Source organism: Aptenodytes patagonicus, chromosome 4 (assembly GCF_965638725.1).
Source record: "Aptenodytes patagonicus chromosome 4, bAptPat1.pri.cur, whole genome shotgun sequence".
NCBI classification, from domain to species: domain Eukaryota; kingdom Metazoa; phylum Chordata; class Aves; order Sphenisciformes; family Spheniscidae; genus Aptenodytes; species Aptenodytes patagonicus.
The window spans coordinates 15,085,482-15,157,570 of NC_134952.1; the positions used below are offsets into that span (position 1 = coordinate 15,085,482).

Here is a 72,089-nt window from a genome sequence, read left to right on the forward strand (position 1 = left end):
TAGATACTGCAGTGACACTAAAGGTACTTTTAGACGGCAAGATGCTGGCAGTTAAAATCCTTTTTTCTCCCTTCAAATTTGACTAAGAACAGTTCATTTAAAGAGAAATTTGGATTTTATAGGAAGCATCTGAAAAGATGCAACTCCTACGTCACCGTGCTACTTAACTGAGCAATCCCCATAAAATGTGTGCCCACGCCATATTCTATTAAAACACGGTAGTGCTGGGGGGAATGTAGAGAGGTTACTGGGAACAACAGCTTGCTCTTCGGCCTGTTGTCCTGTCAGAATCCTTGAGGGACAGCCAGCTGGCAGCAACCCGATGGTGCACCTTCTTATATACCTATGCCTGCCATCTTGCAGGTGTTTCAACACCAGCCCAGCCTCTTCCCCCACGGCTCGTACTGCGTTCCCTGCGCGGTACTGGGTCCCACACGGGTGACAGGTTCCCCACGCGGGTGCAGGCTGCGCTCCCCGGGGCTCCTCGAGGTGTCACCTCAGCGCCGGGGCCTTCCCCGCCGGGCCGGGCCGGGCCGGGCCGCGCAGCGCGCCTGCGCCGCCGCCGCGCCCGGGGCGCCTCAGTAGAGCTCTACACGGCGCCGCCGGCGGGAGCGGCGGTGCGTCGCTGGCCAATGGGGCGGCGCGGCGCCGCAGCGGCCGCTGAGGTCAGTTCCGTCGCCGCGGTGGGCGGGGGGTTGTGTTGAGGCGGCGGCGGCGAGGGGCTCGCCCTCGCTGGGGTAAGTACCTCAGGGCCGAGCGGGAGGGCGGGGGCTGCGGGTCGGGGAGGATGAGGATGAGGATCGGCGCTGCGTTTCTTGTGCGTCTGGAGGCAAGGGGAGCGGTGGCGGCTGGCTGGATCTGCCCCTGAGGGAGGCAGCCCTTTTTTCTCCTCGGCCTCCTCCGAGCCAGGTGAGGCTCCCCCACCCTCGGCCTGTGCCAGCCGGCCCAGCGCCGCGGCTGTCGGCTGCCCGCCGCCGCCCTGCCCGCCTGCCCGCGCGGGGGGGCCGGGGGTCCCAGCGGCGAGCGCGGGCTGCGGCCCGGCGGGCCGCGCGGTGCTGCCCCCTGCGGGCCGGCGGCGGCACTGCGCGGCGGCGCGGCGGAGCCGCCTCCCCGGCGGCGGCGGCGGGCGGAGGTCTGCGCGGCCTGCGGAGGGTCCGCCACCCGCCCGGCCGCCTTCGCCCGGGCAGCAGCGGGGCCTGGCCTCCGGAGACGGGCCCCGAGCGAGGGAGGCCTCTCTTCCCCGGAGAGGTGGTAGCGCTTGTGCGTGGGTGGGCTGGATGCCCAAGAAAATGGGATTTTTTGGTGGTGGCTGGCGGGTGCTGCTGTCTCGTGGACGCCATCAGACTGCTTTAGACTCGACTGGACTGTAAAGCTGTTGTCCAGGTTTGTCATCTTGGTCTTCTTCCTGAAGAAAAGAAGCTTTCGGGTTAGTAACTGAGCAGGATAGAACATCCTGTATTTTGTATGTAAATTGTGTTCTTTAGAGAGCTCTATTTGGGCATAAGATTCGCTTAATTAAATCCTACATTAAATTTTGTTGCAATAGAATCTATCATTAGAAAGTATTACATTGGACACAAGATAATTTAGACATATAAAATGACTTGGATTTCTTCTAAATAAACGATCCACTGTTATCATGGATGTAGCCGAAGTGTCCGGAAATACACGTTTCATAAAAAAAGTCTGTTTTATTGTTAAGAAGACTAATGGTATTTTGCAGGATTTTGCTAGCATTCTGTTCTGCATTGTTACTACTGTAAATGGTTATAGTCAAGGCCCTTTTCTTGCACACACAGTATGTGGCTGACTTTAGCAGGAATTAAACCTGTAGAAATGAATTTTAGCATCTACATGAGTGTTTTGAGAACTGGGTACAGAGGGATATGTACTTTTAATGGGACTCTCCCCCCTCCTCTCCCATTTTCTTCAGTGCCATACTTCCTTGCTTCATTGCTTACAGGCCTTAAAGCTTAGAGTAAGGTAATGCTAAATACTGGTCAGTATGCTTTGGATATACAGAGAGATTTTGAAAATGGTTGTAAACTATGTGAAATGATGAAACGTGCAGTATAAATTTTAAAGCTGATCATACATGTAATGATAAACAACTGTATAGACATCTCTGAGCACTCCCTAAAATACTACTTTCGATACAGTAGTTATTTGAGAATGCCTTGCTTAGCTTATTGTGAGAAGACCGCCAAGCAATTGAATGATACGTCAGAAATGTGTATCTTTCAAGTACAAATAAAGCTAGGCCTCAGTCCTAGAGCCATGGAGAAGCAGACCTCCATTTCCATAGAATACTGTGTAGTCCATATACATACCTGACTTCTTACAATGCCAATAAATGTCAATAAATTGGACAGTTTTTCACCTATCCATTCTAAAAATAGTGATTTAGTCTTAATTGGTATTTTGCATAACTTTATATCATAAGTAGTAAAAATTTTGAACGTAATTAAATTTTTTCTGTAGAGTGAAATACCTGTATATTTTGTAATAAAAGTAAGCTCTGAAAACCTGGTGCATGGTCTTTGCTTTTCTTAATTCTTTGCATTGACATTCCTTATTCATGTTGATGGAAAAAATTCATGTGAATTTCAGGTACAGAAAGTGTTACAACTGTGATTAGCTGTTATTGTGAAACAAAATGTCTTTTTAAGAAGAAATAATTGTAGATAAAATTTCTTTGGTGTATTTGAACAGTTTGTTTTTAATACAAAATCAGTACTTTTAATTATTACAGTACGTTATACTTTGGATCTCTCCCAGTCATTAGGCCTAAAATTAATGACTGATAATTGCGGCTACGTAGTTGGATCAGTAGCACAGTTAACTGCTTAACAGAGATAGTCAGTCAATGTTAAATGGATAGTATATGGTGTATATAATTGTAAAATACAGGCAAGGCAATCTTAAGCATATGCAGAGATTTAAGTTTTTTCACAGAGACTCAAATTTTACACGCTGTATCTTCCTGATACAGTGACGCACAGTGTCTTCCAATTCTGTTTAAACTTTTCTCTTAGGAGACGACTTATATGGGCTTTTCAGTACCAAAGCAGGCCTTGATTGTTGGATGCAGTCTGTGAACTTAGTGTGAGAGGTGTGTGCTTTGCTGAAGTAAGGTCTTATTTATTTGATAACACATGATAAATGCATGCTGCTCATCACACTCATGGATAGAAACATTGAATTTCAGATTAAAAAAGGAACTAAAACACTGGAAAATAAATATGTTTCTTTGATGAACAAAGTATTAATGTATTTGAAGTAAATGGAAACTTCAGGAGTATAGAATAATGGGAAGACACTGGCAATTCCTGTCTGACAGTGGCCACATCAGTGGTCTGTAATCTGCTGCAGTGCAAAATACCTTGTACTGGATGAATTTGGCATAGTGAGGCTGCAGAGGATGTTTTTTTCTATTTTTCTTGGTTTTAATTGGTCTTTGTTTTTTAACCTTTATGTAAATGTGATATCCACTGTTTGGAATGCCTTTTGACTCCTGTGGATCTATTGATCTCTGTGTCTTGAGCAGCAAGGTTCAAGATACACTAGTGTTATGTGAAAGGCAGGAATATTTCCATTTATTAAATGGCCCAGTTTTTAATGTCACTGAATTGCAGGTGTTTGGTAGAAGGAGTGAATGAGAAAGTTTGGTTTATCATCCCTATGTTGTCCTTTTTCCATGTGCCTCTAAGTTTTTGCTTCCAGTTTTTTTTCAAAACTACTAAGGCCTCTAATTTTTTTTTAATTTCTCCTAATTTAAGTACCTTATTGTATTTCAAAGTATTTTCACAAACTTTTTCTGAATCCATTCCTGTGAAGACAGCGACTGGAATTGATTTTAACACTCCTAGTATCTCTTACTCTATTCTTCATCTATCCTGTTCTTGTGTTTGTCATTCAGACTCCATGTAGACTTTCAGGTCTTCCTTTAATGATATCTTTGGATTGGTCTGTGTGCTCTGCATTTGATTGTAACTTGAAAAATCGAGTATGTATGTTTTAATTAAATCTTCTGAAGTATCTCTCTGCTAACACTTTAAATATCAAAACAAATCTTCAGGGGAATTCCCCCCCCCCCCCCCCCCCCCAACCCCCCCGGCTCCCACCGTTTGTATGGAGTGAATGGATGCTGGATGACACCGCCTCTCTGTGTACCTTGATGGTCTCATTTTTCTGAAGTAACCAGAAAAAGCAAATTTTTTTTTAATATAAGAATGAAATTACAGTGTACTTTTGGGCTTGTTTTATCCAATATAATGATGAAGTGGAACTGGTTGCATCAAAACTTTTCTTGTTAACTATTCAGCGTTCAGGAAAGGCTGGTGAAAAAATAGCTAGGGAGACAACAGTGGTGTTGCTTCAGCATCACATGGTTATTCAGTTCTTTTTCACCTGGTACTGAGTCTGGCTGAGATGGAGTTAAATTTCTTCATAGCAGCCTGTATGGTGCTGTGTTTTGGATCTGTGGCTAAAACTGTTGATAGCACAGCAGTGTTTTGTCTGTTGCTGAACAGTGTTTGCACAATGTCAAGGTTTTCTTTCTCTCCCCCTCTCTGCCTCTGCTGCAGTGAGTAGGCATGGGGTGGGCAAGAGATTGGAAGGGCACGCTGCTGGGACAGCTGACCACAATTGGTCAAGGGGATAGTCCATACCATATAACATCATGCTCAGCAATGAAAACTGGAAGTAGAGGAAGAAGAATGGGAGAGGGGGGTTGGCTTCCAAGGTGGCTGTTTCTCAGAGACTGGCCAGGCATCAGTCTGCTTGTGGAAGGTGGTGAGTGATTTCCTTTGCATCACCTCCCTGTGTCTTTCCTTCATCTATTAAACTGCCTTTGTCCTGACCCATAAGCTTTGCTCTTTTACTCCAGTTCACTCCACTTCCTACTCAGGGAGGGGTGGGGAGCCAGTGAGCAGCTGTGTGGCTGCTTGGCTGCTGGCTACATCTGAAATGCAGTCACAGTAACTCCAACAACATTCGAAACCAGGATTCTAGCAACATGATATTTGTCACAGGTCTGAATGAAAGCTTGGTTTTGGGGTTATATACCTATTTGTTTTCACTTTCATATTTAAAGCTATTTGAGTTAGGAAATTTTAGAAGGATTACTAGCCTGTTCTTTGAATTACCTTTGTTAAATTCTTCTAGTGTCCTCTTGGACTGAGCAACCCAGATCTGTCTGGTAAATTGAAGCATTCTTAAAGTGTTTGACTGTTTTTTGTACTTTCTTGCTCTTTAAAAGTGGTGGATCCTTTTTCATGTTGTCCCATAAGGTGAAGTTTACAGTGTTAAAAATTTAAGAAAACTCTCCATGTCTTTAATACTGTTTTTTGTGGTCAAGGATGTTGACGGCATGAAGTGCTCAATGCTTATCTTTTGGTCAGTTCATATGGAATGCAGTTTCAGCAGCAATGGATAGCTGTTAACAGCAAAAAAAGGCAAATATTGATCTAACTTCACCCTTTCCTTTCAAATGCAATTTTATTTCTTTCTTAAAGCTGTATAGAAATCTTTAAAGCATCTTTGATCTGGATCTTGGGCTTATCAAGATCTCTTACTATCTTTCTCCTGAAATAAAACAGTGGATCTCCTGAACATAGGCCTACCGTCACACTTGTGTATCAACAAGATTAACCTTCAGTTTAAGAAGTGATATTAGCAGGGGAAGAATGGTCCATCCGAGACTACCAGAAACATTTGTTTTTCTTTCCTTTTTAGAATCTGGATAATAGAGGCCATAATGTTACCAACATTAGAATTGCTTAAAAAAAAAAATCTTCCGATCATGATACAGTAGTCATGTATACTTTCCTCCTTCCTGGGAGGTTGCCATTGATTTGTTTTTCACATCGGGTTATAGAGGTTTTTCACTTAGGGAGGTACAGCTGTCTACATTGCAATGAGATGAGATTACGACAGTCCTAAGAACTACCTACTGAGGAGTTTTACAGATGTGCAGCCATCCATCTGCTAAAGAGTGAAAAGCCCATTATGTTGTCCCTAATTAATTTTCTAACTTATTTTTATTGTTGTTTGAGGTTACATCAGTATACTTGCTCTTTGCCCCATCTTTAGGGCAGCATTCCTGTAGCACTTAGGGATATTGGCAGATGGAGCACAGGGAGATGCAAGAAAAACTTTCCGGATCAGACTTACTGATAGGCTTACTCCTGTCAAGCCATTGTGGAGATGTACCATAGTGTAAAGTTTTCCTCATGTAGGATTTTTGTAATAGGATGCTACTTAGGTGATCTCAGCACTTTGCTTTTGGAGCCCAAATCAGGCCTGCTCTCTGTAGATAGACTTGGAGAGGAACTGGATTTCAGAAGCAGAAGCCTTGTGTAGGATGTATTGAAATCCAAAGGAATCTAGAAATAATCTCATGAAATAGGGTCTATATGTGAAGGCAGATCTGTGCAACAGTATGTCTGTAAGTAAGAATGTTTGAATAAGAAAGGTGTTGAGTAGATTTTACTTGTTGCTGTTAGCTTTGGACTTTATCTTGTTTTATGTATGTCTCAAAAGGCTAATTTAGTTGTTTATTTTCCAAATAACAATGGTCTCATAGTCTTGGCAAAAGCTTAAAGGCTGAGATCTTGTTCATGTTGAATATAGAAAAGAGATAGTAAGAGTGCTGGAACCTGTGGGGCCAAATATGCTGCACAAGTTAATGTGGTGGTTTTACACTGATATTACTGTTCTCCCTCTGCCTTCTGTTGTTTATTTTGCTTGATTGACACATTCTGTATTATCAGGATGGAGTGAATTACTTGTATGCTTGTCCACATATACAGAAGTGATTACACTGTGATATTAATAGAAGTGAAAGTAATTAATTTTGCAGCTGCAGATTGTTTTGACTTCATTACTTTGAGAACATGTGAAGTATAAATCACACCTTGTTATGAATTAGTGTTCAAGACTTTGGATCTGAAACATTGGCCCTGATTAGAAAAGAACTTCCTTCTGTACTTCAGGAATTTCCATGCTAACTTAAAAATCCTTATATTTAAAAAAAACCTTGTAGTTGCGTGTTTCTAGTAACCATTGCAGTCACTCTCCTTTTTCCTGCTGGGATTCACAAATGAGTGGCACCTGCAGTGTTTCGCAATATCTTTTCCCGAGTTAAGGGCTGTATATGAACTAAAATCATATTCTGCTGCTCAGTTCTGTTACCAAGTGTCTTTCTTGTTAGGCTTATAAATACATTTCTTAAATGTAAAATTTTTCATGACATGGAAGAAATGGCATGAACTGCCTAGGTTTTGATGCATAGCAGATACTTTTATGAATTTATGAACATTTTGAATAAGAGCAAATGTTAAAGGATTATTTGATTGGGTCTGTTTTGCTTAGAGTTAATGGTTGTATGTGCAGAATACAATCAGTGGCATATTAACAGTAGACTTGCACTCTGTAATTCAGCTGTAGTCCACTAATAGTTCAATTATTAGTTCATTGTATTTCAGTGATCAGTGAATTGTAACTGACTTAATCTTCTGCTTTTTATTCTTTAGTGCTGCAAGTTGATTGAATAAAATAAGAACATGGACTATAAAATGGATGCAGTTCCTTGAGCACCGTTTCTTCCAAAGCGTGTATTCTGCAGATTGTTGGCCTGAATGATTGATTGATAAGCAACATACACAAGACTAATATCAAGAAAACATTCTGTCTGTTGCTGCTGTGTTTGACAAAACTGGTGCAGAGTCACGTCTTCTGAAATGCAGTTGAAAAAAATGAGGGAAATTTTACCAAGATTGTACTCTGGCCAAGTTAATGATAAAAATAATTCCTTAACTACATCCCCAAAGCAATCTTCTGAGGATAAAACAAATCCATCAAAAGGGGATGATGACCAAAACTGCTGTTACCAAGGGACTGAGGCTGAGAATAATAAGTTGTCACTGATAAGCTGTATAAAATGCAGAAGTGTTCAGAAAATTTCAATGCAAGATATAGAAAAGCATAAGAAGCTTGGGTGGACTGAAGACAAACATTTCATCTGCAAGAAGTGCAGCCATATTACACCACCAGCTTTCCATTTTGTTCCTGAGGGTGCCAATGCTGTAGACTTTGAAAAACGTGAAAAAAAATCCCCAAGTAAAACCCAGCAAACATTTAAAGTTAAAAACTTTCTGCCAGGTAAATACTACTGTGATAAATGTAGATTTTCAACAAAGGATCCTTTGCAGTATAAAAAGCATGTAGGTCAACATGAAGAAATTAAATTTATTTGCTCCCACTGTAGTTACATATCCTACACCAAAGGAGAATTCCAGAGACATTTGGTGAAACACACTGGAACTTTTCCGTATCAGTGTGAATACTGTGAATATGGTGCTGTTAGACATGACTATATAGTCAAACATACGAGAAGAGTACATGAAACGCCCACAAAACGGCTGTCAAATACTATCATAAACCACAAGCAAAAGAAGCAGAGTCAAAGCACTTTATTTGAAAAGCAGAAATACAATAAAATTCCTTTTCACAATAAACTCTCAAATTTGTCTTCAAATATGGTTTGTGAGATTCCAGATAAAGTAACTAAAACAGTCTGTTCCTCTCATGATGTAGAATGTAGCGTAAACACAGCATCAGTCCAGGATAAAACAATATTGGAGCCATCTGAAATAAGCGTATGTGAGAATCAAAGTGTTGAAGTTGAGGTTTATTCTCCAAAAACAGAGCCTTTGCAACCTGGGATGCCTTTAACAGTAGTTGCACCGTCTGAACTTGTAGTTCCTTCTAATTGTTTAGCTCAGATAGTAGAGATTAAAATAGTGAATGGAGCGCAACAGTTGGTTCTTAAACTGATTCCTATGAAAGAAGCAACTTACAAACCTGTAAACGCTGCTGGAGAGGAACTTGAGAATCAAGATATAGAACGATCTGCAGAAGGAAAAAAAACATGTTCTGTATCTCAAAATGAGTTACTAACCATGGAAGTGAATGTAGACAAATTATCCAGTGTTAGTAACCAGCTTAATTTGGATAGTACCTATGACAAGAATTCTGAATGTCTTTGCTTTTCCGATTCTCAACTCTCAGACTGTAACTCTGTATCTATACAGAGGGAAGATGCATCAAAATTATGCTTTCATTTGGTGAAAGGTATTGATGTCCATTCAGGTGTTATAGAACTTTGTTCTCCATCTCTGGTGATGAATAGTACTGAAAAAAAAAGTGATCTTAAATCCTCAAGGTGGGAAGTAGATGGAAAAAATAACTTACATTATGACTTGTATTGTTATGAAGAAGGTGTGGATATACCCCCTCCAAAATATGCTATTTCTGAAGAGAAAAGTTCCAAGAACATTTCAGTAGAGGCCGCTCAGGAGGGCAAAAATTCCTCTTCTTCTGCAGTCCTTAAACAAAAGGATACATTGCCTCTAAAGAGGGATGACAAAGAATGTGGGAGTCTGCCAGTCAGCTCTACAGAAACACATCTAGCTGGTAAGGGTTTTGATAAAAAATCTGTTACATCTTCTGAAGCAGGAAAAAACTTTCATGTCATTAAAACTCCACCTTGCGAGGACATGACTTTTGGCTTTAGCAAAGTAAAGAGAGCTGAAACCGTAAGTCAAAAGAACAATCTTCTTCTGGAATCATTAGAACTACAGAAGATGGAAAATAAAGGCAACCCTTTTGAGGGACCTGTTATTTCATCTGTATTTTCTCTTAGCTCTGGGGCTGAAAACGTTCCAGAGGGTGTTAGATGGGATGACACAACATGCAGTAAGAAGCCAGCAACGCTGCTGTGTAGAAAGATTGCTCAGCTCATGTCCGCTGCTGAATCTAACATGAAATCCATGCCTTTGAGATGTCAAGCTTCTAGTAGAAAGGTGCTTTTCCCTCAAGAAAATGCAGCAAGCTGTGGGAGAGTTGTTCGTGCCACTGAAGTGGAACAGTCTGCGTCTTTGCCTCCAGTGCATGGTGGAAGCAGTGTGATTAGTAGTGAAGAACACAGTAAAGATCAGTTGCTTACATTTGCAAGAACATCTAAAAGCAGGGTAGCTAAAAATTCCCATGTTGCTACTCCAGTGTTTATCCCCAAAGGGACAATGCTGAGAGTGCTGAATGCTACTAGCAGTCAAAAATCAAATGGAATAGAAAACAGGAGTGAAACATCAGCTCCTTCTAAGTATTGCAATGAAATGTTTCTGCCTCGCCCGGTTCCTGTCAGTGTTTCTGAGACACTTAGCAGTAATTTGCCATGTTTGCCTAATCAGAGTGAACTGAATGCTCAGTCCCGAAGTATATCACTCAGGCAAAGACCAAAGCGAGAGGCAAGCATTAAAAATAATAGCAAACAAACTGGTGTACCATTTCAGAAAAGCAGCGATGTGAGTAAGCAAAGCAAACCCTATTCAAAAAGTCAACTAGGTCCCAAAAATAAGGTGAAACAAGCAAGCTTCAGGGAACTTCCTAAGAGGAAAACAAGAACTCAGTCGGAAACCAGTTCAGGTTCTGACATGTCATATCTGTTGACAGCAAGACGTCTTCGGCTTGTCCCTCTGAGAATGAATCAGTTGATAAAATGCCCTCGGCGTAACCAGCCAGTTGTGGTACTAAACCATCCTGACGTTGACTCGCCAGAGATAATTAATGTCATGAAGACTATCAACAAGTATAAAGGTCAAGTCCTGAAAGTAGTTCTATCAGAAAGGACAAGTAGTTGTCTTGGTGTCAAACGTTATCGAAAGCGTCTTACTCTTCAAAATGTTGAGACAGGAAACCAAGCAAAAAAGCAGAGTATGCTAAAAATGAAACTAAAAAAGACCCATAAAAACAACTACCAGGTGGTGGAAACTTCACCAGCTGAAACGCTTCAGTGTATGTTTAAGTGTTGGTTTTGTGGAAGAGTATATATGGACCAAGAAGAATGGATAAGTCATGGACAGAGGCACTTGACAGAGGCAACCAAGGGTTGGGATGTTCTTTCTCTTCCAGCAAAAAAGCATTAATTGAGAGACTAGGGGCGTTTCCCCTCTTAATTTTAATGAGTGCCACTGACTTGCTTGGAAAGTAAGATTGAAATAACTGCTTTATTTTGCCAAACGGTCTCTACTGTTAGCAAAGTGGGAGAGGAGAGCGGAGTTACAGAGATAGAGAGAAGCTGATAGTGAGGATTAAGCACTACTTTGCACTCTCATGTTTGAAATTTGTATTGGAGGTCAACTTCATCTGTTCCATAGGACAAATTTGAAAAAGATTTGCTATGCAAGCATCTTTCTAGTTACCATTCTCTGTGCTAGGATACTGTGCTGTAACTGGTTTGTGCTAGGTCTGTATGGATAAAAATCTTAGGCTATGAGATCTTTGTAAATTTAACAGGGTTTAGTTTGCTTTTACAGCATGGTGTTTCAGAGATCAAGCATACGTGTACTGAAAAGTACCTTTGATCCTCTGGGCAGCAAATGTATATCATAGGTTTTAGTGGCAAATTAAGCACCACGCATAAAAAGTAAAACTTAAATGCAAGTACTCTGTTTCAGTGAAACAAAAACACTTCTGCTGACTTCAGAGGAGATATAAGGGTGTAAATGAAGAATCTGTGGGATCAGAGTTACTCCCACTAGGTCAGATAGCACTAAAAAGTTTAATTTTGTTTAGTACTTAGTCTTTACCTAGCCTGTATTGCGTAGATGTGACAAAGAGAGCAGAATACTGTCAGCTTTCTTTACCATCTTTGTTCTGAGCAGGCAGAGCCAGAAATATCTCAGGCTTGGACCGATAGGAGAGAGAAGCTTTTCTCTATATGGTCTCAAGGCTGTTCTGAAATCTAAGGAAGTAACAGCCAAACATAAACCCTCTACCACCATGTGTGTGTAGCCTGATAGAAACACATTTGCAGAATTGGGCATTTGGTTAGAACTCTAGTCGGTACGTTAATCCTTATTTACAGGGGGAACTTGCTGAAGATGAAGACTTTTCAAAATGAAAAACCATGTTGCACAGCTTTTACATTGACAGTGTTGAACCAGATTTTCAGTGCAATCTTTCATCCTTCTTAATCTTAAGAATTTAGATGTTGTTAGAATATATTTTTTGTAGGTCTCAATTCATACAAGCATGTGCCTAGTTACATATGTACGTCTAACGTGTATCTACTGACTTCAGTGCAGTGTAAACATTGCCCAGTTGCTTAAACACTTTACTAAATCAGGGCCAAATTTCAAGTTTTTTTAGTGAAGAAGAGGGATGGATGATGCTGAAGTCTAATGTTTCTGTACATGAACAATAGATGTTTTTCTTCATCTTGTCAATTTTAAATCATACAGAATGAACTATATTGAAGCACATTTACAATTAAAATAACTTCTTACATTTTTACAAATAAGAAAATCAATACTGACTCTAATGCTGGATGTGTGTTCTATGTTTGAACTGGGACTACTCTTGAAAAACTGGTAGTTCCTAACTCTTTTCACTGTTGGTGCATTTTTGTAAACAGTTTAAGCTGGGAATATTTTTTTATATACTCCAGCAGATTATACATTGTTTTGATAAAGTATGTATCGTATCTGTATTGAAATGTAAATATTTTAAAACTACATCTGACTGAGGCTTATTTTCAAAACGAGTTAAAACATTGCTTTCCAGTCATTTTGCAATACAGCGTTAAAATCCTTCAGATAGTTGGTGCTTTAAGTCAGGTCTTTTTCATCATGTACACATGGAAAATTTTTGTATCATTTGTATCAGACTAACCTGTTCCACAGAACAAAGTTCCTTTTGTCTGTTTTGTCAGTAATAATGAAATGACAGTTCTCATTTTGTATTCAAATGGAATTATATTTTTTTAGATGGGTACACTAGAGGGTTTTTTCACTTCATATACTTTGATGCCAAACCTTACAGTACTATTTACATTTTTGATTGTGAAAATAGCTTCCATTTTAAAATTCTGGCTTATCACATATAATAAATATCAAAATTTTTAACATAAAAAACATGGTTAAAATTCCTCCTTTGTTTTAACTCCTTCAGTCCAGGTTACTGTTTGAATTAATTTTGTTTCTGTAGAAGCTACTAAATAAACAGGTTTGAATTTGCTTCGTAAGAGTTGTCACTGGTAAAATTAGAACATTCCTTATGAAAGCTGTACTGGGAGGGCAGGGAAGTGTTGCTGCTCAGCATCATAAACTCTAGGTGGCTTAAGTATACTACTAATAATTGTCTTTTGTAAGCAAGTTTACTGTTGTAGTAAACATCTGCTAAGCTTTGTATGTCACTGCCATAATCTGCTATCTAAATTGTTAAGCTGTGTGTTTTTCAGGGGTTTAATTTAGAAAATTTCTTTTGTTTTAACATGAAAACCTTTTGCAAGTTAAACTGTATGGTGGCTATGAAACTCTTAAAGCAGATTATGTCATGCCTCTCTTCCTTTTTCTGAGCTCTGCCAAACTATTTAGCAGCTTCTGTTTTGTTAATTTTCATTATTATTAGCTAATGTCATGTCAGAGTAATTTCCTTCAAGTTTAACAGTCTCAGTCGTTTGAGAGAAATAATTATAATGAATATTCTCTTGCATTTTGGTGCAGCATTGAGAAATAAAAAAGTTGCAAGGAAATAACAACCAACTGCTAAATTTTTTGAGAGATCATTTGTGCCACTACATGCTACATCATAAATTGGGTTGGAATGTCATGTTTTGGGCTTCAGTGTTTTGTTTGGGCTTCTTGTTTCTATTCTGTAAGGCTAAAGTAACTGAGGTTTCTTTCTTGGTATATTCCAATTACCTAGTCAAACCACTTGAGTGTGGTTAGAAAGGAAGACTATGGATGCTTTGCAGAAAAATACTGATGTTTGCCTTTCATATTTATAATCAATTTAGTTAAGCCTTCCAAAACTGAAATTATATGAATAAATATTACCATATTTTACTGGAAAAATACCACCTTCTTGTCATCTTTGATACACACTGGAACATGTTTTCTTGCTGAGTTTGAAGCACATCTACTGTTCCTACTGATGATTTTTATCTCTATATTTGCACATGGTATGAATTCAAAGGGACTGTTTGCATAATGGTCCTACTATGTAAGTGGTTGAAGGCTCAGATATGGAATACAAGTATCTGCTGCTTAAGCTAACGATTAAGTGTTAGTTAAGTAATAGAATTTACATAATTAGAGCTAGCTTTATAATCTGCTTCAATACCTATGAGCACCAGCTGACACCCACTGACTTCAGTGGCTGCTGAGCACAGCTTGTTATTGTGCAAACACACATGCAGACCGAATGAAATTGTTAAACAGTGAATACTGAGATAAATAGCATTTCATGTGTATTTTTAAAAGCAAGAATATTTTTTTATATGACTGTAGTATGCTTTCTTAGGTTTTGCTACTAACTGAGCTTCAGTGACCTTTAGGTAAGCAAGATTGAGTTTGGTTTTTGTCTTGTGTTAGAAGGTACGGTGCAAGATAAGCAAATTGTGCAATCATTGTCAAGATATCAGGAGTCAGTCTCTCTTAACACTTTTCTGTGAATTAGTACAATGGCATATACTTTACCTGTATCCTCAAAGTTAAAACAAATGACAAGAATCAAAAAATGGAGTAGATCTATTATTCTTAGTTGGAGAGAAGTTTTTTAGTGGAGCATTTAGAATGCTTCATAATATTATGGGGAGCTCCTCACTCAAAGGTTAATATGATTTTTGAGACATTTAAATAATTGTTCTGTTTAAATCTATACAAACAAGTTGGTGACGTTAAGGCAGAAAACATCTTTTGCGCAATTTGAATGGATATGTAAGGTAGCATTGTTCTCTCTGGAGTCCTGATTTATCCTTTCCGTCAATGAGTGTGATGGGAACATATTTGTAGAAGTCAATGATTTCTTTCACAGAATTAAATTTCTGGGGGGAAGAAAGAGAAATTGTAATCAGTGATTAAAAATGGAATTGCCAGATGTTTTTGTCTATAACATTAAAAGACTTGCAAATGACAGCATTAGAAATAGGCAATATTTTGCATAGAATTATGATTAGATTAGATGGAAGCTATCATAAAAGGAAAAGCACCAGAATTTAATCCTCTTAATTCCTTTGTGTCTCTGTCTTGTGTAGGAGAAAGCAGCTGGCTGCTTAGGGCAAAAGGGGAGCACGTCTAAACCCTGAGAATGCAGTACCACCTGTAAAAGTTTGTGATGGTAGATGTGATGATAGATTTTGAAAAGATGAAGCAACTATAAATCATTACTAACTTTCAAAAGTTACACTTAATTAGCAGTACATGATACTTCACACTGCAAGTTTCTTCGTGCCTTTTTAAATGTACCTTTTATTTTCCCATTCAGTTTACTGAGAAAATTGCTATAAAATCCCTTTAAAGTGTGGAACAAGAAGGTTCTCGGCAGGCTATTAGTCTTGTTCTCTGGTGTTCAAAACAATGACATCTTCCAAGTCCGTTCCTAAATTAATAAAGGTGTGGTTTGAGATTCCTGAACTGATCAAGCAGTAATGGAAAACTATCCAAGGTATTTATCCTCGTCTGTCCTGGTGGGAGTCTCTTAATCCTGCCATTCCAATGGTTAGCAGCCCTCAGTTTAAATAGTTCTCTTCCCTGTGTGTGTGACTTGTAAGCTTTCATCATGCCACTAAGCTGTCATCACACCAGTGTTTCTCCTCTTGAGCTATTCTTTGGACTCGTTGGTATTAAATCAATAGAACTGTACACAGTAATGCAAGCTTACTGTGACATTAATACTTATCCTGTATCTATATTCTATCACATTTACTGTAAGCGTGGACATTTATTGTATATGTGATAGTATCTCATGGTAGTCTCTGTCATCTCCACCTGATCCACACCTAGTTTATAACAAGAGAATCTGATTAAATCTGTGATTTGCTGTAACTGTTCCTGTATTATTTTAAGATGAAAATTATTAGATCTCGAAACTAGTGTGCTATTTTTTTAAAGTTTTGTTTTTATGATTTTTACTTGTATACATTTGTTCCACTTTGCCATTTTGTCTTTGCCTTATGTTCAAGATCACTATTGCTACTAGAAGTCTAGGCAAAACTGTGGTTTGTATTTCATGCCATACCAAAGTAATCCTAACTTTTTTTTATTCTCAATTTACTGTTTATTAGCACCAGTTCTTTTTCTGTTTTCTAATGTCTTTTGTTGGTTAGAAAGTTAAAAAGCCTTACTGTAATTATTTATCTGCTTTGGAAACTTAACTTGGCTCCACTTGGCTAATGTCACAGTATTCATCACTGTACCTTTAAGCTGTAGCTCTTTGGTAATGAGGGAAAAATGTCTCAGCTCTTACTTAGATATTTTTTTTCCTATTTTATGTTATCCTGTACTCTTATTTGAGTTAGTGAGATTTAAAATATTAACCTCTGAGTCTCTTCATGGCTGCTAGAACATGAAGTTGACTTAGACATCATACTGATGAACACTGATGGTCCAGAACTTTTCGTCCTTGGCCCTTTTAATGGAAACCCACACTTTGTTAGGCATAAAGACACCTAAAGACATAAAGATGAAGAAAATTCAGTACTTCAGAATTGTTCATTTCCCTTCACTGTCTGAAGAGACTCAAACAGATCTCTGCTGTCTTAGGAATGTCCTATCTGCTGGTCTTCAGACTGTTCTGGGGAGGTAGGAATAGGGTCTCAAGGATTGCTCCTGAAAAGTGTAGTTTTGAATTGCATTGGGGTGGTGGTAGGACTCTGGAATACGTCGCACATCCTGAATGAGAACAGTTCATCCTTGAACTGTCATTTAAGCTGTGGACAAGATGTTTACCTTGTAAACATCTCTTTTAGTTGAAAGTATTGGCATCCCCTGACAGGTGTTCACTGTGCCCGTTTTCCTGGCGGTAACTTTTGACATAACACTGTCAGTCGAAGACATTGTGGAAGTGCTCCCTCATCTCCTCTAAAGAGTCAGGCCAGTTTAATGGCTGATGAAGGTAGCTGGAGCTAATCCATTTGACTCACTTTGAAATGAACTGAGTTGAACTGATATGACTTGCATGACCAATGATTTGAAAATGAAAGGTAGCTGCAAATAGTGATAGGGAGCGGTGAGGGTGGAGAAAACATCAGTGGCCAGAACAGCGAGATCCGGAGATACACGTCAGGCTGTGCTCTAAGCTTCTGTGTAAAACAGGCACTGAGTTGAAGAGGAGCCTACTTCTACCTTTGATTTTTAGGTACTGCATTGTGAGTTGAGCCTGATGCTGCAGACATGCTAAAAACACGTATTTTGTGTGTGGCAGATCTAGTTTTGCAAAGGCAATAAGAAAAATACTTAAATTTTGTGTCATGATCAGCTTTAAATGTGAGCAAGGTTTTGATTATCTTCAAAAGAACTGGGTACATGAAAAGAAGCAGCATTACAGGTATCTCTGGATCTTTAATACTGAAAACTGAGTGGAGTGGGGGAAGGCAATAGCAAAGTAAAGGGTGCTCAGGACAGCAGTTTTAAATGTAAATGCCTGAATTCCACATATGTCCCATTTAGGGATCTGGTCTTTATAGCTTTATGTGATTTGGCCTTTAGTGAGCTCAGTATAATATATGAAATATATATGTAGATGTGAACATCTGTGGCTAAATTGCTAGCAAAGTGTACAGCTCTAACTGTTTTGTTTTTTTTTCTCTGCTCATATTCATTATATTCCGGCTTGATGCTAATTTAGCTGCATGGGACTTCAGTTACTTGCCGTTGATCACCATCACATTGACATAGAAGTGACAATTTTTTAAAATAGACAGAAATATGGTAACAATGCTTTTTTCCCCCCTTATGGCCTTAGAAGGCTATATGAGAGCTAATGATGCACTCACAAAAGTTGAATTAAATGCATTAATAAAAAAATTGTTAATCAAAAATTTTTTTGATCATACAAAGTGTTAACACCTCATAAACAGTATATGAAAAAAACAAGAGTTGCAATTGGATGGGGAAAACTTTGAATAATTATGTATAAGAAAAAAAGAGTTTTTAATGGATGGAAATAGACTAATCCAAAAGTGAAAACATGCTGCAGAAATTCAGTAAGATTGAGCCTTTGAATAAAATGAACAACTGAGGAGAACTGTAATAGGTCTGCATCTGTTTCTTCTTGTTTAGGTTGCTTTCTCTTTAGCAGGTGAAGAAGGGATATTCAGCTAATCTAGATAAAGCAGCTGGTCTGTCTGCATTGCATACTGCAAAATGTGGCATAACAAAGGGTTTCCCTGTGGAGAGATAATGCAGAGCACTCTGGAAAGCATTTTAATAGGCATTGGAAAATTATAGGCAGCAATTTTGCTGTAATTCATAGCCTTAGAAATTGTTTTCACCCTCCTGAGGTAAGAACCTTAAGTGAGCTGCAGAAGTTGAGATGACAGTTTTCAAGAAAGAACATTTTTGGGGAATCCTCTCAGACTGCTTGAGATGGAAGTAGCCCTGCTGAGCAAGGTTGGTGCCATTGATTGTTCATTATTGCACGTGCTTCGTGCCCAGTCCAGTGTTAATTTTATTTTCATGTCTGCTGCTGAGAATAATGCATAGAAGTGGGAGGCTGTCATTTCTGTGGCTCCCCAGTACTACACGTAGCTGACTAGTAAAAGAACTCTGAAATTTTTCTGTTGTAGTTGATCTATGGGAAGATTTCTGAATTCAAGAGAAAGAATACTCAATTTTAAAAAAGAAGGCTTAAGGTAACGTCATGATTACCGATTTGGCCTGGTAGAGCCAAGTCTTAGATATTCTGTTGGTTATTAGCTAGGTGCTTGAAATCCTTATTCTGGAATTGTAACTTTCCAATTTGACTGTTGTCGGTCCAGACCCACTGTTTTGTGCACAAGTTGGAACGTACAACAAAGTCATATTTTGGTATTTCCTGAGATGGGAGGGATTGTGTTCTCCTTCCTTTTAGTTCAGTAAAAATTCACATATTTGGGTAATTTTCTAGTTGCCTTAATTGTTAAATCTGTTAAAATGATGAAAAATTAGTTTTATGTCTTCATTCTGTAGTGTACCGTACACATACTACATTATCCTGTAGTGTACCATATTTAAGTTCCATTCCATTTTTTTAGTCAGTCATTGTTTCTAATCTGAGCCTTTTTTTGTCAGGGCCATTACAGGAAGACTAAACAATGTAAGAACCACGGAAAACTAAACTTGCTTTCTCCTAAATCATACTAAAACTCTGGGAAATTATCTGGGAGGTTCAGTTCAGAAATGCAGATGATGTTTTACAGATGGTTCACTACAGCAATGCCAGGGTGATAGTACCAGCAGTGCAGTTCTCAATTTTCTGCTTCCCAAACTGTTTCAGTGTGTTTGAACAATGAAGGATTTTTTTTTTTCCCTCGTTACTAAACCAGTGTTCCTGAAGAACAACTTGCCAGTAAACCTTGCCCCTCACCTCTGAAAGCTCATGAATCCTATCCCACATTTTCTAATAAGAATCCAAATGTAAATCTTGGACCTGCCAAATTTATCAAGTTAGTTTGGGTCAGTTTTGATTTCAGTTTGTTTTAAGTCTATCTATAGAAAAGATAAGATTTGAAAGTATTGGCATGTGTGAAAAGGACATAATTGAAGATTCAGCTACAGAGGCTTTGCTGCTCCACCTTAGTTGGATTTCTGTCATTTACATAGCTAATAACCCTCATAGTTTGTTGCTCTGCTTTTTTGCTGTGCAGCTGGTCCTCCCTTATGCTGAATTTCATGCTTCGCTGAGCATTCTTTAAGTTTCTTTTAATTTTTTTTGTGAGTATCACATCTTTGTAGAGATGACCGTTTCACTTTTTCACACAGGAAAAAAAAGGTGAAGACATGCAGATACAGTATTTGTTATTTAACCATATAGGTAGAATAAGAATTAGACTCTTACCATGAATATAATTGAATTTAATGATGTAAAAAAGCATTGCTAATCTAAAAGGATTTTCTAATTCAGATTTACCATATCTGAAAGACTGATTGGTGGGGATCCATATGATTTAATTGCTTCTGAATATCCATGACAATTTTTGTTCTATTTCCTCATTTTTTTTAAAAGATACTGATTCCCCTTTTGCTATATGAGAGACAGACAATAAGAGATATTATGCAGCAATAACAGCAACAGGCCATGCTGTCAGGTATGTGGAGTTGTGTATATTTTAAAATATCTGCTTAGTATAACAAGTTAAAAAATACACTAAAATAATATGTATACTTGGAAAGGGAGGACTTTTCTTTCCCCTTTACTTTGCAGGTGTTACTTTGAGTAGGAAAAAGTATTGTAAGTACTTAGAAAATTTTCACATCGATTTAAATCTGAATTTGAGCATGGTAGGTAAAATTCAGTTTTAAATTGTTATCTTGAAGTTGCTTGAAACTTTGAGACATAGTTGAAACAAGAGTATTTTAAAAGAAACTTTAATGAAACAGCAAGTTTGTTATGTGGGAGAGTTTATAACTAATCTTTAGTATTAAGAACTTGTGGAGTGCGACATAAAAGCAGTAGATTATAACATTAGATGGGATTTTACTTACATCATCTCCTCTGAGCCCTGTTCCCAGTGCGTATTGTTGGCTCTCTTCCAGAAAACGTACTTTAATGTTGTATACTCTTCTTCCATAATAGACAACCAAAACATATGGTTCAGCGTTTGATTTCTTTGAACAATCTCTAACCAAGAATGTCTCATCCTGTATGACACAGATTTAAATTATGGATTATATGGTTAGTTTGCAAAAAAAACTTGTAAGCCATTGTGGACAGTTTACAGATGTTTTCTCCAAGAGTTTACACCCCTGGTTTTGAGGTAAATTGTACTTACAGTGTTTTCCTGTAACAGTGCCTTCTCTGCTTCGTGGCGATCATATTCTCCAATGTACCATTCATATTTGTTTAAATCCTTAATTTTAAGATAGTATAATTAGTGTGTAGAAACTAACCACAGCTGGCAGAAGCAAAAGCCGGTGAAAATAGATTCTATCTAATCTGCATTTAAAGCAAGTTTAGCACAGTTTATAAAAGTAATTGTAATGCATCTATATTGAGAAGTCCTGTGAGGAAATCTGAATCAAATTAGACATGTAAATTCTTATCCGTGGTTTCAAGAGCTCACACTGGACTGTTTTCAGGGGTGCTGAATACCCACAGCCTTCAGACCATTTAACTTCTCCGGGAAATGTTTTCAGTAAACAGCAGTTCTTATGGTCTGTGTGGGCCCCATAGCGATAATCCTGTTTTCTAAAAACCTGTCTCCTTATGAAGTGAAGCGTTCTTTACCTTTTCAGTGGGTTGGGTGAGAGACTGCATTTCCCATTTTACAAGTGAATGTTTTGATTTATTTTTGCATGCTGTGTATGGCGTAGGAGGTGGTGACGTCTTCACTGACAAATTCTCTACATTTAACATGGACCCTGTAAAAGTAAATTCAGAAAGAAAAACGTATTTTTTAAACTTAAGTTATAGTTTCATTTTACCCTATCAGTTTTACTTAGTAAGACTGAGAATAGCATTTACAGTTTAGAAATACAGTATACTAACCTTTAAAATTTAGAGCTGTCAGTTATGAGTGGTGGTGTGCTAATGCAGCACCAGTGATTTCAAATTCATGCCCCAAGAGATTTAACACATTAGTTCCCTGATGTTTTTTAATGGACATCACTCTGCCAGGTTCTTGCGCACATAAACATAGTAAAATATTAAAGATAAACTACTAATAAAATAGCAAATGCTAAATAAAAGAATACATATGGGGCAAGTGTAACGGTTCATTCTGTTCTACTTTCACCTTTTGAGCCCCTTGTATTTGTGTTGGATCGGAACTGCTGTTATGTTGGATTATATTTAAGCCCCTTATTATCCCATTGCCAGCTAGCATTGTTTCCACCAAGCTGTTGAAACCTTAAAGGATTCAGAGGTTCTGCCATGCTGATGAATTTCAGTCTGCTCTGTGACTTGTTTCAATTAAGAAATTTAGGACCAAGAAGTGAGGTTGCTCTTGCATTAAGAAAAAGATGAAGGTGGTCCCCAGCTGCGTGCTCCTGCTCCATACGGCGCTGCTGAGAAGGCAGCTGCCCGAGGGAGCTTAGATAGCTGAAAACCATCCTCAAAGCAAATGTTGTTTGCAGTCTGTAGGTGTAGGGCTGCCATTTACCAGCCAGACCCAGCTTGCCACGTCACTGGGGAGCTGTGCCAGCGCAGGGGATGGGGCAGGAACACCAGGCGTGGGTTAATGTGGGAGGCTCAGGCAGGCTGGGTCAGATGAGGATGCAGCAGAAACAGCCTGAGAAAAGCAATGGCGTGCTTTCAATGTATAGGTCGAATGCAGTTTGCAGGTACACAACATGGGGAAAAAATGGTTAACTGAAGAATAAAATACATCATATCCTGCTCTACCACAGAAAGCATTTTTGTTTGTTTCATGCAATGCTGGTGGGAGAAATGACCTAGTGTCTATTGTAAGAATAAATGAGAAAAATGTGATTATCGATGGCTTCCATCTTTTCCTGCTGGTTACTGTCACAAGAGACAGTACTGTTTGCCAAAGCGGTATTTCATTATGTTTTATCTATTGTTCATGCTTTATCAGTTTATTATTTTTCTGCCCATACATAGCATATGACAGAATATTAAAGAAATTCGACTTGGAAGACAATCTTTCACAGAAGAATAATAGTTTTCACTGCGTTTCACTGTTTCATGCATACATGTACCATGTTCTGGTTTATAACAGCATTACATTTGTTTTTAAGACAGTAAACAATGTCCACTGATCTCAGTAGACAAACAGCCATGATCTTCAGCAGGCAATCAGTCTGTTCAGAAACGAAATCACTGTTCAAAGGGTCTGGGACCAGATATGCACAGTCTGTTTCTGCAATCAGTTTACGTTGTCAAAATGCGAATATGTCACCGTTCAGCTTAATGGATCCTGATTTTGGCATTTGGGTTCACATTGCATTTTTGTTGGCTATCCCCAGATACTTTCTTTTTAAAAAGAGACCCCACAGCTAGGACCATGTTTGCTTTGTGACCGGTGCTCTGTAAGTTCTGTAGAATTTTTTTTCTGGTATGTCTTAAACTGTGGGACAAGAACTGGAAAATTCTCTTGTAATGCTTGTGGTTTGGGTCTGGCTGGGATGGAGTTAACAACAGCTCGCCGAGAAATTAAAGAAGAATGTTTTAGATTTTTGAACAGAAAATAACTTGTTTTCAACAATAAAAGCTAAAAATATCCAAGAGAGAAATATATACTTACATAGGATAAGAAAGGATATTTGTATAAATTTAATAAAATTAAAGTTTCTTCTTTAAATATATTTTATTCCAAACATGGACTTGAAAGGAAATTGTAGAATAGCAGGGGGAAAGGCCACTTGTTTGTTCTGTCCCTGTTGTTTCATGAAGACAAGGAATTTACAGAAGGAAAAGGAGATTGTGCCGTCCCAGAGAGCCTGAATGACCAAGAGCAGTAGTAGGGATGGTAGGAAGTGTCTGAAGTGGAGATGGGTGTGGGGCACCTAGGAAAAAGACTGAGACACTGCTGAGAACAGCAGGAAACGGGGACCTAGATGAGCTTTGTGGTTTCTGTAAAGACAGATGTTTAGTAGGTGTCCAGAAGAGAGTATGTGGAATTGCACCTCCAGCACAAGAAGGATGTTGTTAACCAGGTGGCTCAGTGGAGGGCCACCACCAGAGTCAGGGAGCTGGAGCCTGTGAAACAAAGCTGGCGGAGGTGGGCTTGTTTAGCCTGGCAATGACCGAAGTTAAGGTGAACCCTACTTTATCTGAACAAATAATACAGTCCGTATGTTCTTCCTGGTGTTACTTGCTTTTACCATAAATTCACATTATGCAATTCATAGGTTCTTGGCACATCTTAGGGGTTTTGAAACAAAAGGGCATTTGCAGAGACAGTTAAGGGAAAATATAAAAGTATAGCAAGTGTAGTCAAGGACAGTACGAAGTTACCATCATGGATGATTCCTATAGCTCCTTGGTCCCCAAAACCCCTGGGTCTCCCAAGGTACGAACCCTTTTTTTAAGGAATGGAGATACAGCATGAGCTAACTTGGCTGGTTAATGACATTCAAAAAATCAAAAGACCAAGGTCATGTTATTTACAGGTACTCCATCTAAGGTGTAGATACACCTCTTTTTATCAATTAATCTGTTCATGAAAGACAAATATATCAGAGTTTCCTTTATAGCATCTTTTCTCTTTAGTATGCATTTCTGCAAAAAGAAATCATATTTACATAACAGAATGATAACTGTTTTCTCTTGCTTGCACAATTCTTATCATGAAGTTTGGCTAATAAAGGGATTTTGCTTTTCAAAAGTCTGTGAGTAGATGCCAGGGTGTTTTTCTGTCTCTTTTGGGTTTATGGAAATACTTTTTAAAGCAGGTGTAACTATATTGAAAGGTAGGGATGAGCCACATAGAAATTTTGGGTTAAATACTAATGAGGCCATATTTTTCTAAAAGAAATTAGGCAGAGGGGTTGGTGGACAACAGATACGATATAACAGCAAAAAGCTAGCACAACTTTTAATAGTGTTTGTAGAAGTATGTCTTCAAGATTAGGGAGACAGTGTGCATATGAATCAAGTGATACTGTGATCATGTTCCCTTAGGTAAAACCACACAGTCCAGGGGATGTCCTGTTTCCAACCATAATAATTTGGCAGACCTGCCTGATAATGGCACCTACAAGTCCTTCCCTCTAGGAATCTGGGATAAATCTAAAGCAATTTCTTCAAAGATCAGTGTATTTGTTTACACAAAGGCATTAAACCCATAGTAGCTGCTCTATAATGTCCTGAACATCTGTAGCTTCCATTTAGCCCAGCTGAGTGCATCTCTGCCTGGAAAAGCAGAGACTGTTGTGCTCACAGCATGCTCTTTCTCCGTGGGTGTCTCTAAATTGGTATGCCCACTTTATCTTCTCTTCCTCTCCCCATTGTCCTTCAGTGGCTCGTCCAAATCCCCTTCCTTTCCTGGGTGTGGGGGACTGCAATGGTTTAACACTTGCATTCTAGGTTGGGCATTTCTTAGCTTGAACCAGGCATGGGGTATAGCCAAGCAAGTAACTCTCTGCTTGCTTCTTCACTGTTACTGACTGTGCCATTGTTTTACTTGTTTTCTGCTTGCTTGCTTTAACAATCCCTTTGCACTGACTCCATGCATTGAAAATCCCCAGTGCAGACATACCACATAGAAACATGAATCTGTTTCTCATTTATCCCTGCCTGGTTTAGTTTTCAAAGCGATCTCTGGTTCTTACCTGAGCTGCGAATGCTTTTAGAGCTCCGCGTACATTGAAGGCTAGGAGAAAGCAATGAATGAAGTAACGTCAGAAAAATATTTCTGTTAGTGGCAAGTATTTAAGTAAGAGTCAAATTAGAAAGCAATGCATAGCTGTGCTTCCCCAGAATATCCCTTCCTCCCTCTGCAGATTGCAGCTTTGGGCCTTCCTGGGTTTCAGGTGGTAATTTTGTATTTAGCATCTTTTGACAGATTTCTCTCCCATTAACTTCAAAAAGTAGCTGGTGAAATTATGTAAATTTTTACTCTCCACAAGAGTGGCAAGAGTTTTGCATTTTAACTGCACGTGTAGCTGAAGCACAATTTGCTTTTGTTCATTTTAAGCCCGTTCCCTGCTAATTTCACCTGATGTTCCCAGTCCTTCTGTAGGAAGACCCAGGGAGCAGTTGTTCCCTGTCCTTTCTGATTTTCTAGACCGCTGCTGAGTACCCAGCTGGTATTTTATTGTGCTATTAATTAGAACGGTTACACTTGGGAAGAGCACCAACCAAACTTCACATAACAGAGCCACTGGTACCACACAAGAAGAAACAAAATACTAAGGATCACAAATACTGTCACATTTACTCCAGACAATAATTTTATCGTGGAGAAATGCCATCATCATAAACAAGGCTAGATGAGAGATTCAGTATTTGTCTAGGAAAGATGTGAAATCGTTCATATACTTCCTATACTTCATCCTACACTTTTGGCTTTTGTTGAGTACTTTAGGAGGATACAGATTTTAAAACACATTTAGAAAAGAAAGATTTGTGTAGGTTAGAAAAGAAAAATAGCAACCGTGGCGGATTTCTATGGAAGAATAATTGGCCTTTGGAAGGCCAAGTATGTATTCTTTGTATATAAAAATAGAAAATAAGGGGGAGAGGAAATGCTGAGACTGGAGATGGTAGAGCTTCTTTATACAGTATATTTAACACCCTATCACAGAAAGTGAGGCAAAAATGTAATACAGTAGGATGCTATTAAAGATAAAAATTGAATGTGCAATTAGAATAGCTTGAAAGCAATTCCCAAAGATGGTTATTGTCATGCATCAGGGCAAAACATAATATATCACTACATGGCATCAGAAAGCGGTATCATCTTAATTTTATTGCATAGTGAAGTATAATTTTCTAGGGCAGAATGTTTAGTCCTTGAAGCATCCAGTACAAACTCATGAAATTCTTATATTCCTACCTGGCTTCAGGATGATGCTTTGGTTTATACTGTTGTGCTCGAAAAGGTATTTCAGGTTTCTTCCCCAAGTCTGTAGCTACTAATAAAAAGAATAAGAACTCATTATTTCCTCTTATGTGTAACTTTGACAGTATCTAGCAACTACTGTGAAATAAATTAACCTAATTATATTCATATATGAGGGGAGGCAGTTCAATAGAAAAAGCTAATAGGCTACAATCAGTCTGGCTTAAATGAGTCAGCTAATGATTTCAGTGGGAAACATTTATACTAGTACTGAATGTTACATGGTGAACGTTACAGGTTTTGCTGATGCCAAATATGGCTTAACATAATGGTAAATAATGCAGAATGCTGTACTAGAAGTATTCAGAGGGTTGATAAATCCTTTATATAGGACAGGATAGATAGGCATTGAATGTATTAATGCAGTCAATACTATTTCTAGCTGAAAATCAGGAAACTGTGCCTTAATCTGCAAAAGGAACTGCCAGAGGGAATTCTGAACTCATTAACACAGAGGTGTAAACAGCATAAAAATCATGTAGCCTGTATCTATCTTCAAAGTATTTCAGAGTAACATTTTTTTCCCATAGACTTCCATGCACACATACACAGCGAGTGGCTTAAACTGTTTTTTCCAAGCTGTATGTACTTCTAAAGAATTGACATGTTTTTAAAACCTTTTTTTTAAAAAAACACCTGTTTTTGTAGCTTTAAAAACCTAAAGCATTAAAAATCTTTCTTTAAAAATTCTCACCCTCAAATTACAGGAAAAGAGCAAGATGGAGAGAAGAGAGACATTCTCTGTGCAGATCCAGTCTTTTCTCTTCAGAATATCCTTCCCTCAGTTTTTTAGGTTCCAACATTCTTATTTTCCCCAGGACCTTAAGACTTTGATTTGCTTAGAACAAACGTGGTACCCTGGTTCCCCAAATAGCTGTAGTTAATGCCAAGTTAAACTTCTTTTTTCCGTTACATCTTCCACAACTGTTGAGGTCACCCTAAATCTCTCTATTCTCAGCAGACGTATATCTGGGGGATGTCTCTTACTCATTTAAATACAGAGCCAGACGGCCTAATGCTACACAGCAGGATAGATGTCAGGTTCCTATACTGATTACTTCAGCTGGAGTTTTAATGATAGAATATTTTGTTCTTGGAATGTGAAGGAAAGACAACAATTAATATCATATTATTAAGTACTAACCTTGTTCTCTTCCAGGTGCCTATATAAAATGATAACATAGTAAATATTTTTCTTTTGATTACCAACTTGAACTTACCCCAACAGACCCAATTATCTTTTAATTTTAAAAAAATTTATAGACATTCAATCATTAGTACCTGATCACTGTCAAAAACTCAGGCTGAATGTTGATCTCAGTCCACTGACAATGAGAACCAAATTTTTAGGGGTATAAGTGAACATATGGTTTATCGCAATGATCACTATTTTGTAATGACTACTGTGCATCAGTTTAACTTACGGTATGGTTTTCCATCATTGATCTTCTATTAAATCAAGAGATTGATTTTGATTGACTGGAGATACACTATCCAAAGATTAAAGTCAGTCATTTCTTTTCAGGCTGCTCCACTGACAATACAATTATTTTTACTGTCATGGCAGATACTTCATTCAAAATCACTGTGTGGAGAGTCTTAATTCAGCATATTATGTTACAAAGAAGTGAATGATAGACAGGTGTCTAGAGACCAAATGTTTGGCTCATAAACTTTCACTGTATTTCTGTATTATTTGATTCACACAGGAATAGTAATTATTTTGATTAATTTGATACACACGACTATAATACATAAATATTAAAGATAAGAATTTTTTACTCTTTGTCGATGTTGCACCTTGAGTCTTCCTTAAAATTTACTTCCCCAGTAATGTTTTCCCATTACTTAGAAATTCATAGTCTCATTCAGGTTGGAAGGGACCTGGGTAGGTCTCTAGTCCAAGCTCCTGCTTAAAGCACGGTGAACTGCGAGATGAGACTTGGGCTCAGAGCTTTGTCCATCTGGGTCTTGCAAACCTCCAGAACCTAGATTTCACAGCTTCTCTGGGCAACCTGTTCCAACACCCTCATAATTATCCTCATAATTATTTTTTCTTCCTTATTTCTGGTTGAAAACTCCCTCATTTCAAGTTCATTGCCTCTTGTACTTCCACTGTGCACTCTGTGAAGTGCCATGCTCTGCCTTCTTGATAATAATCTCTTAGGCACTGGCAGGCTGCTATTAGGTTCCCCCAGAGCCGCTCCCCTCTCCCGGCTGAGGGAGCCCAGCCCCATCAGCCTCATTTCACAGGGCAGGTGCTGCACACCCTGACTGCACTGGTGACCCTCTGCTGACCCACTCCTCTCTGTCAACAGCAGCCTTGTGCGGTACTCCAGGTGTTGTCCAATGAGTGATGAGTAAAAGGGAATAGTCCCTTCCCTTGATCTCTTGGCTATGCTTCTCTTGATACAGCTCAATATGCTGTCAGCCTTTACAGCTACCAAAGGCACACCAGTGGCTCGTGTTCAGCCTACCGTCCCCAGGTCCTTCTGAGCAGAGCTGCTGCCAAGGGGGTTAGTCCATCCCGGGGCAGGATTTTGCATTTGTCCTTTCCAATTCAAGGAGGCTCCTCTTGACCCTTTCCTCCAGCCTGTCTGGGTCCCGGTGAAAGGCAGTCCTGCTCTCAAACCTATTGACCTGCCGTTCGGTGTCTGAAACCCTGACAAGGGCACACTCTGTCTCCTCCTCCAGGTCACACTGAAACTATTTATGTCTTTGGAGCTGTATGAATGGGAAGTGATCCAAATTAAATTTTATCTTTTCCATGTTATGAGATATACAATATTTCTCCTTAAGATGTAGCCAAACTAAGAGCCTGTTAGGAGCTGCAGTATTTGTGCAGCTGTACAGTGCCCAGCCAGAAATATTAATTACAGATGTAAGATATTTATTGTTCTTGGGGATGTTTTCATACTTGGTTTGTAATGAGTCAGTATCTAGCGTAAGACAAAGCTTTTTGTGTTAAGCCAATATCTCATTTTTCAGCATTAAATGTTAATTACAATATTGCAATCAAACCATGTTTTGTAATGACCTTTCAAACTAAAAGAATTTCTAACCATGGGAGTACTGATGTTCTGGGACAGCCTCCCAGTCAGAGCTGTGGAGAAGAAAAACTCAAAGGATTTGAAAGTTAGAGCTAGACCAGTCTACAGATTGTGCTACAGCCCACTGCGATAGGAAATGGCTGGATTTAACTAGTATAGAGATGCCTTTCTTTCTTCTATTCCCTTACAATGAGATAAAAAGCAATACAATAGAAACATATTAGTGCAGTAAATAGAACATGCAGTGAGAAATACAAAATGCCATAAATTATAACCTATCTCTGAATTTTACAAACATCCTTTAACACTCTGCATTACTGTAGGGACTGTATCTCTTAATACATCTTAGAGAAACCACTTGTTATAACTAAACCCCTTTATTGCTAAACCCATTTCCTCTGCTTTACTTCATTGGCCCAAGTAGAAAGTGAAGGAACTTGTTAAAAACTTTTTACAGAAACTGGGATCTGAAAAAAAAAAAACCAACCGCTTTCCTTTACCAGTCTCTGTGTAAAAGTTACTGCTTTCTGCTTTATATATGCTTACAGGTGAATCCACAGCATTGCCTCTCAGCTTCTGCCCTCTGGCCACAGCCAGCTGGTGCAGGGGTCGTTGGTGGCCGGGCTGCAGGCAGCCATGCTGGGAGGAGAAGTGCTTGGAAGTGTGGGGAGGGAGGGAAGAGCCCTTTCAGCCTCTGTCAGACAGGGGAACTCGGAGCCGCTGCTTCAGCATCGCTGGCGTTGAGAGCACACACGTCTCAGCGGTGCCTGGAGCCGAGAGCTGCCCTTAGTGGAGCTTTGCAGACCGGCTGTGAGGAAGGTGGGTTGTGAGCTGGAGGATGGGGCCAGTGGGAGATGAACTGGGGGATGTACTGGGGCTTACTGGGCTGCCCATGGCTCAGGAGGTTTGAAGATGTAGTGGAGTGTGAGCTTTGGCAGGAGGGCGGGTGGGCAGCGCTGTACGGGCCTGTGCTGGGCTCAGAGGGCAGCGAGGACCATGCATCGCTGTGGCTGTGGTCCCCACCTCACTGGGGAGGGCGGCAAGGGGTTCGGCTGGGGGAAGCCGTAGGGCCACGCAGGCGCCTGAGCAGCAGTTTGGTGGCCCCCTCGGTTGCTGCCGGAGCTATTTTGCAGGCCAGGCTGCCATTTGTCTGAGGTGACAGATTTTGCAGGTCTTGTGAGAGGCCCTAGGGAAGGAGTTTGGGGGAGGAGAGGGAGAAGGAAGCTGGAGGATAATAGGTGAGGTTCATTCTAGATATAAAATTTGTCAGTTTTTTATTTCTCTTCTTGAAAAGGGTCATGTTATTTTTGAGGTAGCCTTGTGTTTACATCAGAGTAATACTATTACACTGCTCTATTTACCTTATGATTTCAGTTTTCTGCTTTTAAAAATCTATGTGGAATCTGTGTTTCTCTGAAAGAGAGTGTCTCTCCTGCTGCTTACCATTCATAAGCATCCACAGCATCTGGCAGCTATGAAATACGCTTTTATGTGGCTACTTGGGAAGGTAGCTTTACACTGTATGTATGTTTTTATTTCTGCAAGCAACTTCAGGAACTTACCTTACCATCACAGAGTAGTGGTATTGAAAATGCTACACATATCAAAGATAGATACATTTATGACCCAAAGCTACTATGATTCTTACAGTATTTTTACTTAATAGGCTAAAATACTGTTACAAGAGAGGCTGTGCAGCCATGGAATGTGAATGCTTTTTATGGTCATAATATATACAAAGATGATTACTTACTTCATTTAGTTCCTTAACAGATAGATGTCTGGAAAAGAAAGAATTATATGCAAAACATTTCATTATCATAAAATAAAAATCACTTTGAGTACTTAAATACTTTGATTACATCATCACTGAAAATTAACAGCCCTTGGCAAGGGAAGGATTTTATTACTGCTATAGAAATTCAGAGGTTGGTTATTTTTTTGCATAAATTATTTGCAGGAAAAGATTATGGACTTCCATAAAAAAGAATAGCATCCACTGAATTCATTATGGTAAATGAGAAAAGTCTGTGTTAAGGATTTATTCTGGGAGGAGGGGAGAAGAGATATGAATGTTTATCAGCTTTCTTCACGACTTTTCATCTCATGCCAAAATGTCTTATTACAAACTTTAAAGTCAGCTATAAATGGAGGTAAATTCCTTGAAGAGTTTCAAAAATGAAACATTCACAGAGGCAGAATGGAAAGTGTAGAGGAAAGGAGGTGCAAACCAGGAAAAGAGAAATGGAGAAGGCTCCTCATGGTCCTGATTCAAGTACGAGTTAAGTGTCTTTCTGCCTTCTCCTGGTATACCTGATCAACAGGAATACCTTCCTTTCCTGAAAAGGATCATCAGAAAATATTCTCCCCCAAAAGGGACAATGTTTTGAGTCTGACATCTTTTGTTAGATGTCCTGGCTTTGATGAACACTCATGCTTTTTAGCAACTTGTATCTCATAATAAAAGACTTAGAGGATGTGATTTTAGAAGTTATTCAGCAACATAAGGTGTGGATAGGCATCCAATAGTTTTTTGAAGGCTCCGGGATTTAGTCCCTGCTTAGCTTACCTCCTGGACTGAGAAAATATGAGTTATTTTGCTAAATCAGACAGGGAGAATGCAAAAGGAAGACACGGTATAGAAAATCCTGGGAGCTACTTCTCAACACTTGTTCAGTGAGAAGGGGTCTCTTCCTTGCGCCTGCGCTGAAAACATCAGCATGGAGGGTTAAAGAGGCAAGAAATTTGGGAATGATCTGTTAGGGGAAACTTTCAGGAAGAGAAAGGAGAGGAACTGTTTTGGGTTTGGATAGTTGCTTTTGTGTTAGCTTCTGCAATTTGTTAGCTTGGTCTTCAAGGTCATTATTTGACGTGTGAAAGCCTATATTCAAAACATTGGGTGCATGGTACAGTTAAGCTATAATAAAGGTGTGCTTGTAGGGCTGGCCTCCACCACGAGGGGACATGGCACTTGTATGGCCTGCTTACCACAGGCATGTAAAAGTTTAAATCTCACCAAAGCTTCTAAGATACATTCTAGGATCCTGCAAATGCCTGTATTTTTATGAGGCTATTTATAAAGTGTGTAAATAATGATGTGTTTAATTTTTTAAGTCTTCCAAATCTTGTTGGAAAACAGGACTTGCACTGCTAAATCACATCTGCGGTTTGACAGCTTTGCTTACAGTCTAGCAGATAACGGCTGTAGCGCCGTACTCCGCCACACTGCAGCTCATATGTATGTTTTCTCCTTACAAAGCTGTGACTGGACTGAAGATGAGTGAGAAATATTTTGGGTGAAGTGTTTGTGCGTGAAATTTGTGAAGTGCCTTCCCCAGATCATGTGTGGTCTTAGTCTCTTACTCATGTGATTAAAAAAACCTAGTACAATTAAAAAAACCCAAACCTATTAGAAATATTTTGGTATCTATAACTGCAGTGTGGAGTTTGGTGGTTATGATTTTTGCTGCTGCCTTTTAATTCTAGCACAAGAAATTATATGTATTTATATTACAGATTTTGGCTTTATAATAGGACCTTTCAAGTCCAAGTGCTTTGCATACTGATGGCTGCTGGCAAACATGGCTTATAACAGTTCTCACAGAGCTTTCAATGTATGTGCTGCCCTACCAAGGGAGGGGATCAGTCATGGGATTTGGAACTTTGCAGCTATAGGTCAGGTCATGCATCTGGATATGAAGCTACTTCGTATTAATAAAATGTCTTAACAACCAACAGCTTTTGGAGCATAATCCATGAAAGAACGTAAGCACCATTCAGGAAAAAAACCCAAAACATACTTAGAGCTCATTCCTTAAGTATGTACTTAACTTTAAGCAGAAGATTACTTCATTGATTTTTTTAGCTTTTTTTTCCCATGGGATTTGTAGTGACCTTTGTAAAATGAAGCAAAATTCAATCCTGATGAACTGAAATTGAAACTATTTATGGAAGGATGGACAGGATTGACACAGCTCAGTTGTACCCAAACTTCTGGCTGCAATAGGTTTTCGTCGAGAGGCACTGAGCGTCATACCCTGTGGCCCCTGGCTGTGCATCATTCCTGTTCCCAGCATGTGTCCACCACCATCCCCATTTATGAATGTGCATTTTGGTCACACAGCAAGAGCATATACGCATCTGGTTACATTGCAGTGAGCAGCATGCATGCTCATCTGACTAGATAACATGTGTTATATGAAAAAAGCAACCAGACTCATAACCTGACATATGCATATGCTTGGTCATACAGCTGGACACAAGCGATTTGTGCTTCAGGACTCAGCGCTCATCCACACTGCCATGTCAGGATGCTGGATGAACATGGGTGATGTATGACAGAGGAGGGCAAGATGGAAAGGGCAAGAAGTGACTCATAGTCTGGGTTCATTGGTCTCATGGGTGGGAGCAAGACTTCTGGCTACAGATGAGTCATTTCTTTTGCTGAATGTAACGTCCTTGGGATGTGGAGTATCTCTGTATTTCTGTATCTCTGGTGCGGTCAGTGTAGTTTCCCATCACTTGGTTCACCAACTGTGCTAAGCAAGTGCAATTGTTTCTACTTAGAAGTGGTTGCAAAACCTCTAAATGTTAGTAAGAAAAAGTAGGACAAACCTTAAACAAAGTGTTCATGAGAGTTCCACCTACTTTTCCACTCCTTTACCATTATTTTGGCAGTTTTTTCTTTAAAAAATGCTAGTATCACATTACACTAAATACTTCTCTCAATTATTCACAGCTGTCTAAAGAATAACTTTTTTTTCTTAAGTAAAAGCAGAGGTGCGATGGAGGTAAAGCCTCGTTGTTTGACCAGGGAGAGTGTTTTGATTCTCAGGGAATGAGGACGAGGAATGCATCCGTACCTTGTGACTTTTGCTGATATTGGAAAGGTATGAGCTTGGCTGAGCGTTTTCCTCATGTGAAAGAACTGGCTGCTTATCTTCGGCTCTGGAGGAAGTGGCTGATTCTGCTTTGGCAGTGTCTTCAGAGGCCTAGAGAAGTCAAAGGAGAATTTGAAGAACTATTAGGGAATAAAGGAGGTGGAGGGACTGTGCTGTAAGTGCAAGCTCAATAAGTAAAACACTGGAATTTTCCAAGAGCATTTCAATGTATTTGTGCTGAGCTTAGCTCAGGTCCAGGAGCTTCTTGGGGCCCTTCAATAGAAATAGCAATTTTGGATAATGTTCTACATTTGCAAGACATTACTATACTGTGTTACGTGCCACTTAACACCGCTTTTTGTGCGCTTCACCAGTATGTGCCAAGTACAGCTCACCAGTGTTGATATTTCTGGGTGGATATAGCTGTGTATAAGGCCCAGCCAGGGAACACACAGGAAAAAATGCTCTTCATCCCAGAAAACTCACAGCTAACACGTGCCCAGTGTTTTCTGGCAGATGTGGGCACGCTCTGCCCGTGCTCTGAGACCAGCCAGTCACAGCCAGGCTCCAACTGGCAGCTGTAGCACAGAGAGCTTGGGTGAGTAAAAGCGGAGGTGCATCCATCCTGCACTGCAGAGCTGCCCTTCCGCGGTGGGCTCCCGGGGAGGGAGCCTTGTGCGTTTGCATGGTACAGACCAAAATTAAGTCAGGTGAGAGAATTAAGAACCATTTTGGTCACCACAATGCAAATAGAAAAAAATAGTGAAATATTGTGGAATAATGAAATGAGAATGTTCTTATTTCTGCACTTTTACAGTTTTGAATTTGTGAAGATACACTGTCCTTTTATGGTCTTATTTCATATTTTAACTTAAAGAATAATCTGAACATGTCTGTAATGCGAATCATATTTTAAACTTGTTTACAGCTTTTATGGCAGTCAGTACAGGCACTGAGGAATAAGCTTGTCAGTCCTGGATGACCTTTTGGAAGGATGTCTTAATTGTAGCAGTTATTATTGTTTGGGGCTGAAAAGATCAAGAAGCGATTAATTATTTGTTTGTGGGCATGTAATAGAAAAAGATATTCGTAGAATAGAGCTTGGTTTGGCTTCTATGGGAGTAAGTGGCAATATTCCAATTGATTTCTATGGACAAGATTTAGACTTGTAGCAAAAAATTACAGAAAGATTTAAGAGGTAATGAAGTCAATATTATCATGGTGAATAGCCCCTAAGGCACCAATACAAATTGATGGAAGATTTTTTTCCCAACAATTTATATCTGGGTTGAACCAGATTCAAGATTTCTAGACTTTTGACTTGGTCGTAGGCTCAGCCAAGTTGATGTTAAAGATGCAGGCCTGAGCTCCAGCTATCAACACTTACGGTTCATGTTTTGTTCCCTCCTAATTTCATTTCAGAAGCTAAAAAAGTCCAAACAGAGCCAGGTAGTAAAAGGATGCCGGCTCACTTCTAGTCGTCTAGTTACCATGAGTGGTACAGATGGATGTGAGCGTTAATTAGCACTGAGTTCCCTGAGGAACCGCAGGTAAGTGATCTTTTAAGTGATCTTACCGTGGGGGAGGCACAGGGTTCTGGAAAAGAGAGGAATCAAAAAATCTGTGTAAGCTTTTTTCCTTGTTTTACTAAGAGAAATGTAAAGAGTTTAGATTAAGCAGACATGCCTGTGTCAGCAGTCAAAGGGTTTATGTACTCTACAGCACATAACATCATACTTTAATATGCCATTTTAAAATCACTGAGGGGTAAAAGACGTCTACATAAACCATGAATGCAAATACGTGAGATAATATAGAACTGCAGATATGAATTCTCTTACCCTTTAGTTAGTGCTAGAAAAATTGCAGCTGGCTTTTAAAAATATATTCAATGGCAAAATGACCTGTAAAAATTTTGATGAAAGATTCTGCTTACCTGGTGTCCATCTATTTTCACTCTTTCTCCTAAAGAGAATTATTAGTAATTGTTAATAGAGTGCTGTCCATATAATTCACAAATAAAGGTATAGCTTTATTCTGGTATTGTTGTTATGATTATTATTGGCAATCCAGCCCCATCCTTCCCGCTCCTTGGCTCTACCTCCAGAACTCAGCTTCAAGGTCATGTTGCTGTCCCCGCAGCATTCATCCTACCTATCACATCTGTATCTCCATAACTTTTCCTGCTATCGAATGGGAAGATTAATTTCTGTGAAGCTAGGGCTGGAAGCTTCGGCGGTTCAGTAGGAGGTTGTTATGTGGGGGAGTGAAGGCAAGTCACAGCCTAGACCTGAGGCGGGCCTAGACCTGAGGCGGAGGTCACTGAAGCTGGGATTGAGTGCATGTTTTCTCCGTTAGCTGTTCTGCACGTGAGGCCAGTGGGCTCTGCGTGAGGCTTATTGCACGTGGCGTGGATTTTGTTTGATCTGTACTTTATTTAGCCTTTTTTAAGGATGGATTCGCGGATGGATTCAGATGCAATTTGTAACTCATTCTCAACCATTTGTGCTTCTCTCCATATAAAACACAAGACTAAGTGTACTTAGATAATTATGGTGATCACAGAAGGGTTGAGAATCTTCTTGTGCTGTAGCCAAGTAAATCTTTTTTATATGAGTATCACTCACAAACATTCATTTCATAAAAGACATAACTAGGAAATAGTTAAAGCAGGAAAAGACAAGTACTTTTGTTTTTTTTCAGCTTAAAATATAAAATAAAGGAAATTAAAAAATCGTGATGATACTTGATAAAACAGAGTGAACTTTGGTTTTATCTCTGGCTTTCGGAATGGAATATCTGAGGGTGATATTTATTCAGGTATTGTAAATTTAAATATTGTTCAGAGACTTTACATATATGCTTATTGAGTTGTTTGGGATGCATTTTTTGTTTTGATTTTTGTATAGAAATTTATAAAAATCTTGAAAAGCAATGAAAGTATATCTATTTTTTTTGTTTTCAAATTTACCAAAATATGACTGATTATTTAAATGAACATAGGACATCTTACTAATAAAAACCCCTATCTTACTCTATTTGCATTAGATTTTGATTTTGAAAATATTTTCATAAGTTCTACACACTGAAATCCTAACTAATGCAGAAAGACATGCAATATATCTTAAGTTCTCCTTCAAGCAAACCATAACAAATTGCTCTGAATAAAATAATGGTACCTTAAATGTTTACCAATTCTAGAAAATAACTGTTGACAAAAATTCTCCTGTGCTGTTCATGCCATCTTGTGGCAAAGCCACTTAATAGCACTGGGAATGAGAATAAATTAAGATACATTTAATAACAGTGTAGTTATTATCTAAAAATAATAGAGTCCTCTATAAGCACTCTTAGCTCAAGATGTACAAAAAATACATATAAATTGCATTCTCAAGCTGCAGAGTTTACCTGCCTGCACTGTCTTTTGTTCATCTTTCTTAACATCAGCACACTTCTCATGGAGGCAGACAAATATGTAAATCCAACCTACTAAATCCTGGTGGAATTTGAAGCTTTATCTAAACTGGCAAACTGTCAGTGGGACCTTTCCTACCAATTTCTGCAGATTTTGAAGCTGGCTTACTCAAATTTCTCTCAATTCAGCTTTTTTACAAGCTACATCAGGATTTGCTCACAAGAGTCAGTCTAGCCTTTCATTTTGCAAACTTCATAGTGCTTACTTTCTCATAATCTGTAGGAATTATTTGGCTCTGTTTTGCATTATAGTATGAACTAATAGGAAAAAAACAAATTCTGTTTTGCATGGAATTCTTTGCGTTATTTTTCTGACTGATCAAATATAATACTCTCTGAAAATCAGCTGTTACAGCAAACATAGAAAGGATCATATTTTTCTGGCTTGGCAACTGCATTCTTTTTGATTGTATTTAGCATATAATTCAAAGAGTTGAAAATGATAAGAGAAAAAATACCATTCCCTGTCAAGGTTAATCAGATATTTAATCCTTCAGTAGTTGACTTCATGAGATATTGCTACATCTAAAGTATATAAAATATAAAAAAAGTATATAGAAAAGTATATAGAAACCTACTTTTAAAATAATCTTATGATTGAGTAAAACCATAAATTAAAGGATTTAATAGTTGGACACCTCATTAGGTTCTTGAAGAATAAGATAGCAGTCTGTTTCCAATTTCACCACAAGAAACAAAACAGAACAAACAAAAATTAAAGGTACATTGGTGACTCAAAATCATAGGATTTTGAAGCAAATTTACAGGCAATGGTAAAGCAATGGAGAAAAAAAAAATGCTAGGTGATATACCATATAATTAGCATATTCTTAGTAGAAGAACATTGTCAGATAGCTTTTGTAAATAGTTACCCTAGGATGTAAATCCTTAGTAGGAATTGCTATAGTTGATATTACTGTTTAAAAATAGTTATTAGATTATGCTTTACAATATATTCATACAAAATGCCTGAGAAGGATAGGGAGCCAAAAAGCAAGAGAGCATGAGAAGGCGAAGTAAAGCATAGCAGGGATCTTGCAGCCTTTTGATGGAACAGTTCAGGAGACACAGGCTTCCCCCGCCCTTATGTCCTTATAATTGTAGGGAAAAGGAAAACCCGATTTTTAAATTGAATGGCTTCCCCCCGACACCCCTCCTTGAGGAACAGAGAACTCATGAGATAAAATGTATCTATCTCCTTTTGCAAAATAGTTACTTTGATGTTAGATAGTTGAAACAGTATTGCAAATGTTGTAATATGATTATTTTGGAAAGTGGCTGCTGTTTTGAAAACCATGTCTTTTCTATCATCTGCAGTCTCTGCTTATGTACAAAAGCTAAATATAGAAGCAACAATTTCTATTTTTGATTGCAGAAATGGGTAGGGTGTTTTATTATACCTCTAACACTTGGCACGCTCCTTCCCGCCAGAACAGGCATGTGTTTCTGTTAATAAAACAAAATAAAGATGTGATGTTAGTCATCATCCTTGAAACTACGGCTAGTAGAAACAGCGCTGCTCCTGACTGGGATGCCTCTGATGCTTGGTAGATCCCCGTCAGTCAACAAGTGAAAGCAAATGGCAAGGACATTGGTGCAAAGTGAAACAGGAACGGCTCACAGGAACTTGTGCCACCTTGTACGATTGAATGTTAATGTGGCTAAGACTTTAAATAGCCTGCACTTAACTTAAATGATATTACAGAAAAGGGGAAATCTGTTTTTGAACAGGGTTTAAGATCCTTACTTACAGCTGAGTGTTGAGGGGGCTGAGATGTGTGCTGGCTGTTCACTGGGGAAGTGGTACCTGAAGGCCTTAAATAACGTTTATCTGCAAAAGAGGAAGAAAAAGCAAGCCTGAGTAATTCAGCAATACTATGTTTTAAAAAGAAGAGGTTTTAATGTTCAAAATATGTTTTTCAGGTCAGATCTTGCCATTTTTATAGCATTTTATTTTTTTCCTTTTCAGAACTTAACCGTTATTTTAGTAGCTGTATTGAGGACGTAAGCATGACCCTGGTGATAGCTTTATGGTTAACCTCCTCAATGTCATTCAAAAAAAAGCCTCCATAAGCTGGTACACATTTGACCTAAACTGTGAATAGATTAGTGAATTTGTTTTTCATTTGAACCTTTTTTCTTGGCAACACTGTTGTGTGTTCTGGTTTTGCCAGGGCTGTTGGGGGCCTTACTCTCTAGAGAGCCTTTTAATTTTTACTTTAGCTTTTAATAAATACTGCACCCATGGGCATCTAAAAGAAATGCACAGGTTGTACACTAGTGTGTGTTTTCGAGTCATTAATTTTGTATCTTGAGGGCATTGTTATTTGTCTAGGAAAGATAGCAAAATGGGATGTTAGCGTTGAGTTTTGCCTTTCTGAAATACATTTTCAGACTTTCCTCACTCTTGTATCCTGCTACATTATAGTTACTGGGCATAACATACTGTGGTGGGTTGACCCTGGCTGGAGGCCAGGAGCCCACCAAAGCCGCTCTATCACTACCCTCCTCAGATGGACAGGGGAGAGAAAATATAACGAAAGGCTTGTGGGTCGAGGTAAGGACAGGGAGAGATCACTCACCAGTTACCGTCACGGGCAAAACAGACTCGACTTGGGAAAATTAGTTTAATTTATTACCAATCAAATCAGAGCAGGATAATGAAAAATAAACCCAAATCTTAAAAACACCTTCCCTGCACCCCTCCCTTCTTCTTGGGCTCAACTTCACTCCCGATTTTCTCTACCTCCTCCCCCCCAGCAGCGCAGGGGGACGGGGAATGGGGGTTGCGGCCAGTTCATCACACGTCTCTGCTGCTCCTTCCTCCTCAGGGGGAGGACTCCTCACACTCTTCCCCTGCTCCAGCGTGGGGTCCCTCCCACGGGAGATAGTCCTCCATGAACTTCTCCAACGTGAGTCCTTTCCACGGGCTGCAGTCCTTCAGGAACAGACTGCTCCAGCGTGGGTCCCCCACGGGGTCACAAGTCCTGCCAGTAAACCCACTCCGGCATGGGCTCCTCTCTCCATGGGTCCACAAGTCCTGCCAGGAGCCTGCTCCAGCGCGGGCTTCCCATGGGGTCACAGCTCCTTTGGGCACATCCACCTGCTCTGGTGTGGGGTCCTCCACAGGCTGCAGGGGGATATCTGCTCCACCATTAACCTCCATGGGCTGCAGGGGGACAGCCTGCCTCACCAGGGTCTTCACCAGGGGCTGCAGGGGAATCCCTGCTCCGGCGCCTGGAGCACCTCCTCCCCCTCCTTCTTCACTGACCTTGGTGTCTGCAGGGTTGCTTCTCTCACATATCTCCCTCCTCCCTCCGGCTGCAGTTGCTGCTGCACAGTTCCCCCCCCCGCTTCTTAACTATGTTATCCCAGAGGCACTACCACCATCGCTGACAGGCTCGGCCTTGGCCAGCGGCGGGTCCGTCTTGGAGCCGGCTGGCATTGACTCTGTCGGACATAGGGGAAGCATCTAGCAGCTTCTGACAGAAGCCACCCCTGTTGCCCCTCTGCTACCAAAACCTTGCCACGCACAGGCGGAAAGCAGCTTTTTGTTTAATGTGTTTTCTCTGAAATCACAAAACAAAAATGGTGTCTTTTTGGTATTTCAGGACAGTCTTACATAAACAACAAAAGATGCTGACTGCTGACTGAAAGTCTTTACTACTAACCAAGATAAAAAGAATATTTGGAATTTACTTCAGATTTCCAAATAAAATGCGCAAATGAGTCTTTGGAACATAATGTAGAATATCTGGATGTTCAGACTGGTTGTGATCTGCTCACACGCTGATAAATTTACTCACATTAAAAGCCATCTATTTGTTTAGACATCAAACTAACTCCCACAAAAATCAGTAGAAAAATCTTTGATGACTTTGATGTGAACTGGAGCAAGCTTTCATACATATATTGATCCTGTATTTTCAGATATTTTTGGTTTCTGGTTTCCATTCTTCCTCATCGAGGATTTCCCCCCAGTTTTTTAATGATTTAAAACCTCCACAGAGTATTTAAAATGGCTTCGAGCAATGGATAGCTAGGATGATATTTCACTTCTGTAAATGGGATATTAATTGGCTATGTATGTTTGGGCATTAAATGTGACTTAGAATGGCTTTAGTAAACCAAAACTTGATTAATGTAGCTACCTTGTTAAGAATGCCTGAGAAATACAGTCAAAGTAATTGCTTATTACTACTATTGAAAGCAGCAGAGAATGCCTTTAAAAAGAATACTACATTTCTTCATCTGCAAATTATCATCTGCAGGAAAGTTTCATGTGTTCTTTAATATGTTTTCCATCTTAAAGGTTTCTAGGCTTAAATAGCAGTGGGCTTTTCTGAAACAGTTGTGGGTTTGACCAGCCAGTTTTTTGCACATTCCAGGTGGAATGGGATCATAGAATTTCTCCCATGAAGGTAATATTAAAATTACAAAAGCAGCATGTAATTATTATTTTAACATAATCTAATGGAAATAAGGGTAACTGTTGAATATGAAGATGCAGACAAAGCTCCTCTCTTGTTCCTTCCCACCAGCGTTTTATTTTTCAGTTGAACCATTTCATTTTAAAAAATATCCAGACTGAAAACCCCAAGTCTGTACTGTTCCTATTTACCTCTAGGTTTGGCTCACTTTCCGCAGACAGCAAAAGTTACCTGCGTATTCGGATTCTTGTAGAGGTTTGGCAGGAAGGATTCTCAAAGCATGGATGGCCTCCAGAGTGGAAGAACTTACAGTCTCATAATCACCTTCTTTCTCCTCAGACACCTTGGAGGAAGATTGTAAGTCACTCTTGCCCTTCATTGTCAAATCTTTGTTCTGGATAGAAGAAGAGATACACAGACAGTACAAATAAATTTAAGTTCAAGACTAATTTCAGATTTGGAAATACTTGATTACCAGAACCAGACATTTTGGTGCACAGGAAATTTTCTGATGGAAATTGAAAGGTTGGAAAGTGGTTGAGCAAGGGTTTTGAGGATCTAGATTTTTTATTTAGATTCATAAAATAGCCATTTGGGAGACAGTTTAGGTCTCTCTCTGAATTTGGCCTGTCACCACTCTTGAAAATATAATGAGAGTGTTTAATTTTATGATCATTGCAGACATTTGAAACTGTGCCTTTCGTTATAGTATTATCCACGTGGTATTTGTATTCTACTGACTGTTTACATATGTTACTTGCAAGAATATATTAACTAGCTCATCACAAATGTCACACTTTAAAATAAAAACATGCACTGTTTTTGAGAATTTGTGCTAGCAAATGTGCAGTCCAAGTGAACACGATAGCAAGTATGTATTGAACAGTGGAGTCCACAGAAATGTGGTGCTGAGAGTGACTCAGGATGTCTCTGGATGTGTCTATACACTTGTTCTAGGTTTGTTCAAGACTATTTTCTGGAGTTCTGCTCCACCCTCCATACTCTCTGTTTACATGCTGGAACATAACTGCTGGCTTCCTTCAGGAGGAGACATGCACAAACAGCACAGAGCTGAGATTACTGCCGAGTGAACTCAACTGAGGGCAGCCAGTGTCTTTGTAAGTCATATTTTGCTACCAGAGACAGTGTAGGTGCATCCACGCACTTGGATCTTCCTTGATGTTTGTTTTAATCTCTTCTTGAACTCACTAGTAATGGGGAATCGATAGCTTCCTGAGGTCTCTTCTTCCACCAGTTAACTGTCCTTTCAGTTCATGCTTTTTCTCTTGAGTGCTACAAATTAAACCAATTTGTTTTACCCTCTAAGGACACTAAAAAAATTGATTACTATCCACTTTATTTCAAACTTTATTATGCTTAATGCCTATAATTATATTTCTTTTTAGTCTTCTCACAAGGCAAGTACAATTCTTTGAAGCTTTCCCGAGTTGTCAACGAACTTAAATGATTTTGAACCTCGTATCCCCAGTGTTACTTTCCTGTGAATTCTCTCCAGCTTGTACACATCTTTATTACAGCATCAAGCAGACCTCCAAGAAGTTCTTGACAGTACATTTCAGGGTGAGGTTTGCCTTTTTATAACAGTACATTAAAAAATACCGCCACACCCTAGACAGACCCCTGCAGGATACCTGGGTTTGCAGGCTCTTCTGCTGTGTAACTTTCCAGTTCAGTAGCGGACTACTGTCAACTGGGCTGAGGGTGGATATTTTTTCAGTCATCAGTTGTGCAAACACTTCACACATTTCCATCTAGACCAGGTTTCCAGGTTTCTACCTGTGAGATTGTCTTCTGGGAAATGTCAAAGACCTAACAAAAATCAATATATATCACATCTACTGTTTTCTTTCTCCCCTTTATGGTCACATTTCTGCTGAGAAGGAAATTACTTTGGTATGAGGAGTTGATGAGATGTTCTTCATGTTCATATTAGCAATTTTTTACATAATTAGACTTATTATTTCCAAAAGATGCTTTCAGACTGACTTTTTTTAATAGTCTCTCCAGGTATCCAATGAACCCTCAGGATTTGCTTTCTTTCTTGTAAGAAATCGAGGTTACCACTGTTCTTTTCCATTGCTTTAGGAACTCAGGACTCCTTGGAGAGTTCCCAAAGATAATCAATTAATGTCTCAGAAATTACTTCAAATACTTCCTTAAGTGCTTTAGCATAAGTAAATATTCTCCTGCCTGTTCTTTCCCTGTTCTGCTCTGTGCTATTACTGCCTTCTAGTTGGTATTAATCCCATATAGCGTCTGATTATAATTAACCAATCTATGAAACCTGAAGCAGACAAAGTATTGATTGCATCAACCTTCTTTTAGTCATCCTTTACTTGTTCAACTTGCTTACTAAGCAATAGACCTGTGCTCTCTTTTCATCTTTCTCTGACTTGTAAGGTATTTGCAGTCTTTTCTCATATGCCTGAGCTGAAACTCAAAACCAGCTTTCAGATACAAATGGTAGGACATTGAAAGGTGTGCTGTTAGCTTTTCAGCTTTCATTTGCATTGGTTACATATTAAACCTTGAGTATTATGACTTACGTACTTGTTCAGCTTGACTCCTGTTATTTTCACATGATCTTATGATAAAGGTATATTTTAGATTCAGACCATAAATGGAGAATTGACTAGTGAGTGAGTCACTTCTGTAATCTAGCTCCCACTAAAACAAAGTAAAAGTTCTCATATATACTTCAAAATTCTCATGCTTTATTTTGCATTAACAAACAGTGAGGATTACATTTTCTGTTACCAGCGTGATAGCCAAGACAGTATTAACACACGAGGAAGTGAAAGAAAAGTAAAATTTTAGGAAGAACAGTGTGATACTTACAAAATGATAGGTATTAGCAGGAATAGTTCTTCTGTTCTCTGTATGAAATGGAGAAAAAATGTCAGCAGGTGTCATTCTGTAGAAAATGATACAATAGCTAATAACTTACATACAGGAATAAAAATCTTGCAACTGCAAGTATTCTACAGATACTAAAACAAAAGAGATGAAGCAAATCCACCCATGAGTTTGTTGACCTATGCAATGCATGAGGAAGTAGCTGTGTGGAAATGGGATTCACAACCACTAGCATGTCTAAGCCCGCCCGCAGAAAATACCCAGAGGAGGATGTGCTTGAACTCCTCTCTCTCTCTTCTGAGTTTTGCTGCTTGGTGCAGAACTGTAAGGGCTCACCCTGGTGAGCTTGGGGATCCTGGTCTGGAAATCCCTCTTCTGAATAGAAACATACCTTGTTCGTTTAGTGGTAGAAGAAAATCTGACCTCCTGCTTTGAAGACTGAACTGGAAAATGAGTTGTGCTGATGTCTTTTTTGTAGTCGCACAGCACTTGCCCAGGAAATTGGAGTCCTGGTTTCAGCTTGCGAAGCTCCAAATTTATGTTTCCCAAAACCGAGAACACTCCAGCTACCAGGCTATAAACTATTCTAGGTAGTTGCTGTCTGCTCATGGAAGTTTTCTCATGGTATAGCCAGGAGAGCATGAGTTACGGGGCCAAAGGCCTGGTGAACAGGAGAGTGAGTTCGCTTGAGAAGAGACTCCCAAGTTCTGCCCTTAACCTGATTTACACATTTAATCCAGTGACTGTTTAATGCAAAACAGCCGTGGTATGTCCTTGCCCAGTACGTGCTCTTGTTCTGGACTGTTGAAGCAATCCTTGCTTAGGCTGCCTGTAGTCTCACAAATCTTGCACCTGTGGCTACATAATAGCCTGATTTCAAAAGAAGAGCATGAAAGTCCTTCTATTAAGCCTAACCTATAACATATAACTACAGCATGCTCTAATGCTTAGGAGGAATGGAGAATCGTGGACTGAAACCCTTTTATGCCAAGGAGAGAGTTACAACCAGACCCACTTCTTGCCCAGGTGTTGTACCCTGTGCAAGTGTGTTGAAGGATGAGCAGCATCCCACAACCCTCCCTTCCAGCTGTGTTTGAAAGAAGACAGTCTTCACCTAAACAGCCTCTTTACATTTGTCACTATTGTTATTTTAAAATCTGAATACTGCATGAGCCTGGTATTGCAGAGTTTTGTATACCCCAGCAGATGGCATTGAATGTTCATTTATTCAATATGTGTAGTACTTTTATCTCTGCTCAGAGGGTCATTCATGGTGGGGGGGGAGGAAGAGTTATTCATGCAAACTGGTTGTCTGATTTTCTGTTTAGTTATGCTGGTGCAAATCAGAAGTAAGCCCAGTTAAATCAATGACATTGTTGAGGAAAACTGATGCAGACAAGGATAATTAGGTGGTACCAATATAATAATGAAAAAAGGCAGTCAATGTCTTAAATTGTAGCCTTTTTACTTCTGTTAATAAAAAATGGTCATTCTATTCTCAACAATAAGAAATTAATAACAGTGGTAAACATCAAAGCTATTAGCCATGCTTTTCATGTCTTAATGCTAAAAGGGGACTGTTTGACACAAGCGTTTAGGGTGATTTATTGCTATCCAACATCAGTTTACAATTTGATATACAGGTTAGTTTATAATCTATTCTGTTACGCAGGGATCACCAGAGTTTGGAGGAACTCCAGCCCTCCCTCTCCTTTTCTTCTAACACCTCCTTTGCACAGCTCGAGTGAAGGGAGAGGCAGCGTTGCTGCTCTCCTGCGGGCATTCCCTTTGCATAAGGTGAATGCCCAAATATTTGCTCTGTGCTAGCTGAGGAATGCAAACCAGCTAGAAACTGCTCCTCCTGTTATTTAAGGATGACATTTTGGTAGAGAAGATGAATATTTCATTCTGTCAGCTAGGCTGAACATATCGGGCCTTCGGAATGAGAAGTGCTGCGTGCCATCCAGGTGGTGGAAAACTGTCGAAGAGGCTCACTGCTTGGGGGGAGATTATTTCTGCTATTTACTATATATATCACCCTGGAACATCCAATTTCCTGGTTTCTGGTGCACTGGATGTTGTGCATCGTCCATGTTGCACAGGGACGAAAGAGGATAGAATCTTCGTGCCCGGTAGTTGCAATCAGCTGGACCTTCTGACATCAATATTTTTTCACTGTAAGCTAAAGACCTATAGCTGGCAGAAGTCAGAGTCTTCTCAAGCTGTAGGGACTGATCATATTTTATTCAGTCTGAAAAATGTTTGTTGCTTTGCTACATCCTCTGTGAAATTAATAAATGGAGTATATCAGTTATAACAATAGTAAGGTGTTATATTTCTATGGCATATGCGTAGGTGTGTTTCTGCCAGTTGACAGACAATGCCTGAAGTCAAAGAACAAAAGGGAAGAAATTATTTTCTCTTTAATTGGCAAGGGAATAAAATTGTGTGCATTTTGTGGCAACATTGCCTGCTTTTCATAGTGACCTAGAAAAAGTCTGTTCAAAAGGATGACAGGTTAGCAATTTGTACATGAAAACCCAACGTCAGAAACGTAGCCCTTCTTTAAATGAAAAAGCAGAAGGTAAATCTGTTCCCATTGACTTCCGTGAGCCTATGAATGCACAGTGGTTTTTCAGTCACTGTTTGTGGTGTTTCAGTCACAGAAAGCAATAAAGTATTGTGGGCTGTATTTTAATAAACCTTGTGATCCTGACAGGGTATCTCCTAACCACTTCAGTAGAAAAAAATGAGGCTGGAAATGCTGCAAGGAAGAACCTGCATAGGAGTTTTCAGAGTCACTTTTTTTCTGTCTGGTCCAAAAGTATGGTGTAAAAACTTGCCCTGGTAAGTATATTGGCATCTTCCTCTAGCCTCTAGAGGGGTTAGGCAACACAAGTAGAAGCTTCCTGAATTGCACAGGTTTAACTCCAAGACCAAGCAAAAGACTAGGCAGGCTTCCCTTCAGAGACTGTGAAAAAGTCATGTGAATAAATACCAGTTATGATGAGCTTTTGTGATACGGCCAGCTATCCATAGAACATAAAAGACTTGCAATAAGATGGTAGACTGCTGCGTTTTATTTTTCCAGAACTGCTTTTTCCAGCCCTAACTCTAAATCTTCTGTATTATACTGATAGTGAATGCATTTAAGCAAACTTCACATTAACACAATAAACATACGGTATACCAAATAAATTTATCTGGCTAGTTGTGCCCCTATTTAGTTAGATAATTTTATATGCTTTTTTTTAAATATCTCTTAGCTCAGCTACAGTTATGAAATATGGTATCATTTTCCACTGACTTAAGTAGGAGCAGTGTTTTACTTATGAAATCAATGTGATTTAAACACATGCTTACTACTGACCATAATCTGTCATGGAATTGGATTTAGAGATCCTGTGTCATTGTCCTGTTGTTTTGGAACAGCAAACAGCAAAAAGGGGGGTGTACTTCATGAGTGGTGGCAGAGGAAAAAGGAAAGTTCCCTTAGTTGCTTTCTAGAAATCATCAGCCAATGTAATGTTTTCAGTCTCCAGCAAGAGGATGATTTATTGATGGCTTTTTGCAGTGTATAACATCACAAAGCCAACATTTTTTTGGGGCACTCTGGAAGTAAACACCTTTTTGCTTTCTTCATTAGTGGGTATCCAATTTCCAATTAGTGGATATCCATTTCTTTTCCTTTTTTCTTACAATTAATTTTAATTTTTATGATCTTACAATGTTCTGATCCTTTACGCCTTGCATGTTACAAACTATCACTGACTCTGAGTAATAAGTATGGTAAAAAGACATGCTATAGTACTTCCTTTTTCAGTACTGAAAGAATTTTACCTGTTGGATGTATATCGAGATTCGTTGCTGCACATATGTTTGGGCAAGATCTAAAGACATAAAAAAAGAAAAAAACAATCCACTTTAATATTAGAAATTGCCATTATTCTATGAAACTTCTCAAAGAGTCTAGCTTAACAGAATGAGTGAAAGCTGTAAGGATAATAGTTAAATTTGAAAAATGATTTGGCAGATTTGGAAATTCAACAATCTTGGGTCAAACCTTACCTTTTTGTTCACTTACAGCTCCAAGTTTGGTACAGTTACAGAGAGGTCTACTCATTTTGCAAACGTTCATTTTAGACATAAATATTGTAACAGCCTTATTGATGCTTTAGCATATCCAGTATATTGCTTGAGGGATGAATTGGCTTAGGGAGATAGGAGCTAAACCTCTCTTTTAGCATGCAGCTGTGGCACTGCACATGGCTCCCTTCCCATTCTGCCAGCCAGCAGAACAGGTATAACAATTTCGCCTAGGCCTTATGTGGTATTCTTCCATCCTGCTATTACTCTGCCATAGGGAATATATGAGATACATTGAGCGTGGAAGAAACACATAAATGGATCTTGACCTTACGCTGGTGTCCTGGATGATGGTTCTCTCACCATCACCCTCTCTACCCACTGGACCTTAGCTCTGTATCAGCCTGTCCAGCAACATTTATGGATCATTGCAGCAGTAGTACTTAGTATTCAGAAACAACAACAAGAAATATTTTGAAATGAAGATGTGGCCAGGGATCACATTAGGACTGCATTAATGCACACTTATTTTATCTAGTATCTAAGCATCCACCCTTGGAATTGCCCGAAGTTGGTGAAATACCAACAAAAATCTTTGAGTTTCAACTGCCCCACTCTTAGAATTACAAGATCATTTAGGTTAGCAGCAGCTTTTGAACAAAGAGTGAAGCTGAGTGGTTTCCTGTTCAGTGAACAGGCTGTAAACCACACTAGAGTCATCTGGTCTTTCACTGTCTGCTGCTTAGAGCATGGGCACATCAATAATAAAACTTTTATTGATGTTACTTATCAGGGCTTTAAAAAAAAAATTATTTACTTACTTATTTTTTGGCAAAGTTGTCTTCCTGCTGTTTGAATCTGCTGGGTGATGTACTATCGTTTTCCTGTTAGCTCTGTCAGAATTGAACAAAGTTTACTGTTCGCAAGCGGCAGTAAGTGGGGAAGAAATGTGAGCGTGAGCAGAGTTGAAAAACAAATTTTCAAATCTGGGAAATGCATATATGTAAATGATTCCCTTCTTGTCTACCTCAAACATTTCCATTCTCTGAATATTTTGCTGATTTTCTTGTTGTTTTCAACTATTTGGAAAAAAGAGCAATGGTTTCTTGCTGAGAGAATGAAAAGCTGGAAACTGAACCCCTGCACCCAGTCTTTTGGTTTCTTTTGAGTAGCGGACTTATTAAACTCTTGTACAACTGAATAGGAATTAAAACCCAGGGGCACCTATCCAAGATCTCTATTGCTAGTAAAATACTTGCTAAACACCAGCAATGTAGCTATCAAAGCAACAGAGGCCAGTTCTCTTGGCCTCTCCACTTCTGGTTGCTCTTGAGCCCCACTTAGAAACAGAGCTTCTTCTTTTCCTCATGTAAAAGAATACTGATCTGTAAATCCTTGAAACAATCACTGAGATGATTTCAATTTTTACCCTTTGGCTTCCAGAGACTTCAGTGTTTGCAGCAAGAGTTAGAATTATCTCACCAAATAATTCCTACAGATTGTAAAGATGGTCATGTTCTCTCGAACAATGTCACTTGGACCTAGTCCTGTCCAAATTCCTTTAAATTCATAGATCCTATAATCAGTGTTGCCAAATCAAGTCTCAATTTGTCTTTAGAAACATGCCCCAAAATCCTATTTAAAAAAAAAACAAAAACCAAAACAAAACCAAAAACCCCTTTAATCAATATTTGCATGTGCATATTGATAATTTTTCTGTCAGTGTGGAAATACTAAAGGGCACAAATGCAAAGATGCAAATTTTAGAAGAATAAGAAAATATGATTTTATTTTCAACTGTGGAGTTAGCGCAAGAGGTATGCTTGAACAGTTGCTAAAAGTATAGAGAATTTTGGTTAAATGGTTAAATCTATACTGCTGAGTTATCTCTCTGGAACATCAGGGATACAAACAGGTAACTGATTCCTGTCATCTTGATGCTCTTTATCACTCATGTATAATTTTTTTGTCCTTTAAAAGAACAATTTCATTCTTTGCAAAATTCTTCCCCCAACTCTTCCTAAGGCAGAGTGTATTACAAATGCAAAAGTGTATTGCATATGAATATTATACATACAGTGAACATAATTTTCGTGTGTTTGAATTTACTGCATTTCTCCCTGACCCTTCCAGTGGTGAATGTCCCAACATGCACCTGAAGAATGACCTTCTGCAAGTTCTCCCTTGCCTACGGCAGGGAACTATTTTAGTCTGTTTAGTCTGGTTTTTGTCTGCGTGTGAGATGCAGCACTGAGGTTGAATACCTCTTTTGTTGGCTACCTCCATGAGTCCTTCAGAACTACATACGTGTTACTGGTAACTAGTAGCATTAATGGCTCAGAAGTACAGGTTTTGTCAGAAACTTATCATGGGTTCAGACTGTGAGGACATTCAGCACCTTTTGGGTGATCTATGTTTATAAAATCCTCATCTTGCCTAAAAAGATTACAAAAAGTCTTTTTTACCATTTTTGCTTTAAAATACAGCTATGCCATTTTTAAAATCCCCATGTATAATTATAGGGCCAAAGCATTTTTCCTTCACAGGATTTTCTCTGGTCAATGCTACAGCAAACTTCTGCAAAAAGGTGGGATTTTTATCTATCCAATTTAAGACACTTTCACCTCTTTTAACAAGGGGAATGTGGAATTTCATTTAACTGGCTATATGTTCTATAACTTTTTCCATTTATGACGCTCATTGCAGACTGACCAAATACAAAACCTTAAATTGTGTGTCTGTGATAGTGCAGTTTAGTGGCACAGACAGACAGAGCAGCAATACCCATTCAGCTCAATACCCAAGTTACGTTATGTATGGCCAAAAGATATACTGGGGAGAAAAATTGAGCGTAGGCTTCATTTTAAGTGATGATTGACTAATATTTAACTGCAGACAAATTGTAATGGAGCACCTACAGAAATACAGATGACATTTACATTAATGTCAACTGAATCATCTTGATGGGTTCTGTTGCAATAAAGTATGATTAATTTATGATGAATTGGATGTATAAAAGTTTCTGTTTCAAAAATCTTAACATTTCCAAGAGTCATGAAATTATTAGGTAAATTGTAAGACACTCCATTTGAAAGTTTATTTACTTCACAGCATTTAAGGGGATTATTACTAGGGTAAATTTTACTTGCCAGGAATAAAAGGTGGCTAAGTCAATAGCTGAAGTACAGATGGTTAAAAGAGAGAAAAGTCCATTTCGTCTTATCTTTATTCTCTCTGTTTTCTTCCATTTCAACAGTGAAACAACAACAACAAAAGTAGCTATGGTATTAAATAGCTATCTTCTGACTGCAATATTTTACATGAAACAGTTCAATATTGTCTGACACTTTGTTCAATCAATTACTACATTCCAAAGGCCCTGCCATACTCGTGTCAAATCCTTCTTCATGAGAGACTGTAAATGGCATAATTTGGCCCAAAATATTCAGAAGCAGTTCCCTATTGGTTAAACATTATTGCAGTTATCTGTTTTTGTACTTATTTTTGCAGTTATTTGCATACATATTTGGTTTTGCAGGAATGTTTGAGAGCTCCTATCATAGAAGAGAGCCTCACTGTGCCAGATGATTTGCAATCATAAAGTCAGTCCCAGTCCAAAGGATGCATAAAACAAGAGAAAACAGGTGGATGCAACTAACAAATGGGGGTTAAAACAACAAGCTGAAGGTAAATAAAGTTTTGCTAGAAGGAAAGGAATAAAACATGGAGTATGCAACTCTGTGCTGATTGTAGACACCTGAAAGGGCCAGTCCCTAGTTTGAAAATCAGGCACCTATCAGGCCCGTGGAGAAAGAAAACCACCTTTGTATCATTACTACTATTGAAAGAAGTCAGTATTATATTTTATAGGCTACTTAATACAACAAAAGGACCCTACTATTTATCACTCTGATTATCCCAATCCATGGCTTAAAGCTATTTTCTGAATAAATGTTTACCAGGGTGATTATTAAGGGATGCTACCATTCAGAAACCAGCTTGTTTCCAGAAATGGTGGCTGAAGGTGGTATGCGCATTGCATGTGGCAGCGTGATTGGATTTTGGGGGACTTTGCAATCACAAGGTCATTCTGTTACATGGTGGTTTGAAAGTCCACTGTACTGTTCATCTTGTTTCCTGGTAACATATGTCTCTATAGATGTGTCACTTAATAGTAGGGTTTGGGTTGGGAGGAGGCTTAGCCACCTCCGCTGTCGCCCTGATTAAGCAAAACTGAAGTCAGTAGGGCAGAAGTAATGTTTAAATCTAACAACAGATAACATTGTCAAAAAACCCTAAGGGAGTGCATAGCAGAGAGTTCACTTTTGGAACTGATACAGGCAAGTAAGAGAGATCATGAACCTGGCTTGATTGGGCTATCTCACTATTGAAGATAAGCTCGGATTTTGAAGTTGCCTGAACACGGGTGTGCCTTGCCATTTGGGGTGCCTGGCTATATCCTGGCCTCCAGATGCTGCTCGGGAGGGAACTAGGTCTTTTGCAGATCTCGGACTGAACTTCTTTGGCTGGTGCTTGTAGAGTTAGGTATCTCAAAGCAGGGTCCAAAATCTCAAGTTTGCTGAACAGAGCTGCCGTGACCTAGCAAAGAGCAGCTGAATCAGCCTCAGTGGTTGCTCAGGCTGCAAAGGAGGTGCATCCCTGTACTTGCAGTATGCAGCTAGGAGCATAAGGCAGACATTTTCTTCCAAGGAAAAGCAAAGGATAGCTATCCACCATCTTTTGTATGAAATAATCTAGTGATTAGAGGAGGTATGTTGCTTAGTACCTCAATCATTACTGTGTTCTGCTTATATTTGCTCTCCACTGAAAAGAAAACACAGGTACAGGAACCTGGTGTGGGCTCCCGCGCCCCAGCTGAGCACTTGCACCTCTTGGCTTTTCACTCATAGCCTGTTCTGCTGCCTATGATGAAGGAGGAGTGGTTTTTCTGCATTGTGGTTGGGCAGGCGATGAGTGCTTCTCACCAAAATACCCCACAGTCCTTGTTCTGTGGGTACTTTCCAGAAAGGGGGCTTGGATCCCCCAAGGATGTGAGCCCAAATCTTCCTTTTCCCAAACACCGTAACTATGTGCAGAAGGGCAGTGGGAGACTTTCACTACTCCCACCATCCCTCCTATGGGGCAACAATCAGAGGTGACTTTGGGACTGATCCTGCTGGTGGATGGGAGGTGCAGATGGGGAGTGCATATCCAAGCAAGGCTGTTCAGGGCCTTTGACAGGCTGAGATAGAGCCTCCATACCCTGACTTGCCTGCGGTACATGCTCAGCTTTTAAGCTCTTTTGAGGTAGCTTTGGACAGGTACAGAGTTGCCTTTCTATGTACATGAGATAATTTGCAGTGTGCTGTACTGGCTCTGGCTGGGATGGAGTTAATTTTCTTCAGAGCAGCCCGTATGGCGCTGTGCTTTGGATTTGTGACCAGAGCAGTGTTGATAACGCACCCGTGTTTTGGCTGTGCAGTGCTCGAACAGCGTTAAGGCTTTCTCTTTTTCCTGTCCCGCCCTTCCAGTGAGCAGGCTGGGGGTGGGCAAGAGGTTGGGAGGGGACACAGCTGGGACAGCTGACCCCAAATGACCAAAGGGATAGTCCATACCATATAACATTGTGCTCAGCAGTAAACACTAAGGGAGACGGTTTTTTGGAGGTAGCCGCTGCTCAGTGATTACCTTCACACCACTTGTTTTGTTTCGGTTTTTTTCTTTCCCTTTCCTTCACTTACTAAACTGTCTTTATCTCAACCCACAATTTTTCTCACTTTTGCTCTTCCATCTCTCCCCTGTCCCGTGGGGTGGAGGGAGCGAGCAGTTCTGCGGGGCTTTGCTGCCGGCCGGGGTCAGCCCGCCACATGCACAAAGGCAGGCAGAGCAGAGGGGAAGGGAGGGAAGAGCCATTTGACCTTTCAGCTGTTACAGCGGTTTCAGGATCACAGTTTTGACGCAGGCATATAAGCATCATCCGGGTCTGAGGCAAAGGCCTAACCACTTTTCTGAAATATGTCCCAGATACTAGAGCTTTTTTCTTTTTGCTTTTAATTTATAAAGGTCAGTTTTATGAATCAGTAATAAGATCATCCATGGAAGCATTGTACTCAGTGTTGTGACATTAGAAAAAAACTCCACAAAACAGATGCTGATATGATTAACATACTTGACTACTACAGCTGTGGTTCTCCAAGTGTGTCATGCAGGAGGAGACTTGTTCTGGTTCTTTTACCTGAAGTAAATGTTAGGAACATAATAATAAATATTAAAGGCTATATTCTCATATCATAATTATGTAACTGATCACTTGCAAAACTATTTAAAAATTATGACTGGCACAATTAATTTGAATTATTTTCTTCAAAAAAGAGTGCTCTAGGTTTCCCTAGCAACCTTTAAAATGATATATATAAACACACCAACCAATCAGCATAATAGCCGTTCAAATAACCCCACAGAAACACAAATACAATGAACATTAATTAATTATTGTACTGGTTAAATGCAGATTTTAGAAAGGTCGAATAGAATAATTTCCTTAGTGCCAAACTGCATTAACAAGCTGCAAAATGCCAGCTCTTTGCAAGTCCACCTGCAAAATATTAAAAGATACTAAAACTAGCTTTATCAGGGAAAGAGGTCCGCTGGCGAACGTGTTATGAATCCCACTTCTCTAGTACTGGTTAATACAGGTATTCAGGCTGACAATTAGGATACACAGAATGCACTTTTATTTGTGTTACAGCCTCATCTGTTTTGGAATTGCTGTAATGAATCCTAGCCAGGTGACTTTGCAGCGGATGGAAGAGATAAAAAAGAGAAAAAATGATAACCCATTGTGGCTGAAGAGAAGGATGGCACTATACTAAGGCATGTTTCAAGCCAAACATTTGTGATCTTGTAGGAGAAGAAAATATTTTACTCAACCTTAATTGCAAATACCCACAGAGGCTGGCCCTTTTAAGCCATTACTGTTGCAAAACTGAGATTTGTTTTTTGTTGTTGTGCATGACACCATGCTGTGCAGAGAAATGCCTGGAAAAGATTTGGTGTTTGGCACAGTTTTCTTCCCACAACTCTTCTATCGGATCAGACAAAACATGTTCATGCAGCAACAGAGTGTTTTGGGACACTTCAAGCCAAATGCTGCAATATAATCTGAACCACACTGCAAAGCTTCCTTGGGGAGGTGTGGCATGAAAATTTTGCCCCTGAATAAAACAGTGTGAACCATGAGCCTGCCTCCTCCTTGCCTAACCCTTCCTGTATGTCTCCTTAATATACATTGCACAAGGCAGTACCACGTGGAGTCATTAATAATATGTACGTGTTTAAGCATAGCATCTGCCACCTCAGTGCACACACTTGAGATCAGCATGCATTTAGTCAGGTTCATGTAGTTTGAACCACTAATAAATTGTCAGACAGTGACTTGCTGGCTGAAGAGATGCTGTCAGGAGAGACAGGGGTCATGGATACCTAAAAGGTAACTGTAGACATTTGACACTTGGAAAAATGCTAGTGGGAGGCTTTGGTACCTGCGGTTACTGTTCATATTACTGTGCATGTTTATGCCAAGCACTTTCTTATCTACAATAGCAGATCTGCCATGGCACAGCATAGAGCAGGAAAATTAGGCAAACAGTGGATTGAAATAGAAATGCTTATTAAGTGCAAATAAAAATAGTCTCTCAGTGACTTTTGCTAAATTCACCTGAAATCATGTATTCTATAAGATGAGGAAAAGCATAAATGAACCAAATCTATCATGTGAATAGGGTTTACACATTTTTCAGTCCAAGCAGTTAAATACTAAAGTGAGTGGGCATGACTGAGGGAAGACTTTAATGCATGTAAAATGTTTTATAGTAACATAATAATAATAATAATAATAATAATAATAATAATAATAATAAAAAGATGCTCTTGAAGCACTGTGGTTTGTGACCATAGAAATAGGAGTCATTCAATTACAATGCCTCATCTGAATTTGGTCCTGGGATGATATTAACACTTTGTAGAGGTTTAGGGTTGCATTGCTGCAACTGTTTTAATTTCTACATTTCTTAGCTTCTGTGCAACCCCTTGGGATTTTTCACATCTAAATGGTAGACAGTTTCTTCTGGAATAAAGAGCAAAGATGTGAATGAGAAACAAATGCGTTTTACTTTTTCACGAAGGTCCTGGTAATACAGACACTCTCAGAGGACACGCAAAATTTGAAAACATTCCATCTAAAGATAATTCTGCCTGCAATACATGTCTTTCAGAATGTTCATATATATATATATATTTTAAATTATTTTCTCTTTTGCCTCTCTCTTATAAGCAGTATAGTATTCAGACTTGTTCTGTGTTGCTACCTACCAAGTTATTTTTACTGGCTTTTTAAGTCCATACATCAGGATACATTGCTTATCTCTGCCCTTGCATCTTGTAATGAAGACTGCAAATCCCTATTCAGCTGGGGAAGTCAGAGGGAAAATATTTAACTTCTTAATTCTCTCACTAGTGCTTAAAAGCTTGGGGTTACCATCTACCAGACCTTTTGGGGACTGCTTGGTGTGAAAAGGGAAGCTAAAACCTTCTAGCCTAAAGAATACCTAGGTATCTCAGTCTCAGTTGTCAGAGGAGCTGAAGGTTTATTATATTTCTCCTCCTCCACAGATGAGCAACATCCTGGGAGCAGACAAGAAGCCAGGCAGATGATACCTTATCTCAGAGGATGCAGTGCTGGCTAGAGCTACTTGGCAGAGAATCTGGGGAGGCGTTGTGCGACCCAGCGCTGCCCAGGGTGTTGTCCTTACGTGTACAGCTCTTTCTAGCATATACCAGAGTCTGGCAATCTTCCCCATAGCCCTAGGCAAACCTGCTGTTTCAGCAGACATCTGACTCAAAGTTAAGTGCCTGAATCAAAATTCCCTCCTTATTCCTGTTATGCTGATGGTTTGCTTCTTCTCTACAACAGCAAATCATAAAACAACCTGAGCAGACCTATTGCACATGACAGGCAAGTAACAAGATAGAACTCAAAGAAAATGCTGTTTCTGTCCTTCTTGGCTATCTGCTGTCAGGGAGAAGCTAATAGGTAAGTGGCTTTTAATTTAATTTCACTCTATCATCTGAGGTGGAGTAATCTGCATATGAATATAATAATGCAAGTGCTTGATCCCTCCCTCACAGACATAGAGTCTAACCTAAAATATGGCTCTTAGTATCCAGGGAGAATAAAATTACCCTGCCCAAGCTGGGAGAGAAATATGTATCTAGCGAAAAGAACAGCGTATACTGAAGCACTCCAGTTTACCGCTACTGCACTGTAAACCTATATCCACATCCTTAGTATCTGTGAACCCGACAGCATTACACTGTAGTTACAGGTTATCAATGAAATCCAGTTTATAGGTGGATGAAAATGATTGCTCCAAGTATTCTCACAGGAGTGGTTTCCATGCTGTATGAGAGGTAAGTATGGTAGTCATTCTTCAAAGTAAAAATGAAAGCAAGCAAGTACCTTTATAGCTGGTTCTTTCATTTATACACATATTGTTGGAGTTTTTGAATCATCAGCAAATTAAAAAAAAAAATTAATTTGACGATTTCTTTAAAAAAATTAAATTAATTTTAATTAAAATTAAATTAAAATAATAAATTAATAAATTAATTAAATAATAAAAAATAAATTAATAAATTAATAAATTAAATTAATTAAATTAAAATTAAACAAAACCCATCTTTGGGTTTTGTTAGAAAAACAGCCATCAACATTTCCTAAACACAAAGTTCTTCATGGAGGATAGTAAAACAGTGGTTTCTGTAGGGGTCTGACTGGAAAACAGTATCTGTTAATTACCTGTAAATTTCACAGAATATTTTTGTGTCTTGATTTAGCAATCTACAGAACTGACACTGAAAAATCAAATGTAAGAAATGCTACAATTTGGGAGAAAGAGAGAGGGCTTTGCTGTTGACTCAGTGTAGGCATTCATGTTTGAAAAGCCTGGCTTTTCTCTAGCTCTAGCTAAGTGCCCCTGAAAATTAAAAAAACCCCTCCACTTAAAGAGATTTTTTTCTCTTTCTCTCTCTCTTTCAATTACCTAACTTCATGTAAAATCCCACGTTCTTGACCAGTCCTAGATTGCCATCTGTGTCTGTTCCTGACTAATCTCAGATTAACCCTCTTCTTGCTTTTGACCACTCTTCTACAGTTGTACCCCTCTCTGGAGGGTATAAACTCTACAGAAGTTGTGGCTGGTATCTGCTCAGTGCTGCCAGCTACCCGATCTTGTGGCTTCCTGGGATTTCAGTTCACGTTGTCTGACAGCTACAAACATGTATGTAGGTGGAATGTTGGATGTCTACATAAAAAGCGTACTAAAGGAGAGGGACTGGAGTGGAGTAGACCATGCTGTTTCTGAAGCCTTTGTGAGTAAGTGCCTGATTCTGGTAGCTGGTGAAGATGACAACAGGACACACTTCACAAGCAGCACAATGTTCCTTTTAGAGAAGACTTCTTAAATAATCATTTTCAACTGCAGCCTAATACTTAATCCTTGTCCCAGTTCTTCTCTCCTTGAAGGCCATTCAACAGAAGCAGAAACATCCAGGAACCACAAAAAACCAAACTATTCTGTGAATAACTGGGCACGCTGGCTTTTCATAATGGATTGGAAGGAAGTTAGCTCAAGTTTGTCTGTGATGCATGGGGATTTCAAGGTGATAAAACTTAAACAGTCCTCAAGTTGTCCATCCTTTCTGCAGCGAAGTGGTCTTGGAATCAGACCAGGTATGGGACTTGGCTCCACACTGGGCTAGTTAATTTCTTCCAGTTATGCTCAATGGTTTATTTTTTATTTCTGTATTTATTTCTTGCATGTAGCAACTTTAGTTGCTGTCAGACATTGCTTAGAGGAGCAGAGACCAAACATAGTGTTTTTATATCTGGGGAGAGCACAATGGTTAGGCTACTTGGTAAAAATCAATAGTGCTAACTTAATGGCATAACCTTCTCAAAACACCTCCTTCACCTCTGCTATGTCTGAAGTTAATGGCAGAATCATTAATATTACATCGTTTCATCAGCAAGCTAATTCATAATCTAATGAATGATCTAGAGCCAAATAAGTTTATGGGAAAACTCCCACTGATTTCAAAAGGGTTTTGATCAGATTCCTATAATGCCCTTCTTTGCAATAGACGTCTGTAGACATTGTAAATATACTGCTTTCCCACCTTGCCGTTTTCAATAGTGGTACCATTACTGCATGCCCTTATTCTAGCATACCACAGAATACTTTTGTATGCACATGCTATTGCACAGATATACACTTTGGCTAAATTAAGGAATATAGCAAAATGAACTGGAGATTCACCATACAGCCATAACATGACACTTAAAAAAATGCTACCCCAAGTGTCTAACGTTCAGATACCATGCCTAGTGAAACCAAACTCTGACCCCCATGCCTAAATTAAACAATGCAAAGTTAAATGTCAAGGAAACATGTCCAAAATGTCTGTGAATAAAAACTTATGCTGGGAAACGCAGTCAAATGAGAACTGGTAGGCTCCACTGCAGGGAAAAAGATACTTCAGCAGTATCTTTGGTGAAAGCTGAATAGAGTTCTGCTAGTTTTTAAAGTAAAACTTAATCCATTTACAGCAATTGAAAGTTTCATGCAATAACATCTATAAATCCAAAATGACCATTTTTGGTATTCTTTCCCCCATTAGAATATGGAACAGAAGCTAGAGAAAGAGGTCCAGGAGAATCAAAAGGAAAGCAACTTTTAACCTCATCTGTCTTGACCATCACTACAAAACTATTCCACAAACTCTGTACCTTGCTCAGTATGTGTATACACTTTTTCAAATGAATTACTTTCTGTTAATAAAAACATCTATTCTCAGGTTGTTTGATTTTGCCTTTTTATTCATGTGCATCAATAATTTTTTTTTCCCCTCTTGCTGTCAAGGTGTCAGTGATAACCACAGAGATATCCTCTTTTGACAGCAATAGAAATTTCACGTTGGAGACAGAAGGCTGCAAAAGTCTTGTACTTTGAGGATGTCACCAGTAGCACCATCAGGATGCTACCGACAGGAGAAGGAATGCTTTGGCAGCTTAAAGGCTGCCAAATATGAGCATGTGCTGGGAGAAGGGGAGATTATTTTATTTTACTAACATGAATTAACATACTAAAACCTGGTTTATAATAATACATTTTTGCATTATTAATCCTGTAACATAGTCCTATAATGCAGTTGTATTTAATGTTTCTATAATTTCTATTACAGTAAAAAATGAACAAACTGAATTTTCGTGATGCCTCTACAGGAAGGCTAGATTAGTCTGAGGAGCTATCCCTTCCATCCCTACCAGAAAGAACATTACTTCATTTGTTTAAAGACGTGGGTTTTTGTAATGGAAGGCTTTGCGTAATTTGATCAATTTTTGTTCAGTTTGATTAATTTCCTGTTGTGACAGCAGACTCAAAGGTTCTTCACTGTCTGTATAGGACCCTCATTCTTTCAATTAACCCACTGCCACAGTATTGGTGCAGGCTTTGCTGCTTGCCGTTGCTGACGTTCAAAATGCTACAGCAGAATTACTTTTAAGGATAAGGTCAGTAGTGCTGTACCCAGGCAGCTTTACTATGATGGTGTGTCCAAAGTGGTGACATAAGAAAAATCTTGTGAAAGACTGGCCAATTTTCCATCTAGCTCAACAGATCACTGGAATTGCTAAAGCCCAGATGTTTTGGTTTCCGCTTCAAACATAATATTAGTAAGATCTAACACTCAATAATGTCAGTTACAACCAAAACCTCTTTGGAAGGGGGATCCACATTCAGTATTTGTCCATGCTAAATTGACCACTGACACACACACAAAAAATTCTATTTTTCTGAAGGAATAAGTTTAGCCAAGGCCCTCATCCTTGCTTTCAGCTGATTTGCAACTTGTTCCTGTTCACGCCCAGAAAAAAAACACCAGAAAGCCATTTTCATTTTTTTTGCCATTTTGCCTTCTCAGTAAGCTCAACCAATACTTGGATTTTCAGTCCCAGTTGGCAAAAAATGTTTTAGCCTTCTAGAGAGACACTGCAAGATGTTCTATTCTCATCCTAAAACTAAACACAACTCATTCACTCAGCCAGCCACAGCTCTTATCCTAGTCTTGACGGATCCAGCAATAAACCATGCCTTTTAATATACCACTTACTTATTCCTTGAGTGTAACTTAGCCTTAACTATATTTGAGTGACACCTGCCATAGACCTAACCATGCCACTGCTGTCAGCCCACATTCTAATTCTGTGGGTTTTTTCTGACACAGTTTAAAACTATCTCCTCAGTCTAGGTCTTGAGCGTCAGTCCCAATTCTGAACCTTAAAGGTAGCTCAGGGACTCTTGTAACTACTCATCATCATCTACTATCGGGGCCCTGAGGGCACTAATAGGCTTCAATGGCCCTGACCAGCCTCACCTGGGGCCTCTCCCCACCCTGCCCATGGCCCAGGAGCCCCGTTTCAGCTCAGCTGGGGACCGTCAGACCCTACCCAATGAATGATGTCATAGAAGTTTCAGTCTCCAGCTCAGCCACAGCCATGCCTATGTCTGGCCATGGACCCTGTTGATTCAGTCCCCAACCCACAAAAGAACTTCCCAGCCTGACTTTGAACCTGCCTAGCAACCACTGGGTTGTGTCTGACCCTGATTACCTTCATCAGACATGATCATAACCCTGGCCAGCAAACTGACTTCCCAGCTTGGTCTTGGCCCTGTCTCACTGCCGTGAACTTGCCTGATCTGGACCCTTGGCTGAACCTGGCTACCATCCACTGGGGTGGTATGATGGGCCCTGGCTGGCAAGGCCCTGCCCTGATGGTCCTATCATCCCCCCTGGCTCCTGGCTCTGCATCCCTTGGGATGGTTCTCATCCTAACTCTACTGGTCTGATAAATCCACTGGCACATTAAGTTCAGTTCATGCTCATCTAATTCCCTCATCTTTGCCCCAGATGTTACTGTGTCTCAACAAACCATATCCATCTGTAAAGTCACCTTCAATAATATGCATTTGCTGGCCCTGTGGGTCTCGCTGGTATTCAGCAACACAACCACCTTTTCAGTTCTTACTCTCTGAGAACTTTACACTAACTCCAGTCCTAGTGCTAGCCTCAGATGTAAGCTCTTTGTCCACAGCAGCAGCAGCCTTCATCTAACCCCTAATGCCTTGCAGAGTCCTGTAGTAAACAAACTCTGGTTACTTTACTCTCAAACTCCAGTCCTAGATCTAATTGTGACCCCAATTTTAAAAATGCTCCACAATCCCATCTCCCCACCCCACCCATCAGCAGCTGGATTCACACTTCTCCTGACTGTTTTCACCTCAGCCCTCAGTTCTTTCCATGTAACTACAGTGGCTTGACAGAGACTAGCAGATACTTGGCTGTACTTGAGACATTTGGCCATACTACTAGTATAAAAGAAAATGGTGAGGTCCACCTAGCCCAGTTTATTACTTTGATTTCTTTGAGTGATTACCTCCCTGTTGTGACCAATTTCATGTTTTTAATAATTTGTCCTGAAATATCTTCAATTTCTAAAAATAGAACTAGAGTGATGTTGCATGTAATAAGGGAAGCAGCAAAAAAATCAGGAAATTCCAGTTCTGTGCTAAAAGCTTAAGGACTGATGCCTGCTAAAGCTTTGCTCTCCCAGCCAGGGTTCCTGTCTTGCTTTCCCAGGGGCCAGAGATGCCATAAGCACCTAAAAATTAAAAAAAATTGTTTAAGTCCTTCCATGTGAATTGAAAGGTGAAATTTTAAGCATACGATTTTTGAAATACAAATGTTTAGTATGCGAGGGAAAGCAGATGAGAAGGAAATCATGAGTGTGTTCAGATCAAAACTGCGGGAGCATCAGATGGTCTACCAGTTGCTGGAACGTTGACCCTATAAAGCTACGATAACTCATACAAGCTGAGCTCTGTACCACAGAGCAGGGAGAGCCATAATGGCTTTGAACTGTATGTTTTCCACTCCTCCTTGATGCAGCCTATAGTTATGCTGGGTGTACATAAACTGCTCAGAATGAAGAATTAGAATGAAAAAGAATATTGCATTGGGAAAAAAATGGGTAATCAGCATTACAAGCATGTCTTTGCTGTGACACAGTAAAGTAAAACTAATGTTTAGTACCTATGTATTACAATTTTTGCCTGCTCCCTCAATCACGTACCATCTAGAAAAGCATATTCCAACATCTCATAGCAATGCCTTACTTTAAAACTTTCAGCATTAACTGGAAAATCCAACATACTTTAATAATAACAGATGGCTATGAAGTGAATACAGAGCTGTATTTCACTCCTGGGGCTTTGTGGCTATTCAGAAGCCACTTGAGTTACACACTTATGGTTAATAACATCAGCAGAGCCACTCCAGTTAATTACAGCATTATATTTACTCCATAGCTCTCTATTATACTTTAAGTTGCAGTAAGAAAAGGGCAAGCATATAATCCCTCCAAAGACATTGTACTGCCTTTTTTAAAAAGACTGAAAAAGCTTCATAGCTGTAGACAAAATGTAAACCCCAGTATGGAACAATAGATACTCTTTAATGTCTCTTGCACAGAGCAGCTTAATTGACAGTAATTCCAGACTGGCCAGATAGCAAACATTGTATTGCTTCTCATCGCGAGCTAGTAAAACGGAATGTTGCCTCTTGCCCAGAGGAGGAAGGGAGGAAATGGGAGGTGTAATGTGTACGTAGAAAGCACTCTAAGGAAGCATCAAGCTGTCTCCAGTTTAATTTAGTTTTTCCTCCTGATTTCACCCCATTCTCTACTTTCTTGTCCTCTTTTCATTTTATTTCTGAAGGAGAGGAAACATATAAATAAAGCGAAATAAACTAGAATGTTTTGTTCATCAAATAATTAAGACAAAGTAAAATAAAGCTACTTCACCAAGGAAATCTTAAGAAGTTTTTTAAGAGATCTTTTTGTCAGCAAGTCTGTAAATTATTGACTTAGCTTTTTCATTAAAAATAAAAGGGCAAACTCTTAAAAGTAGAGCTTCGTTTCAGAGGAAATAAAACCCCTGACTAAAAAATGGAATTGACAGCCCCCAAAAAGCCTGTTCTTAAGATACATTTCCACTCCTTCTGTTGGCTCAATACCCCCTGTAGACACTGAATCAGCAGGGAGTTTTCCTTTTGTGTCCCTTGCCCAAGTCTAGATCGTCTCTTTAGACTCCAAACTCAGAAGGAGAAAGAGAATGGCAGAACTACGTATCTGTGGATCAGGGATAAAATAGGGGGGTCTGTGGATTAATCAAGGAAACACTATTTAAAAATTTTTCATAGGGATTTTTTTTTTTTTTACAATATTGTAAAATCTGTGCTTTCCCCCAGCGTGAACTGAGCTGCCCCTGAATGCAGTGTCTCTGTGGTGCAGAGCTCGTTCCCACCCGCCTTGCCACGCTTACAGAGTGGCGAAACCCGCAGTCTTCCTCTTAGCTCTCCCTTCACGTGTCAAGCTGTGTGCTTGAAGTGTTTTGGTTATTTCTGAGCAAAGCCTGGGGAATAATGCTCTCTGTATAGTAGCACTGCCCTTTTTGCAGTGAACACTGTGCTTGGCTAGGTTGTGAAGTCATTCCTCAGTATATTGTATAAATATTTCAGAGGCCTTGATTGATCATAGGAACAGTTCTACCTGACATGCTAATGAAGGCAAATCTTACTTTCAGCACCTTACAAAACTACAGGAGGTATATTTGTGCTCCTTTGGAAAGGAAGGCCTCTGACAAATGTAAATAATTCACAAATGCTAAAACATCTACTTCATCTAAATAATTTTTTAGAGTGTAGCTATATTTAAAATTGCAAAATAGTGTTATAGATAGCTTCTAATTTATTAAAATGTGTACATTCATAAAACTGATGCTGGAAACCTTTGGATCATAAAACCTAGTGTGTGTTGAAGCTGGCATCTTAATTCTAGCTCTAGTTCCAGCTGTGGCATCTATGCCTTCGAAGTACTCACAGCTGGGGTTGAAGTTCCTCTCTGCAGACAAAGAAACCTGCTGTCTTAAAACATGGGCTTTAAATTTGCTGTAGCTTAGTTGGAACTTGACTTTAAAGACTTGCTTCTCATTGCAGAGAGACATCTCTGTATCTACTTCAAAGGCAGGTGATACCACAACATCTTCAGTCTCAGGTGTAGTTAAAAATTCACTCCCATAGCAAAGGTAAGCCACCAGCCTTAAAACACAGGTTAAAATTCAGTTTATAGCTATGTTACAGTTAGGTGCAAAGACCTTAGCTTAAATTTGAGCCTCTTTCCCATGCAAAATGTCATTTAATCAATTGCAGTATTTCTAATGTACCTACCACCCTCCTATTTGAATACCTATGCCTGCTGCTCAGCAGGAGTTTTTCCAGAACAAGCAGAAAGTAAGCTCTCCCGGTTCAGGCTCCTTGGTTTAAAACAGCAGGGCTTTCTCTGCTGAGCTGCCCCTACCTGTGAGCACTTCAAAAGACCAGTCGCAGCAGGGGCTGTAGCTGAAACTGAAAGTGGTGGTTTTATCTAGCATGGGAGGTTTCACAAGTCTTCAGCCTCGAGGGCACCTTGTTCATTTAAAAAAAAAAAAATTTTAAGTGATATATTGCATGGCTGTTACAAGACCTTGAAGAGGATAATAGTAGCCACACGTTCTTTCCCTCTCATCAGCTTTGTGAGAAAATGAAATTAAAAACAGAAAAGAGGATGAGAGTGACAGTATGTGGAAGGGTGAACTAGAAAGGTTGTTTGTTCTCTTTGATGTTATTTTATGATGTACAAAGACAGTACCATTTTAGATATTATTTTCCTTCATGGTCTTAGTTAAAAATATCAGGAATACTGGGTTATGCCTTTACTTTTTGTGCTAGAGGACTGACTGTGGCAAGGTTTTGAGAGATTTTGGGAATGTCTTTGCTTGAGGATGAAAGAGAATGTTGACTTTAACATAGTTTAAGCTCATGGATTTAAAGGTATTTAGGTATTTATTTCCCATTGATTTCCAAGTTTGAGGGAATAAATGGCTTTGTTTTTCTTATGACAGGACAGAAAAGCATGTGCATCTCTTATGTGTTTTGTATTATTTTACTGACTAGAACTCTGATACGACAAATGCCAAGTGACTTTATACACATGGGGTTTTCCACAAAAATTATACTGGTCAGGTCCACAGGCATGTGTTTTACTGCCAACAGATCTAGGCATTACAGTAGTTCATTCAGTCATTACTGAATTTCTGTATTTACAGAATGTTATGTGTTGTGGTCCAAATTCATACATTACCATAATTTTAGAATTTTTTTTTTAAACACCTTCAAAATTATAGACTCACCCACTGATCAGTCAGTCTCAAAAAGGTAAGCTAGGATGGAGAGCTGACTAGCTACATATTTGACATCTATAAAAGCTATAGCAAAGTATATAGCTGATAAACCTGGCAAAACCTCAGGATCTGTTCTTAGTTTTCTAAATCAGATTTACCCCTTCTTGTTCCTAAGTCCAGTGCCCTGTGAAAGTCTAACTTCCCAAAACATGCATTGTATTTTCTGTGATAGCTCAGAAAATGGGTATTTATGAAGTCTTCTCATTTAGCTAAACCTCAGCACTGAGAATTGAAAAAGTCGCCTTTTCCCCAGCCGAACAAGAAAAAAATCTGCAAGTGCAGCATAGGTATAATTTTTCAGATGGAGTGACCTGATGTTGGCTATTATACACACAACTTTTCTTTTACTGTAAAGAGTTGACCAGAGTTACCTGCCAGAACATGAATTTGTGCTAGGCTATTATGTCAGCGCTCCTACACACCCACAAATTCAACCCTCCACCCCACGCATATCTTTAATTTAGTTACTAGAGGGACTTCAGCCCGGGTGAATCCCCTAAAGCTAGTTTTAAGTTGAGAGCTGCAAGCCTTGCCTGCTCATGGGGGTAAATACTCAGGTGGATAGTTTTATTGAGCAGTGAGCTGCTGTGGGTATGTTATTATCAATAGTGAGCTAACTAGTTTAAGCTAAGTTAGCTATTTCTTTAGAAGATTTGGTAGCTACAGGGTGTTTCTGCAGTAACATTTTCTTGGTGTCTGGAGTGCCTAAAAATAACCACAACAGAAAATGAAGTACAGAATGAGCTTTTCTACAGAAAAAAACTTTCACAGATCCTTATCATTTCTACTGGGGTGGTAAGCCAAAGCTGCAGGTCCCCTGCTCTTTGTGGAAATGTCACGAGGTGATCCTGACTCATGGACCCAAGCCTGAACAAAGGAGTGCCATAGTTTAAAAAGACCCCCAACAACCCACTCCTCCCCAAACCACAACCTCTTGCTGCTGCTGAAAATGTCTTCTGAAATATGGCTTCAGTCGTAGCCTCTGTGACATGCAAAACCTGAGGGTTTTGCAAGCCTGTAACTAAGAAATCACATGTCCTCCCTTATGTCCCCTGTGAATTTCAGTTCTACCCTGCAGCCAACAGATGAAAAAAGTGAAATGTGGTTGTGTCCCTGGGAGAAAACTACCGATTAGCAAAATTCAAAGCTTGAAGCAAAATTAGACGCTCAACTATTACTGCCCTCTGAACTGCACAGCTCCTACACCAGTCACAGGGTCGATTCCTCCATCCAAACACACACACACGCCCCCACTCTGGGAATGGCAGGGGCATTAAAGTAGGTATGGGAATGTGATAACATCCCTTCTAACATGCTGTTAGAAGAATAGGAAAAGCATAGGAAAAAAGAGCTGCAGCATAATAGGATTTGCATATACGTATATGATTCATCCTCATAGACAAGCTGAATGTGAGTTAGAGAAGCGGGCAGTAAGGGGATTGAAAACTGGCTGAATGGCCAGGCCTAGAGGGTTGTCGTCAGTGGCACAAAGTCCATCTGGAGGGCCAGTCACTAGTGGTGTACCCTAGGGGTTGATACTAGGGCCAATAGTGTTTAATATCTTCATTAATGATCCGCATGATGTGGCAGAGTGCAGCCTCAGCAAGTTTTCAGAAGATACAAAACTGGAAGGATTGGTTGATACAGCAGCTGGGTGTGCTGCCATTCAGAGGGACCTTGACTGGTTGGAGAAACGGGCAGAGAGGAACCTCATGAAGCTCAAGAAAGGGAAATGCAGAGTCCTGCACCTGGGGGGGAACAACTCCATGAACCAGTCCATGCTGGGGCTGGAAAGCAGCTTAGCAGAGAAGGACCTGGGGGTCCTGGTGGACACCGAGTTGAACATGAGCCAGCAATGTGCCCTTGCAACAAAGAAGGCCAGCTGCATCCTGAGCTGCATTAGGAGGAGTGTTGCCAGCAAGGTTGAAGAAGGTGACTCCTCAGCACTGGTGAGGCCACACCTGGCCTCTACTTAGTAGTGGTGAGGCCACACCTTGAGTGTTAACCAGTAAAAGAAAGACATGGACTTGCTGGAGCGAGTCCAGTGAAGGGTCACGAAGATGAGTAAGGGACTGGAGCATCTTTCATACAAGGAGAGCCTGAGAGAGCTGGGACTGTTCAGTCTGGAAAAGAGAAGGTGTGGGGGGATCTTATCAATGTTTATAAATACCTGATGGGAGGGAGTAAAGAGGAAGCCAGGCTCTTCTCAGTGGTGTGCAGTGACAGGACAAGAGGCAATGGGCACACATGGAAATACAGGAAATTCCATTTAAATACAAGAAAAAACTTCCTTACTCTGAGGGTGGTCAGACACTGGCACAGTTTGCCCAGAGATGTTGTGGAGTTTCCATCCTTGGAGATATTCAGAACTCAACTGGACACAGCCCCGAGCAACCTGTTCTAGCTGATCCTGCTTGAGAAGCGGGGCCGGACTAGATGACCTCTAGAGGTCCCTTCCAACCTCAACTATTCTGTGATTTGTCCACATATGTATTACAGCAAATTAAAGCTTTCCAACTGTTGAAAATACATTTTCATTTTAGTAGTCAGAGGAGCTGTTAAAGGAATGGAAGTGTCTTTAAAGGAAGGCCCTACATGGTGGCTCCCATCATTTGGGAGTGCTGGAGGAAACATGGAAAAACCCATGGAGAAGAGACAATGTGGGAAGGGAGGCAAAGGGTAGAGCAGGAGAAATATAAAGGAGAAAGAAGGTAAAGCTATGAAAAGTCTGAGACACAAAGATCTAAACCCAAAGACTAATTTGGGGAGTTGTTTCCCATTGTCAATTTTAGTAATTACTCTCAATTACCTAAAACATGTTTTTTTTTTTTTTCCATGCCAGTAAAAATACATTCCTGGCAGCATTTGAGTTGCTCTGTTCCTTATAACTGAATTGGTCTGCAACAAAGGGAATAAATTTCAGTGCTGAGTATTTCCTTTCTGTGTGTGCTGTTGAATCCTGATGCAGCACATAGCACTTACAGGCAGTCAACATACTGTTAGATGTTCACTACACAAAAGAAGAGGGTGGGGATTGCTAAGAGCAGTAAATGGACAGTGATTTTGTGATGCTATCCAGAAGCAGAGCCACCCTAAAATGAAGATAGAGAGATTGCAGTGGTACAACATTGCAACACTAGTGTAAGTGGTGTAAGTGAGGTAGCCTGAGCGGAAGTTCAGATGCTCACTATGGGTAAGAGGCAAGATGTCTCGTAGAAGAAAGATAGGTCACCTTATCAGAGAATTAGATTTCCTTTGGGGAAAATATCTCAACAGCAAACACAGAAGTCCCTTTCAGTCTTTGCCTCTCAGTTCTGTCTTAATATTTTTTGCAAGAGGCAGATACAAATTTGGAGAAGTATGCAAGGAAAAAAAAACACATAAAGAAAGTGAAAAGTTATTGACTCCATCTCCCAGATGAGTTGTTCACTTACACAAGTGTGCCGGGGTAGAGTTGATTTTCTTCACAGTAGCTAGTATGGGGCTATGTTTTGGATTTGTGCTGAAAACAGTGTTGATAATACAGGGATGTTTTTGTTATTGCTGAGCAGTGCTTACACAGAGTCAAGGCCTTTTCTGCTTCTCACACCACCCCACCAGTGAGCAGGCTGGGGGTGCACAAGGAGTTGGGAGGGGACACAGCTGGGACAGCTGACCCCAACTGACTGAAGGGATAGTCCACACCATATGACGTCATGCTCAGCATATAAAGCTGGGGGAAGAAGGAGGAAGGGGGGATGTTTGGAGTGATGGCGTTTGTCTTCCCAAGTAACCGTTATGCGTGATGGAGCCCTGCTTTTCTGGAGATGGCTGAACACCTGCCTGCTGATGGGAAGGAGTGAATGAATTCCTTGTTTTGCTTTGCTTGTGTGCACGGCTTTTGCTTTACCTATTAAACTGTCTTTACCTCAACCCACGAGTTTTCTCACTTTTACCCTTCCGATTCTCTCCCCCATCCCACTGCGGGGGAGTGAGTGAGTGGCTGTGTGGTGCTTAGTTCCCAGCTGGGGTTAAACCACGACAACAAGAGAAATATTTTTAGGGATAATTTGTGACACAATACTAATTTTAAAGTCCATTTATTACCCATGGAAAAATCCATTGGCTCCAGGTTATTTAAAATGTACTCTTAGAGCTAGCCACTAATATATGACTCTGGAACTGCTTTGAAAAACCTTATCTTCAAATGTCCCTGTTGAAAAGAAACACAGGAGGCAATGTTTCTCAGTGAAAGACATCAGAGTGGGATTCTGAAAGCTTGCATTCCTTGC

General features: G+C 39.6%; 2 protein-coding genes across 2 annotated transcripts; one reads left to right on the forward strand and one right to left on the reverse strand.

Annotated features, from left to right (window-relative positions):
* The first annotated feature begins 692 nt into the window (after positions 1-692).
* Positions 693-13,908, forward strand: ZNF518B (zinc finger protein 518B). The gene is made up of 2 exons (XM_076335950.1): positions 693-737; positions 7,536-13,908. Exon 2 carries the CDS (start codon positions 7,743-7,745, stop codon positions 10,986-10,988), a length of 3,246 nt encoding a protein of 1,081 aa, XP_076192065.1. The 5' UTR covers positions 693-737; positions 7,536-7,742; the 3' UTR covers positions 10,989-13,908.
* A 799-nt stretch (positions 13,909-14,707) lies between these two features.
* Positions 14,708-45,337, reverse strand: CLNK (cytokine dependent hematopoietic cell linker). The gene is made up of 15 exons (XM_076335951.1): positions 45,263-45,337; positions 42,635-42,797; positions 39,725-39,804; positions 39,374-39,419; positions 36,436-36,464; positions 36,076-36,095; positions 34,482-34,610; positions 31,373-31,400; positions 27,714-27,732; positions 26,504-26,579; positions 25,278-25,318; positions 21,271-21,404; positions 20,816-20,893; positions 20,529-20,684; positions 14,708-14,890 (listed from the first exon to the last, which is right to left on the reverse strand). The coding sequence occupies exons 1-15, from the start codon at positions 45,335-45,337 to the stop codon at positions 14,744-14,746; spliced, it is 1,221 nt and encodes a 406-aa protein (XP_076192066.1). The 3' UTR covers positions 14,708-14,743.
* Positions 45,338-72,089: the final 26,752 nt, after the last annotated feature.

Excerpts from the sequence above, each read along its gene's own strand:
- ZNF518B (XM_076335950.1), top strand. The coding sequence starts at position 7,743 with ATGCAGTTGAAAAAAATGAGGGAAATTTTACCAAGATTGTACTCTGGC.
- CLNK (XM_076335951.1), bottom strand. The coding sequence starts at position 45,337 with ATGACACCTGCTGACATTTTTTCTCCATTTCATACAGAGAACAGAAGA. Across the intron at positions 20,894-21,270 it reads TCACCCAACCCACTGAAAAG|GATTTAAACAAATATGAATG; the intron begins GTAAAGAACGCT and ends CTTAAAATTAAG. Across the intron at positions 14,891-20,528 it reads CAGGGCTCAGAGGAGATGAT|AAATTTAATTCTGTGAAAGA; the intron begins GTAAGTAAAATC and ends TCTTCCCCCCAG.